Consider the following 72,089-nt stretch of genomic DNA (forward strand, 5'->3'; position numbering starts at 1 on the left):
CCCACTGTATTCAGATTGTACCACTCACGGGTCAGGCCCATAGTGCCCCGCGCTCTGGGCGTGGGTGAAGGATCGCCCCCCCCCGCCTGAGACAATCTGTCCCTGCATGGTGGGGGCTGCCATGGCTGCCCGCACAACAGCTGATATATCTCCGCCAGCCCGTACGTTGCGGGCTAGGGCGGAAATATCAGAGTAATTGTGTGGCGTTGCTCCTTCACTCTGGCCAGAGTTGGGGGTAACAGAGCCAGGGGTGGGAACGCGTACAGAGGACCCGGAGGTCAATCGTGTACGAGTGCGTCCCCGCCTAACAGTGCGTTTAAATCGTACATTAAAGAGAACAGCTGTCATTGAGCATTTTTTCTTTATGCGAACAGATTTGACGCGGCTCCACCGTAGCGCACCCACAGCGGACTCACGATCCTTGGATGTGGAGTCCAGTCTGCATAGAGTGGTGCACCTCTGGACAGTAGTTCTGTCCTGAGGTGCATCACTCCCGGTACCTGTGTCGCTCTCAGAGAGAGGAGACGTCTGCTGCTCCAAGGGATCAGTTTGTGTGCCAGTGTGTGTGACTGGAGACAACGCAACCTCCCTTGGCGGTTCATACACGATATTGTGTTGTCTGTCCTCACGAGGACATGGTGTCCTCTGAGAGAAGGCAGGAAGCATTTTAGGGTGGGGAACACCGCTAAAAGCTCCGGGTAATTTACGTGTGCCCGCTGGAGGTCTCTGCTCTAGAGACCTCTCACCGGGCGACCTTCGTAGATACCCTATCAGCCAGTCTGACATGCGTCCGTGGTGACCACCTTCCGTGAAAGGACACCACCCGTAGGCGCGTCCCACACTAGAAAAGTCGGGTGTAATGCCAATACGCATTACATAATAACCCATGTTGAGCGGGTGCTTTACGAGGACATTTGTATGCGTAATCTGACTCTGCTCGGCGGGCATTATAGATAAAACCCTTCTTTCTAGGAGAGAGAGGGCCTCTCTCTCCAGAATATGGGTTGACTCTCTCTGGGCTTGTGAAAACAGATAAAGTATAACTGTTTTGAGAAGCCCAGGCAGATGTTGTTTCTTCCTCGACTGCTGGCCGAAATTCTGGGTTGCCTGAGCTGCAGCCGGAACCGGAGATTTTCTCGGCCAACTTGCCCTTGTCTCCAGCCTGGGCTGGGGACTCGGGGTGGGCTGCGACCTCTGCTTGACCGGTGCTTTGAACCGGGCAGAGTTCGCTTGGGTGAAGGACTGCTGCTGCGAGAGCAGCGGCTGGACTCTTCGAGGGAGTGGAGTGCCTCGTCCGCCTTCTTCTTCGTCTCACACCTCCTTTGCATGGAGGCGAGAGCGGAGCCGAAAATTCCCTCGGGAACGATGGGCATAACCAGCACATCTTCCCTTTCTCGGTCAGAGAGGTTGGTGAGGTTGAGCCAACTCGCTCTTTCCTGCACCACCATGATCCCCATTACTTTGCCCGTGGCCTGGACGGCGCATCGCTGGACACGGAGGCAAATGTCCGTGAGCGCTGCGTGGCTGCTCCTGGGCTACCCAACAGGTCCTCGCAGAGCTCCGCTTGGTAGGCGGTTAGCAGCGAGGACACGTTCAGGGCCCTGGCGGACAGCGCTGTGGCTTTATAGGACTTTTCAGTCATTGTGGACTGAAAGCGGTCCGGCTTTGCTGGCAGCGTGGGGTTCCTGCTCAGTGAGGGGCCGACACCCGCGGTTCCATGGGCGGTATGCGGAGCAGGCCGAGCCTCTCCATTCCATCGCAATCCAGAGAGGAGGCACCCTGGATTGGGACCTTGTTGCTGAAGGGCCGGTCTCTCCACGAGACCGACACTTCATCCAACATTTCCGGAAAAACCGGGAGGAGTTGCCTCCCTTTGCCCGCTGTTTGGGGAAGATGCTTCCCCTCGTAGCGGGACCTGGAGGTCCCCTTGGCCATTTCAGGCCACGGAACATTGAGTCTGACCGCAGCGCGTTTGCACACGGCCTGCAGGTCCATGCTCAGACCGGGCGAAGCTGGTGTGCTGTCGCCCGGGAGAGCAGCCCTCGCTCCAGGCTTTGCAGCCTGGGCCGATGACATGAAGGTGTCCTCTTCTTGGTCATCCGACTCGGACAGGAGGAACGCCAGGGCATCCCCCTCCTCGTCCTCCTCATAGTCCAAATCGAGGACATCCTCCGCGGGTGAGACCATGGTGAGGTCTAACCGGGAGCTCTCAGATCAGGTCTCCAGCACAGCTCCCCAGCCCGGGGAAGCAGCCCCAAGCAGCTCCCCAGAGAGAACAAGGCGAGGACGCGGAGGAAAAAGGACCAGGAAATCGAGCCCTCCAGGACCCCATCCGCCTCCCAAGTCCACCCCTTCCCAGGCTCACCAGGCCGGGAGCGGGGAGAATAGCGTGGCCAGCGCCCTGCAATCCCTGAATAGCTCCATAAGAGCCATCGATGCTCGCCTTCAGGCCATTGAAGACTCCGGCACAGGAGCGTCAACGTCTGTCGCACTCAGAGCAGCGCTCGCTGCCCCAGTCCCGCTGGGGTTTTCAGGTCAGGGTGTTTCACGCATCCCAGCGGCAGCTCATCCTTATTCTCTGGCTTCGGCCCTCCCAGCCCCCCCTGCAGGTAGGCCTTTTATTTCCCAAGCCGCTAACATCTCCACTCGGCTTAGGTCAAAAATTCTTGAAGGGAAGGATGTTAACCTGCTTAGCCTTATTCTGCCCTCCCCGGAGTGCGATAAAGCCATCGCCACAGGAGGAAATATCACCGCCGTCTTTAAGACCGCAGACCCCAGGCTCATCAGAGACATCAGCGTAGGGCAATTTATGGTAGCTTTCGGCATCTTCCGTGACGTAATCTTCTCCGTCTACCCTGAGAGAAGAGTAGAATTAGATGCATACATGGCCATTATCGGAGATATCAACCTTAGATACGGGAAATCCATCTTCTACCAGTATCACAAAAGCTTTTCTAGTAAAGCAGCGCTTCACCTAGCGCATAGCAATATCCGCCTCGACTGGTCAGTGATGGACATCGAGCTGCTCGTGATGGCTACCGGCGGGCAATCCGCTATTTCCTGCAACAGCTGCGGAGCGCAGGGCCACATCGCTGCCCTCTGCCCATCAGTGCCTTTCTCCGTGCCCAGAGCCTCTCACATGCAGTATTCTGGAATCGATAGACCAAACCGTCAGGTGCCCATGAGATATGAAGATAAACTCTGTGCTAGATTCAACGAAAATGTTTGTACTCACCCCTATTGTTCATTTCTCCATATCTGCAGTTTCTGCAGGGATGCACACCCGAAGTCCGTATGCCCCAGGCGCAACCAAAACCTAGTAGCTCTGCGCCAGAAACCTCGTGGTGGAAAAACATTCTGAAACATCACCCCTCCACTCCCATTAACATTCCTCAGCTAGCATCTGCGCTATCCACCCACCCAGATTCCGTGTTCGTGGACTATCTCCTATCAGGGCTCTCCCAAGGCTTCAGGGTAGGGGTCCTCTCATCTCCCACAGTTACTTTCGTAGCAAAAAATCTTCAGTCAGCCGCTAAAGAACCTAACCTAGTCTCCCAGCTCATCGACAAAGAACTCCAAAAAGGATATATAATCGGTCCCTTTAGCTCCTCCCCCTTCCCAGTGTTCCTTTCAAATCCCATCGGAATTGCCACACGCAAGTACTCCGGAAAGAAAAGGCTGATTTTCGATCTGTCCGCTCCCCGTTCCGGCCCATTTTGCAGCGTCAATAGTATCATCCCTTCAGAGCAGTTTTCCCTTCACTATGCCTCAGTGGACAATGCAATCAAATTGATTAAGTTCACAGGGCACGGAGCGTGGCTCTCCAAAGCGGACATTACTGACGCCTTCAAAATCATTCCTATTCACCGGTCCCAGTGGAATCTGTCCGGCATTAAGTGGGAGTCCAAATTCTATTTCGCCGGTCGCCTAACCTTCGGGTATAGAAGCAGCCCCTGCATTTTTAACTCCTTCTCGGAAGCGCTCTGCTGGATCCTGCTGAACATAGTTAGAATCCCCTCCGTCCTTCACCTACTGGATGACTTCCTCCTCATATATCCGCCACAGGACAGCTCAGGGACCTCACTAGGCAAACTAAAACACTGCTTTCAGGAGTTAGGCGTCCCCCTCTCCAAGGAGAAAACGTTAGGTCCCAACACAAGCTTAGAGTTCTTAGGCATCACCCTCGACTCTATAGAGATGAAGGCATCTCTCCCCTCAGACAAACTGCAGCGCATCCGGGACTTCACCAAATCATACTGCGAGCAACACATCATCACAAAACAACAGTTGCTCTCCCTTCTAGGACACCTCAACTTCGCCATCCCCCAGGGGAGCTTGTTCATCTCCCGCCTCCTGGACACAGCATCAGCGGTCGACAATCTTCATGACCGCGTTCTCCTAGACGAAGGCTGCCGCTCAGACTTACGTTTCTGGTCTCTCCTGCTCGCCCACTGGAACGGAGTTACTTTTTTCTATGATGACCTCGCGTGTTCCTCCGACTCAATCAGGTTTTCACGGATGCCGCCCCATCCGTGGGTTTTGGGGGTTTCTTTCAGGGCGAGTGGTTCGCAGGGTCCTGGCCCCTGTCATTCCCTAATCATGCCTCATCCTCCGCTCTGCACGAGATATTCCCGATCGCTGTTGCATGCCACGTAACCTACATTCGCCCAGACATCAGCACCGTACTGGCTTCCCAAAGATCTCTCGGACCCTAACTATGGTATTTATACATATAACTGGTGGTAGCTCATAAACACATTCACAAGTATACATGTCTCACTAAGGTTCCTGATATTCAAAACTGCATTCCTGTCCTAATTCCGCGGGCCCCGCCCACAGGGAATAATGTCTCGTCTCACGCTGCAACTACATGTAATGGGCTTCATCTCCGGCACACAGGTATTTCATTCCCAGGCCTTGCTCAAACGTATCAGTGTAAAATGTATTTCCTGCAGTTAGGCGTGGACTCGGGCCACCGTACACCCCCGTGGCAGTTACAAAACAAAGAAAAATAAAGAAAGAGTAAAGAAGGAAAAGAAAGAGATATCCTGTGAAGTCAGGCGTGGACTCAGGCCACCGTGTCAGTTACAAAACAAAGGAAAAAGAAAGAAAGAGAAAAGATCAGGGTCCTTTGGCGTGCAGTTGTGATGCACCGAGTCTCCTTCAGCTTCATAAACGGACGCAAAGAGCTTTCAACTGATTGCAATGTATTCCCATCGGCGGCGGTATTTGTCGCTCAGGGAAGCACCAAATCGGTCCATGTCGGCGGCAGTTAAAGGCAATGTGAGCATCCATTCCCATTGGATAACGGAGAATTTTACACCAGGAAATAAGTATTTTCCTTACTGCAGGTTGAATGGCTAGGTCTGTAAGCATGTTGATACACAATGTTAAAGTTGTTACCTTCAAAGTATTTTTGTATTTGATTGAACATCATTCTCTCCATTATCTTTCTTAACGCTGGTAACACACTTATTGGCCGGCTATTTGTACCAGAAAATGGTCCAGCTGGATTTTTTGCAAGTTTCCATGCCTGTGGGCAAATACATTTTTCAATACTCAAATGTATATTATGGCAGATAGGCTCGGCAACAAAATTAGCAACATATCTAAGAAATGTACCAACTAAATTATCCACACCTGGTGGTTTATCAATACATGTACCTAGTAGACATTCAACATCTCTAATTGTCACTTTTTCTATTTGAAATGTACACTTCTTATTTTTCATAATTAAATCATTTATTAGAAATGTGGAGTTACTGTTTATAGTTTGATTCACTTTATCAAGAAAATAATCATTCAAATAATTAGCAATTTGTACTGGTTTAGTCAAAAATGTCCCTTCCACCTCAAGATATGTTGAGGTGGATTTCGGCCTTTGGCCCATCATGCCATTTACTAAACTCCACAGTTTATTCTTGTCATCCTTTATATCAAGGGTATTCAACTAAAATTCAACGAGGTCCAGTTAGAGAAAATGTCCCCATGCAAAGGTCCGGAACATCAAAATGTCTAACTTGCTTTATGAATTAGTGTGATATATATTGAAGTGACCTGTAGCTTTATCAACGTCTGCATGTAATCAACAACTGATTCAAATAAATCAAATAAAGAAAGTACAATTCAAAAACAACAATATTTATTGTCAATTAACATTGAACTATACAGATCTACAGTAAAATACTGTGGCTATGTGTAATGTTCCTCTCGGGCTGCATTTACAAATAAAATAGAGAAAATAAATAAAATAGCTTTTGAAAATATGTGCATCTTCAAAGTGCTTAATTTTAAATAAATCAAATAAAGTGTAGCAGCAGATTGAGTTTCCCTTTTTCTTTGTTAACCGTTTCACATCATGACTTGACAGATTCAGACGATTATAGAACAATAGCAGTCTTTACACATCATAACAATTGAACAGTTTCAAAGTTTCTCTTTCTTTCCCTCTTATATTGCAGTCCCTCACTCACTTTTTTTAAATTCAGTGCGAGAATTGAGCTTGAGCTTGTCCTGCCAGGAGTTTGTAAATCTGAGCTGACATGGTGTCAGGGCCATTCTCATACACATGCAGGTGCGCATTGGTTACAGTGATGCAAACACAGGTATGGTGAAAAAAGAGAGAACTATTCGAAGCAGAAAAAAAACTGCGTGATATACCATCTGACAAAGGCCTGTGCTATAATGCTTCAATTAACTTGCTATTCTTTATAATATACTCAGATCAATAGGAGACAGAGATGTTATAAATCAAGGGTTTTTATTATTATTTACAGCAGGGGTGGGGACCTTTTTTCCTTTCAATTTTTACAAGACGTGTGCAAATATATTTAGTATCCTATCCATGTGAACATGATTTAAGTGTGGGAGGGGGGGACCTAACCTCCTCAAGGGGGGTCCGGGGGCATGCTCCCCCGGTAATATTAAATATTGAAGTTAAAAGCATCAATCTGGTGCACTTTGAGAGCAACATGAATTGATCTATGGATACATCTTTCAACACCCATATGAAACAGAACTATAAGCAGATTTTTATTTTTGGATATTTTACAAATCACTCTCCTTTTAAACTATATTCTTGTTATTTTTAACAACTTTTTTGTTACGGTCATATAGTATTTTATACCTGTTTTTCATTTAGTCTCATTAATAACTATATAATGATCATATCAAGGTGTGCCTTAACCTCACTGAGCTGAGGTTATTTTGAGCTCTCTTCCACCTGGTTGTAGAAAAGCTCTTAGCATAGCTAGCTAACCAGATGCTAATAACAACAGTTCGCCACTGTGCTTACAACTAAAGACACAGCCACGTAAACACTGTGGCATATACGGCTCCTTATGGGTACTGCAATATTTGAAGGGCTGGAGCGGCGTTCCGGTGCTCTCTGTCAGCACTCCTTTCAGACGAGACATACCACGTGAAGACACGTTACGCTCGTGTTGTGTTCAAGGAACCTGTCCTTGGCCAGGAAAAACAGGTACTCACTTGTTTAATTATTTTTGCGGTCTAGATTTCTTCTTCTTTTTTGAAGTGAGAAGTTGTCCGTCAGTCGGACTGACAGACGGACTCCCGACCCCCAAAACGAAAACTCTTCGGTCCTCCACAAATTACACAAGTCACCCAAGTCAGCGTTAAAAAAGCGGGAGGCGCCGAAAAATCCCCTATTAATGTATTGATTATATCTCCGGGTTCGTATAGGTCGGCGTCTGGGTCCGGATCCGGACCGCGGTCCGCCTGTTGCCGACCCCTGCTTTATATCCTTAATTTTATTTCCATAACACAATTGTTTTTATTTTGTATTTAATGCTGTAACATAATTCCTTAACCTTCTATACATTTGCTTATCTAACTCATAACTTGATTTTTTGCATCATCTCTTTGTTTCATTAGATCCTAACATAATATACTGTGTGGTTGATATTGTGCCACGAGCAACTGACTTTAGTTGAACATTGGTTTGCTTATACAGTGGGGCAAACAATTATTTAGTCAGCCACCAATTGTGCAAGTTCTCCCACTTAAAAAGATGAGACCTGTAATTTTCATCATAGGTATACCTCAACTATGAGAGACAAAATGAGAAAAAAAAAATCCAGAAGATCACATTGTCTGATTCTTAAAGAATTGTTTTGCAAATTATGGTGGAAAATAAGTATTTGGTCAATAACAAAAGTTCATCTCAATACTTTGTTATATACCCTTTGTTGGCAAAGACATAGGTCAAACGTTTTCTGTAAGTCTTCACAAGGTTTTCACACACTGTTGCTGGTATTTTGGCCCATGCAGATCTCCTATAGAGCAGTGATGTTTTGGGGCTGTTGCTGGGCAACACAGACTTTCAACTCCCTCCAAAGATTTTCTATGGGGTTGAGATCTGGAGACTGGCTAGGCCACTCCAGGACCTTGAAATGCTTCTTACGAAGCCACTCCTTCGTTGCCCGGGCGGTGGGTTTGGGATCATTGTCATGCTGAAAGACCGTCACGTTTCATCTTCAATGCCCTTGTTGATGGAAGAAGGTTGTCACTCAACATCTCACGATACATGGCCCCATTCATTCTTTCCTTTACACGGATCAGTCGTCCTGGTCCCTTTGCAGAAAAACAGCTCCAAAGCATGATGTTTCCACCCCCATGTTTCACAATAGGCATGGTGTTCTTTGGATGCAACTCAGCATTCTTTCTCCTCCAAACACATCTAGTTGAGTTTTTACCAAAAAGTTCTGTTTTGGTTTCATCTGACCATATGTCATTCTCCCAATCCTCTTCTGGATCATCTAAATGCTCTCTAGCAAACTTCAGACGGGCCTGAACATGTACTGGCTTAAGCAGGGGGACACGTCTGGCACTGCAGGATTTGAGTCCCTGGTGGCGTAGTGTGTTACTGATGGTAGCCTTTGTTACTTTGGTCCCAGCTCTCTGCAGGTCATTGACTAGGTCCCCCCGTGTGGTTCTGGGATTTTTGCTCACCGTTTAGTTGGGTGGGTAGAAGGGGGTATCATGCACCCCCCTGAAATATACTTTTAATCAGATTTTCTAGATTGAAAAAATTGTGTAGAAAACGATTAGCTATGTTAAAAAGTTGAAAATTGTCCCACGTATATTTTTTTCCCAAATTAGTGTTTATTTACCCTAAAAATCGAGTTTCACTCTTTTTACACCTTTCACTATATCTCAGCCATTATTGCAGATAACTGAACAAATAAGGTATCCAGATCCATGTTTTGAGGGTCAAGGAACACAATAAAACTATTCTTAAAGTGATCACATGTGTCTGTGGCATGCTATTATGCTAATTAGTGCCGCCATTACAATAAAATAGCATTTTAGTCTTGTACCAAGAACGATGTATTTTGCACCGACAGAGAAATATTCTTATAATCAGTGTTTCCTAAGTGTAAAAAGTATGTAGAAAATGATGAGCTATGTTAAAATGTTGTCTGGATGTCCCACATGTATTTTTTATGCAAATTAGTGTCACAATTGCCAACAACGGAATGTTCACACTTTTCACTCTACACTGTCAGAAATAATGTGCTAAATTTGTACCTTTAGGGGTCCAACAGCTCGTCACTGGGGCAGTACCCTTAAAGGTACACCCATTGTACCCCTTAACAAGGGTACATATTAGTACCCTTACAGTTTGTACCTTATGGGGGCAAATATGTAACCCTGGGGACCATAATGGACCTTGATGCTCTCGGACTTAAATGTACCCTTGTAAATGGTACAAATGTGGCCTTGAAAGGGTACTGCCCCAGTGACAAGAGCATTGTACCTTATAATGGCAAATTTGTACTCAGTACAACATGGGACACAGTCAAAATATTATCTTTTCTCACATTTATTAACATAAACAATAATGACATCAATCTATAACACTTTCAATAATTAAATCATACAATTCATACAATTTATGGCAATATCACATTACAATTCATTTAAAAATGCCACATCACAAAAACATCTTTTCTATTAATACAGAATTTCAGAATAATGTTAAATGTATCAATGCCACATAATACAATCCAGCATAACGCATTTAATTGAACAATAGCTTTCCCCCCTTTTAAGTCACAATTCCCTTAAACATTTCAAATATTTCTAAGGGTAACATACAACTTATCATCAACATTGTACACATCGAGGGACTGAAAGTCCATTTCTTGTCCTGGTTTAATAACACTCCATTGAGTATCAACTTTGACTGTGTATGCATGCAGGTTTGAATCATAAGACATTGGGACAAGAAGCTTACCGCATAGAAGCCACAGTGTGTTAACATTTAAAATATATTTGATTATGAAAAAAAGAGGAATATTCTCTGCATGTAAGTAATCAACAATCAACATATCTTTACATGCATATTTTACACTGTCAATTATGACCCTTGAAACACGCTGCATGTTTTGTAATGCTTCTTGACTGCCGTGTACACGAGCAAGACATCTCTGTAACTCTAATGGGAGCGATGAAAACTGAGTATCTGTACTTGCCCCTGTCACCATCTCAAATTCATCAAGAATGTTGTCTTGGGAAAACTCCCAGCATTGTCGCATCTGGTGCCTGTCACTTAAAGTTTTTGCTACATTAATAAAATTCCTGCAGTTACTTGCAACAGTCTTAAAATATTGGTGCTTTGCCTCAAAGCGCATGCACCATACCATACGCAGAGGGCCGTACATGGCTATAAGTCTTGCGTAATGTATCATATAGTGGCATTTCGGAGTGATGACATCACCAAAAACATCCTTAAGTTTTGTAAGAAATTCACAAACAAGTAAGTTTAACATAGATAGACTTTCTCTTTTTACTTTTGGGGCAATTACAATGTCAACTATGTCCCGGCAGATCAGGAACACATCCCAATAATTGCAATTAGGGGGAACACGGTGTCCCATTAAAAAAGGCAAGAGCCGAAAAAGACACAATTTCTGAGAGGCAGACCCTGTAATTCCAGAGTTCTGAATTAGTCGCTCTGAAAATGGTACTGGTCTGTTTTTTTTATCATTTTGACCAATCGCTAGTTGTTGTAGTTCTTCATTAATTTCCTGTATGGTTATGTGTTTCTCTTTGTGTGCTTTGCACACAACTAGCTTCACTATAAGTGGAACGACTCCTTCTAATAAATCATGCATTATGTCAGGTGGAAATGCTTTCGTCACATCAAAATACTTTAGCTCATTTAATGGAGAAGGACCATTTACTCCATACGTCACTTTATGCTCAGGGTTTTCAATACATTTCAGATGATACTCGTGTGCCTCTGGGGTTCTCAAGACAAAATCTTCCTCATTAAAATTCTCTTTCATTTCTGTGTAAGTTGCCATGCAAAAGCGGCAAATTCTGTGTGAGTTAAACGACATAGTAAAACCAGCCAACATGTGGGCTGAAAGATTATCTGCTGAAATTGTTGCTAGTGCAGCATGAATAGTCTGCTCAATCCCATCCACTATGATGGTGATACCATCTCTTTCAAGTTTTTTAAGATCGTCTAACATGGGTTTTAAGATGGTTTGTAAACCACAGCGTTTCACAAACGTTTGACGGACTAAAAGAGCCAGATGGATATGCTTAAGTTTTGATCGATGTTTGCCATCAATGTTGCCTATAGTATAATAGAACGCACAAAGCTTGTGCTTGGTTCTCTTTGAGCCTAAGGGATTGACCACTTCAAATTCATCTTCATAGAAATGAAGACGTAAGGCATATGGATTATCTTTGAAGAAGGGATGTTCCTCGAAGTAAGTACCGTCAGAGTAGTCACATAAGTAATCTGGATCTCTGTCCATATACCTGTTAGCCTGAATTTCATCGACTATGTCCTCATGTGAACAATAGTGTGTTAAAACCTCCGTGATCGGCACATAAGAGTATGTACCTATTTTGTGACCACTTTCTGACCTCAAAACATGATGCACGGGTTCAACCAATTTTAGCTTAGACTTACAATGTTCTTTCAACATGTATGGCGATCTAACAGCTGCTGTAGCTTTTTCAAAAAAATCATTAGACTGCATTACCTCTCTTAGTTCAGGACATTCCAAAATATTGAACCCATTTTCTTGAAGATGGTACGTAATAAAAGCATCTTAATTTTCTTTAAAATAACATAATAAAAAATGTATGTCATTTACAATTTCCTGTTGAACAGCCTGTGGAATGTGATTTTGTTCTCTACATTTAAGAATGAAGCTACAGAGATTTGCTTTAAAATGTCTCAATAGTTCATCCATACTAGGTGGTATGTCTGCCCTAGCCTCAGGCTGTAGATCATTGTCCATGTTGTCCATATCATTGTCATTGTTTAGATCAGTGTCGTTGTCCATATCATTGTCATTGTTTAGATCAGTGTCATTGTCCATATCATTCGCACCGCTATCAGGTAGCACATGCTCTCCATGTTTACGATACACATGACGCCTGAATGATTCGTATAATGTGAACGTTGACTTGCAGTCATTTAGTCCACAAGTAATATTAAAGTTGGCTTCGTGGGCGTGGATAAGACCAACATGTTGAACCAGTTTCATTAAGGTGAAGGTGGTTCTTCGACACCTTGTACATCTATATGGTCGTGGCATTTTTAGTACAGTAGATTGATCATTCGGGTCACAGTGACTGGTAAGGGCTTTTCACCCACCTCAGTAATGTCTAGTATAGTACGTTGGAGAAAGGTCAGCGTATTCTTCATGTAGGGTGGGTAAGCCAAGTTGAAAACAAAGTAGGCACAGAAGGCTGAAAGTACCCCATCTTCAACTCCTGCGCCCCTGCATAGATCCACACTGTCCAATTTGACCAAAACCGGAACCTTCCTGGTAAAGGCCATCTTCCAGTCGGTGTCTACCAACTGTACAGTTGGGTAGGGACTTGGAGCGTCGTGCTGTTCAGAGAAAAATAAAAATTACAGAACAATGGTGAAGTTAGCAAGTTATTAAAACCGATCCAGCTTCATGATCAAGGCTCCATACCATCATAGTCTAGCAAAAAACAGCATGAAACTTAATTATTACAATTTTTTCGAGTGAGACAAAAACAAGTGTTTTACCCCTGTAGATTATAAGGCACTAATCCATACCTGTCTCAATGTAATGAACTGGTCGGCCTTCTCTTTAAAGATGTGGGGCAGCAGGATCAGCGCAGCACGGAAGTCCACTTCTGTAGGACAAGGTGGAATAAGTCAAAGTTAAACATTTAAACGTAATTTGAGATTTTCAAGACCTAGCCTAGTTGACTGCCTTTTGATAAGAGTGCACAAAGCAGATGGAAATCACTTCAGGCAACATGTTGACTTTTCTGTAAATTGAATGCAAAAGTTTAATGAAAACCCAGTCTGTGCCTATTAAAGCCTTTTAGTACGAGAGAAAAATAACTCATAAAATAATGATTTATTTTCTACAAAAGCGCTTTAAAAAAAGCACTGACCATAAACAAAAATAAAACGGTAGAATACCTGGTAGATCCTCTGCCAACATTTCCTCCCTCGCTTCAGAGTAAATGTTGGCTAATGGGGATTTTCCGTGTGCTAGCTTGACCACCTTCGGCACTATGCCGGTGAAGCCCTCTTTCCAACGCCGGCACAAGTTCACCGCAGATGGCTGGATCCTGTCAACCTCATCGCACAACTGAAAAGAGTTAATAGAAAGGGGAAATTCATTAGTCATTTTACCAAATCATCTCAATATTGAAGGACCCGACCAGTATTAAAATAACTCTCTTTTCTTCTTTTCAATGAAATTGACTGTTACAGTTCCGAGTGCTATGGAGTACTTACATTGACACCAAATGTGTGCTTTGAACAACTGACAATTGACTGAATGTACTTTAATTCATATCACTTACCCCTGAGGGTGTTCTAAGGAAAGGATATTTTTTCAGAACATCCTCAACTGTCATTCCATCCGCGATCTCCTTTCGGCACCATGAAAAAGTTAGCTGCATTCGGTCTTTTACAACAGAGGTGTCTGGGTTCATCTTCTCATACTGCATTTGCAGAACGTGCACATGCCTCTCAATAGAGGATGCATCCTCACCGATTACAGCAGGCACCTGTTGGAAATAAAAAGTGAAAAGGAAACAGTTCATGTTTGAAGTTCAACTTCACAATGCACATTTTTTTTTTTATCTCATCTGAACTAGAATTTTGCAACCACAAAAAATTACTGTTCACAGACACTTCCAGTAAAATATTATCGTGCACAATAACTTCTCCAATCAAGGTATGCAGCTACATAAATTCACTCACTCCTGACACAGATCTGCAACAGCTTCTTGCAGCTTTCGTAGACTCTCTGGCTCTCTTGTGGCCAAACTTCTCCTTACTCCTTTTCACTTCATCTTCGTGGATTAAAGGTGCACGCTCTGCTTTGAATTTGCGTTTGAGGGACTGATGCCAGGTATGCTTACACGGACAGTGAAACAAAGATAAAACACTATTAAAAAACAATTAAATGAACGTATCCAAGGAAAACATAAACATAATACATTTGTATGCATTATTGTATTTATCATTCAATGTTTTCAAAATCATTATATCGGAAATTAACTAGCTGCATAATATCACATCAACTATCTTTTTAACTTACATAGCCGTTTCCCCCCAGATCCTTAAGGAAGGGGTACTTCATAATAAGTGCTTGAACCACTTGCACATATTCTGTGTTGGTGGGATACCTGTAAGAAAGATTAAATTAAGGAATAAAGCTATTTATACTCTACCAACAAATTGCTGTTTAAAAGCCACAATTGTGAACATACATCTTAGCATGGATCTTGAAATTCCCACAATTCATCACTTCCCACAGTAAATGTGGCTTTGCATCTTATCTGCCTGAAGTATATTGGTGAAGCAAAGAGTAAAAGTGGACAATACTGACTTACATTGTGTATTCTATTATTGCTTCATGGAGAACACGAATGATCCTATGTCGATCTCTGGATGACTTCTGACAAGCTTCTTTGTTATCAAGTTTGGTCTGAAGATCTCTGGGGAAAGGAGGAAGAACGAATCCAGCAGGCAGTCTCCCCCTTGCCTCATTTCTGACATGGGGTGGGGAAGGGAGGGGATGAGGAACTTGTATTACCAGTAGTAGACAGATCAACCCCAAAGTAACACATAATTATAATTAGCAACCAAGGCAACAATATATTCAATGTTATACTATTCCATAATACCTCATAATATCTATTAAATTATTTGCAATGTAAAACTTACCTGTCAATAATCAAAGACTGCTCAATGTGTTCTTCGGGCACTGGTACTAAAGTTAGTGTTACAACATCCTTCAGTTCCTGTACAAATTTGTTGAACTTGACTTGTTTTTTGAATGACCCAGGAAAAAGGTATGATACCATGGTATCTGTCAAGCCACACTCTACTGTTTCTCCATCCACTTCATTGTCTGAAAAGAATGCAGGCACACGCGCACACACACAGAGAGGGAGAAGAAAAGAGTCATTTTTCAAACCAAACAAATACAAAATATATACATTGAAAGAGTAAATAGAGCACATCTTGTATAAAATAAACGGTTACTCTTGGTCTACCAGTGTGTAGTCAAATCAATAGCTACCGTGAGAGCAGGTTACTGGTCACCGTCCAAAACAGACATTACTGACACATGCGGAGCATAAACGCATTTGATAAACGACATCAATAGCGCCTGGTTTAGTAGCTTTTATGTGCAGCCGGTCAGTGCTACACACAGTTCAGTGCTACACACAGTTCAGTGCTACACACAGTTCAGGGCTACACACAGTTCAGGGCTAACTTATTAGGAAAAACATTGACTGAGCACAACATACAATCACACCTGGCCAAAGTAATAGGAGCACAAGCACAAAACTCAGCGGCTTCTCTTTCAGGCGCAGCCTTACTTGAGAGACGGGATCACGTACAAGAGCTTCACTCAATCAAGCTAACATTAGCCAAAAACTAGCAACTATATTATAACTCCTGTACTCGAAAAAACGCCCCAGTGTAGACAGTCCTATTCAAAACAATGGCACGTCGATAGCTGCACCATGAACGTTAATGGATTAACAAGGTTTTTCAACTTTTTAAAACACTTGTACCTCACCTCTCGGCATAAATCTGCGGACTGAGGAGAAATCACGCTGAGCAAGCTGATGACGTCATCAATGGTATAACGTAAAAAAAAAACACTCCGCTCAAAACCCCATATCAAAAGGTACATATAGACCTTATAAATTAACGGAAAAAACTACATTAGTATAATAGTAACAACATAACATGAAGAGGGATTTTAAGTGAAATGCATCTATCTTTTTTTGACCGCACTTAATGTTAGCTTCAATAGGTTCGCTAACTTTAGCTAGCAAGCAAGCCATTCGGTTCAACTCAATTAGACACAACCTTTAGATAAATCATTTAACTTAGCAGATATGGTCTATAAAGCCATACCTTGGCCATGCACTGGAACCTGTATTTATGGAGCGATAAAACGGTTAAATGGCTGAGTTTAGCAAGCTAACGGTAGCTAACGTCAATTTTCTAGATAACGCTAGCTAGCAATTTAGCCATTCAGTTCAGTTAAAGTTTCTTCAGTTTAGACAGAATAGATTGCAGAGAACATAATAACGCAGTATGTCAACATATTATTACCTCTGAATCTCTGTGCCTCTTCTTCGGTCACCTTTATTCCTGACTCTTCCAACTTCTGGAGAAGCTCCTCGGTTGAAAGCTCCATGGTTTGCCGCCAAGTGCAAATGACAGTTTGAAGTTTGATCAAGCAAATGACGTGTCTGCCGTTGCTACTGCTACACCGAATGCCCATGTGTGAACTCTCTCATTCAAATATCCAAATCCACCATTGTAGCTATTTATTTAGCCTTATCATCACTGTTGTTTCCAGGATAAATATTTGAAATTAAGTAATTTGCTGACCAATTCTAATATTTCCAGCCTCTAAAAGGCTTCGGCCTAAATATTGCATGGAATTGTGTAGGCCTACATTACAACTCAATTCCTTCTAATCCAATTTCACCGACAATAAAAAAGTATTGTTGAACCTAGGCTTAATGAATGTGTGCACGCACAAAACCAGATTTCACAATGATGCATTAACCATCCCATCCCCCAACAGCATTTTGGTCACACACTGACATCTTTGTGATTGTACCCCTATATGATGGAAAAATGGTACAGACATGGACCCTTTCTCAGTTTGGAACTTATATGTACCTTATCAACCTAGAAAAAGTACATATTAGTACCTTATGGATCAACTATGACCCTTTGAGGGTACATCACCAGCAGTTGTACCTTAGAGAACATAAATGGACCTCCACCGTACCCTTTTTTCTGACAGTGTATCTTAGCCAATATTGCAGATAAATGAACAAATAATGTGTCTAGACCCATGTTTTGATGGTCAAAGATCACAATAAAACTATTCCCAAAGTGATCAGATGTATCTGTGGCATGCTATGCAAATTTAGAGACGCCGATATTGCAGTAGAGTAAGTGAACACATAGGGTGTCCAGACAGATGCTGTGTATTTAACCAATATGTATTTGTTTTGTACTAGCCTACAGCAAGGGTCAAACATCATAAAATAAGTATTGATGTGACTACTCTTTCCCATTCCAGATAAGCAGTTTGGCTCTCCACTATCTGATTAATACTCAATTTGAATCATCGTTTTCAATGCTATCATCAGAGTCAAATTCCTCTTCCTCTTCGTCTTCCTGTTCACGCTCTGTCGTGTCCAGGAGATCAACCAGGGAGGTTGGCAGGACAGGACCACAGGACCACAGGACCACACCGGTCTCAACACTCCATCAGTCCTCATCCATCCCTGCTCCTCATCATAGGGGTTTGGTTTTTCTAAAATTGATTCATCAGATCGCTTGTATAGAGCGACGCGATGGTTCACACGTTGGACGTGTGGCTTCAGAGCATCATAGCATGGAGGAAGGCGAGCCAGGTCAACCTTAGACTTGGCAGTGAGTTTATCGTCCTGCCCCACCATTTTGCGCAGCAACTTGGCACGGACTACGTCCACTGAAGACTCACGACTCTCTCCATATATCAGACAGGTGAATTGCTCCAACTGCTTCATCACCTCAGGCTTGACATTCCAGTTGTCACCGAGTTGACTGAACGCCCTGTGAAACTTCGGGTTCTTCTCCAGCTTTTTCAAGGGCCCCACCTTCCCCTTCCCTTTGAAGGCACTGGTGCAGTCTTCTCCGCTGAACACATGGAATCCCTGACCCCATATCCAGGTATATAGTCAGCCTGATGGCATGAGCGTGGTAAAGAAGAATCACAAAGATATCTGTGTCAGGTGTTCAGACTACAGCATTCTTGTACCCAAGGGCAGCAGCATGATGAAGGTAGATGATGAAGGAGTACCACCCTTGTATCAGTCTCTTCCTGGTTGCTGTAGATTGTGGGGAGCTCCCGTACCTCAACCTGATACACAATAGGATATTGCACTTTGATCAACAATGACCGAGACTAGACACAAATCACAGATAATCACTTGGAGTATAATTAAACCATCAATCACTTTTAATATGGGCTTTCAATTTACCTTGCCATTTGAGGAGAGAAGTTGATGGGCTCTCCCTTCCACGACCAGCCCTGTCATTTCTATTCTTTCCAGCCTTGAAGCTGCCTGTTGATCACTCCATACACGCAGCAGGAGCTGGCAGAGTTGCTTTTTGTTGTCATCATTTGTGAGAAACATCTTGAAGTCATATGGCTTCCTGGTTGCTGGTCCAGCCAAAATGATCTTCTCTGAACTGCCACGTCTCTAGCTCTCCTGTGCTTTGATAGATCCTGGATGGTAACTGTCAGTCGAGAACAAAAAGTGCTTTTTGGCCACCATCTGATCAAGCACTTGTAGGCATATCTCCCCACAGGTTGGAGGAAGGTTGGTGAGGACATGGAGCAGAGCCATGCCATCCTGGATGAACAGGGCATCCTTAGGGTATGGCAGATCCTTTGGGGTGGTGTCCGCCAGAATGTAAAGAAAGGGTCCAATCATAACCACATGACGGACAAATGTATCTGGCCAACACCAGATGATGGGTAGGGCTTTCATACAGACACCAAGATCAAATGTATTCAGGACCCACATCTGATCCACCTGATCAGTGGCTAGCTCAGAACGCTTCAGTAGCTCACGAACAACTGTATTGTCAGTGATTGGTTGATGGATGGGCGTGCCGTGAAGTAATCCACTGTTGATTTTCTGAGTGGAGGAGTACCAGTTGCAGAGGTGAAGCCCCCTAGTCCAGGCACAGGCTGCTGTCCATTGCTTCCGATGTACCTGATAAAGAGCCAGCTGTAGTACACTTGCATCTCAGTTGCATAGACTGTGTCATTCTCTGCTGGCGGTGTGAATGATGAGCCATCATTAAACTTTGGGTCGGCGTGAGTGAAATGCAAGGGTGGGAGTGTTTCTGGTATGTTGACTTTCAGGCTACGCTGTTGCGACTTGTCGATGACGGGGAGCATTCGGATCTTGTTGCTCTCAAACCCAGGCTTGACCTCCTGGACCATGATTCCCCCAGCACTGTTGACAATGTTGCTGCCGTGCACACTGGGCATGGTTTTATTCAAATTGTCCCACTCACAGTGGAATACCATGTTTAAATCTCCTATCACAATTGCGGGTGTCCGATAGGATGAGACTTTGTCCAGGACCTTTGCCAGGGCAGTTTCCAACTCCAAACCAAATCCGTAGCTCTCAGAATGGCCAAGCCTGTGTAATATTGTGGTGAGCTGCTTGCTTCTGAACAAGTGCCTGACAGTCACACAGAGTAGAATGTGTTTTGGTAACTTCCATTCTCCCTCTGACACTGCACGGCACAGTTATTGCCCAATGGAGAATACCAGGCGCTTCATCTTTTCATTCATCTCCATGTCTTCCTTGCCAGCCATAACCATGCTGAGAAACTGGACGAGGTCTGTGGGTAGGAGGTTTTCAGGAGTGAGCTCCATGTCGTCAGCTGTTGGCGGCCACTGTAGGTCTTTGGACCCTCTGAAAGCCTGCAGAATATTCTGGCGGAGTAGGAGAGCAATGTTTTTGTACTTGTCTGTGGTTCCGAGAGTGTAAGCCGACCCAACGTTTAATGATGGCTCATCATTCACACCGCCAGCAGAGAATGACACAGTCTATGCGACTGAGATGCAAGTGTACTACAGCTGGCTCTTTATCAGGTACATCGGAAGCAATGGACAGCAGCCTGTGCCTGGACTAGGGGGCTTCACCTCTGCAACTGGTACTCCTCCACTCAGAAAATCAACAGTGGACTACTTCACGGCACGCCCATCCATCAACCAATCACTGACAATACAGTTGTTCGTGAGCTACTGAAGCGTTCTGAGCTAGCCACTGATCAGGTGGATCAGAGGTGGGTCCTGAATACATTTGATCTTGGTGTCTGTATGAAAGCCCTACCCATCATCTGGTGTTGGCCAGATACATGTGTCCGTCATGTGGTTATGATTGGACCCTTTCTTTACATTCTGGCGGACACCACCCCAAAGAATCTGCCATACCCTAAGGATGCCCTGTTCATCCAGGATGGCATGGCTCTGCTCCATGTCCTCACCAACCTTCCTCCAACCTGTGGGGAGATATGCCTACAAGTGCTTGATCAGATGGTGGCGAAAAAGCACTTTTTGTTCTCGACTGACAGTTACCATCCAGGATCTATCAAAGCACAGGAGAGCTTGAGACGTGGCAGTTCAGAGAAGATAATTTTGGCTGGACCAGCGACCAGGAAGCCATATGACTTCAAGATGTTTCTCACAAATGATGACAACAAAAAGCAACTCTGCCAGCTCCTGCTGCGCGTATGGAGTGATCAACAGGCAGCTTCAAGGCTGGAAAGAATAGAAATGACAGGGCTGGTCGTGGAAGGGAGAGCCCATCAACTTCTCTCCTCAAATGGCAAGGTAAATTGAAAGCCCATATTAAAAGTGATTGATGGTTTAATTATACTCCAAGTGATTATCTGTGATTTGTGTCTAGTCTCGGTCATTGTTGATCAAAGTGCAATGTCCTATTGTGTATCAGGTTGAGGTACGGGAGCTCCCCACAATCTACAGCAACCAGGAAGAGACTGATACAAGGGTGGTACTCCTTCATCATCTACCTTCATCATGCTGCTGCCCTTGGGTACAAGAATGCTGTAGTCTGAACACCTGACACAGATATCTTTGTGATTCTTCTTTACCACGCTCATGCCATCAGGCTGACTATATACCTGGATATGGGGTCAGGGAAACATAGACAACTTCTCAACCTCTCTGAGCTTGCAGAATCCCTGGGAGAAGACTACTGTGCCACACTTCTTGGATTCCATGTGTTCAGCAGAGAAGACTGCACCAGTGCCTTCAAAGGGAAGGGGAAGGTGGGGCCCTTGAAAAAGCTGGAGAAGAACCCGAAGTTTCACAGGGCGTTCAGTCAACTCGGTGACAACTGGAATGTCAAGCCTGAGGTGATGAAGCAGTTGGAGCAATTCACCTGTCTGATATATGGAGAGAGTCGTGAGTCTTCAGTGGACGTAGTCCATGCCAAGTTGCTGCGCAAAATGGTGGGGCAGGATGATAAACTCACTGCCAAGTCTAAGGTTGACCTGGCTCGCCTTCCTCCATGCTATGATGCTCTGAAGCCACACGTCCAACGTGTGAACCATCGCGTCGCTCTATACAAGCGAGCTGATGAATCAATTTTAGAAAAACCAAACCCCTATGATGAGGAGCAGGGATGGATGAGGACTGATGGAGTGTTGAGACCGGTGTGGTCCTGTCCTGCCAACCTCCCTGGTTGATCTCCTGGACACGACAGAGCGTGAACAGGAAGACGAATTTGACTCTGATGATAGCATTGAAAACGATGATTCAAATTGAGTATTAATCAGATAGTGGAGAGCCAAACCTTGACTGCTTATCTGGAATGGGAAAGAGTAGTCACATCAATACTTATTTTATGATGTTTGACCCTTGCTGTAGGCTAGTACAAAACAAATACATATTGGTTAAATACATAGCATCTGTCTGGACACCCTATGTGTTCACTTACTCTACTGCAATATTGGCGTCTCTAAATTTGCATAGCATGCCACGGATACATCTGATCACTTTGGGAATAGTTTTATTGTGATCTTTGACCATCAAAACATGGGTCTAGACACATTATTTGTTCATTTATCTGCAATATTGGCTGAGAGAGTGAAAAGTGTGAACATTCCGTTGTTGGCAATTGTGACACTAATTTGCATAAAAAATACATGTGGGACATCCAGACAACATTTTAACATAGCTCATCATTTTCTACATACTTTTTACACTTAGGAAACACTGATTATAAGAATATTTCTCTGTCGGTGCAAAATACATCGTTCTTGGTACAAGACTAAAATGCTATTTTATTGTAATGGCGGCACTAATTAGCATAATAGCATGCCACAGACACATGTGATCACTTTAAGAATAGTTTTATTGTGTTCCTTGACCCTCAAAACATGGATCTGGATACCTTATTTGTTCAGTTATCTGCAATAATGGCTGAGCTATAGTGAAAGGTGTAAAAAGAGTGAAACTCGATTTTTAGGGTAAATAAACACTAATTTGGGAAAAAAATATACGTGGGACAATTTTTCAACTTTTTAACATAGCTAATCGTTTTCTACACAATTTTTTCAATCTAGAAAATCTGATTAAAAGTATATTTCAGGGGGGTGCATGATACCCCCTTCTACCCACTAGACTAGTTCTTGTGATCATTTTGGGGTGAGATCTTGCGTGGAGCCCCAGATCGAGGGAGAGTATCAGTGGTCTTGTATGTCTTCCATTTTCTATTAATTGCTCCCACAGTTGATTTCTTCACACCAAGCTGCTTACCTATTGCATATTCAGTCTTCCCAGCCTGGTGCAGGTCTACAATTTTGTTTCTGGTTTCCTTTGACAGCTCTTTGGTCTTGGCCATAGTGGAGTTTGGAGTGTGACTGTTTGAGGTTGTGGACAGGTGTCTTTTATACTGATAACAAGTTCAAACAGGTGCCATTAATACAGTTAACAAGTGGAGGACAGAGGAGGCTCTTAAAGAAGAAGTTACAGGTCTGTGAGAGCCAGAAATCTTGTTTGTTTGTAGGTGACCAAATACTTATTTTACAGAGGAATTTACCAATTAATTCAATACAAATCCTACAATGTGATTTCCTGGATTCTTTCCGCCCATTCTGTCTCTCATAGTTGAGGTATACCTAGGATGAAAATTACAGGCCTCTCTCATCTTTTTAAGTGGGAGAACTTGCACAATTGGTGGCTGACTAAATCCTTTTTTGCCCCACTGTAGCTGCCACTACAGGCACAGTCCAACAGCAGTAGACTAACATTAACTGTTCTGTTACCAAGTATTAACAGGCATGTCTTGAGTACTTCAAACATATTCTTGTTGGACCATTATCTCTACAGTATGTAGTTAATTAAAGATCAGTGATGGCTGCATTCTCCAACAACTGAAAGAAAGGTGAGGGTTGCTGCGATAAACACAAACATGTACTGTAACACACACAGCACTTTTCCCATTCTTCCCATGAAACCTGAACCCTCCACCCACTACACTCACCTCTCCATCTCCCTGGACGCCCAGCCTCTTGATTTCCACTCCCCTTCCTCTCACTTCATACCTCCCTTTGTCCATTCTTCTCCCTGGACTTCTAAGGACCTCTACATCTATAGACCTGACCAAACACTTGCTCATTATCCATCTAGTTCTCTCAACCTTGTAGCAAGTCACAGCTGATATCCTCCTGGTCACTAATCTATTCTGTCTCTCAGAGGAACAGAGGAGGGTAGTTGAAGTTTTGGAAAAGGTGAAAGTGACCATCAGTGTGACGTTTAGATACTACTGGGACCCCAAAGCAGAGACTGACAAAAATAAAGTTTCAAAAAGTTTAATAGACAAGGTAATCCAAGGCAGGTACTGACGACAGGGAGCTTGGCTGGCCGTAGTAAACCAAAAACAAAGCTGCGGAAAAACGTTTCCGACCAAAACTCAAAAAGAACTCCTAAACCAACTACAACAGACTCCAGGCTGCAGAAAGGCACTCCGGACCGCGGGACAGCATGAAAAATACTCTGGCAGAGAAGTGAGGTGAGGGCCAGGCTCTTAAAGAGCAGGTAATCAAGTGAGTGGGGACAGGTGTGCCTCATCTGCAGCCAGGAGTAACCAGCCACGCCCCCCTGTCACACACCAGCCCTGCAGAGACAGAAAGACAGAGTAGTGAGGGGTAAAAGGAGCACACAACAAGTTAAACACAAAAACAACAAAAGCCCCATGCAAAACATAACAATCAGCTGAGCAATCCTGAGGCTCCTTGGTAAAGAAATGGAAATATGGTGCATGTCGTCCTTGACAGGACTGGTGTGGCAGCTACCCTGCGCCCTCACGAAAAAAGGAGCAGAAGTGTCAGTGGTGAGTGTATTGTAAAGGTGTCAGACTGTTAACATGAGGCCTGAACCTATCTGCTTCCACCACCAATGGGGTCATGTTGTCTGCTGTGTCCCATTTGACAAGAATACAAGTCTGAGGTCCTTAGGAGTAATTGCATATCCTCAGAAGGAATGAAAAATCACCGTTGACTGATGTGACCATTGTGAAACTCAAAGTAGCTTTTTCCTTAAGCAGTAATAGCCCCATTGCTGTTACTGCTATTGTTGTACTCTGGTGTAATCATGGTTTGACTGTATACATATTCTAAAAATGTTCGGAAAATATCACTCGACACCAGGTTGAGAATCAATAATCAGGTACTAATTTATTCTTGCTAGAAGGAGCAGAGTTAAATCACATACAAAGGATATGGTTTAACTCACACACATGGGGTATGTTGTTCAGCGGAGCAGGAACAAAAATCAGGCTTGTATAGTCCAAAATACGGAGATAACAAAAAAGTCGTAAATCGAGGTGGCGCTAATATGATCAGCAGGTGTCGGAAAGGTGACGGGGACATCTGTAACGTCTTCTGGAAAGAGTCACGTACTTCCTTCACGCCTCATAGAAGTGGGATATTTAGGAGACAACAAGTATGTGTCTTCTCATAAATATCAACAACCTGCAATTCCCTGCCTCATCCTATCATTAGAAGAGGCAGCTGCAAGGTCATACACAGTGCAGAGTGACACATAGTATAATAAAAACAACATTAAAACAACCCATAAAGAGGAGACAACTTGTATTTTCTCCAACAAAAACAGTGAGAATGAGAAGGAAGGAGGCTTGAAATGACAAAACAAATGGTAAAGTGTAATCTCTGTCTCTCTTTGTCTCCCCTGTGGTTTTGTTTGTTTTCTCTGTGCTGAGGACATAACATTTAAGATAAGTACATATGTGACCCGCTCCATCGAAATCAGTCGGAAGTCGCAACGGCTCATTTCAAAATAAACGTGGATTTGCGTAAAAAACACGTTAAATACATTCTTTAAGCTTGTAAAGGGAAGACGACAGGCAATCTGCTCTTCCGCAGCGCCGCCCCCCCTCCCTCGGGCTGACATTATGAATGTAAGCGTAGAGTAATCATAAATAACACGGCAGGATCCGTTACAGTTTGTTTTAATCTGATTTCAATTAAACAAAGTCTTGGCTTTCAGAATATTAAACTTGTTTCGGCAAATTTAGATGATAAATACAACTTTGAAGCTTGTAACGGCATAATTACAAGCGCAGAACGAAGTAATTTAACGTCACAGTAGGCATAACAACAGCCGGTGTTTCTCGTGAGGGTTTTCCCCGGGAAACAACGCAATCAGTGGCACAGACCCACCTAGTGTCAGCAGAAAGTATTAAAATAATGATGACAAATAATGACAAAAAAAAAAAATATATATATATAAAATATATTTTAAGATCATGTTTAATCATCTGATTCGTCTGTACATTGCTGTTTTAGTATGTGTTTTTCTAATTAGTGTCTACAGTGTGTGCCTATTGAGCTGTTTAGAGCCATGTGGGACAAAACCTGATCCTGCCCCTCCCTCTGACTGTCTAAGTGAACGGTGACTGCAAAAACTACACTGCGCATGCTCAGAGTATTTTCCTATTTAATGTGTGTGGCAAGAAATAATGACCATAGGCGCAAAGTGCTGCCATCCCCACCATACGTCATCTCACATAATTCAGAGCTGATTGGCTGTAAGTGCGTGTGCCGCGAAAAGTGTGGTGTGTGAAGAGGAAGAGAGAGAGCTGCAGTGATGCTTCCTAAAACCAGGAAGTAAGCTGCGCATGGCTTCCCTCCACAGAAAAGCAACGAGATTTCTCCATAGGATTTTAGAAAATAGCTCAAAATAAGATCTGTGGGAAATGTAGCTGTTAGATAAATGTACGTTTTGTTCAGCCGGATAATATCCACATGTCTACCCTACTTTATCATTTTCGAATCAAAAATCTATTGATTAGATTAGATTTATGATAGACTTTTTAAACTACAAGAAGATAAGGAGGACTTTTACAAAAAAGTAATAGAGATTTTTGTCCAGAAGGATAGGCAAATGGACTTCATCTTCAAGTCAAGGTAAGACTGCAATTTTATTGAAAATGGGATCTTACTAAGAGAGAACAATTCAATATTTAAATGATAAAATACATTTTGTTTGGGTATCCTTCTGTTGAACTGTCTGTTTAAAAGTAATTGAAGCATCAGACAAAAAAAGCTTTTGAAAATAATATTATATTTTGATTTAATATATTTGTAAACCTGAAGAGTCAGTGCCAGTGCCTCACCAGCCATGAACCTCTCTGCAGAAGCTTATATATAGACATCTGAGTTGTTTGTGCCCCACCACTTTTGTATATATAGAAACGCCACTGAACGCAATACACACAAATGCAAAATTACACAAACACACGTATACACGCACGCACACACACTCACGAGCTTCCCCCAGACCAGTAATCCAAACGAAAATATCTTCCCTCCGTAGTATTTTGATCATTTGATAATAATCAATCAGATCGATGGATTCCAGAGAAGAGGAAACTTTGAAGGCCTTTTTCTCAAAATGATGACTCGGTAACAGTCATGATATAATGTGACATATTTCGCTTAACCGAGTTTTCATTTTGAGAAAAAAGGCCTTCAAAGTTTTCTCTTCTCTGGAATCCATCGATCTGATTGATTAGCGGAGCAAATGATCAAAATACTACGGAGGGAAGATATTTTCGTTTGGATTACTGGTCTGGGGGAAGCTCGCGAGTGTGTTTGTGTGTGTGTGTGTGTGTATACGTGTGTGTGTGTGTGTTTGTGTAATTTTGCATTTGTGTGTATTGCGTTTGTTTCCCGGGGAAAACCTTCACGAGAAACACCGGCTGTTGTTAAGCCTGCTGTGACGTTAAATTACTCCGTTCTCCGCTTGTAGTTATGCCGTTACAAGCTTCAAAGTTGTATTTATCATCTGAATTTGCCGAAAAAAGTTTAATATTCTGAAAGCCAAGACTTTGTTTAATTAAAATCAGATGAAAACAAACTAACGGACCCTGCCGTGTTATTTATGATTACTCTACGCTTACATTCATAATGTCAGCTGGAGGGAGGGGGGGCGGCGCTGCGGAAGAGCAGATTGCCTGTCATCTTCCCTTTACAAGCTTAAAGAATGTATTTATCTAGTGAGTTTGGAAATAAAAGGTTCATATTCTGAAAGCCAAGACTTTGTTTGTTTAAAATCAAACAAAACACCCAAACCCCGAAAAAATAGTTTTTTACGCAAATCCACGTTTATTTTGAAATGAGCCGTTGCGACTTCCGACTGATTTCGATAGAGCGGGTCACATATGAGGTTAATGTTTCATGAAAAGTATTGGATTCAGCGTTTCACATAATCCTTGATCTGATTTTATGGATGAACAGATTAGTATACATTACATTACAAAAAGGGAAGGAGTTTTCTCTCGTCCATGCAAGAATCTAATAACTATGAATGTACCATGGTGACTTTTTGGATGTTTGCTAAGCTAAATGCACTGGGCCAGATAATACAATTGGGGAATTCATTAACCTGTTAAGCCCCAAAGCCCCCCGCCGATGGAGAAATTAGCCGTTGTTGACTGTCTTTCTAGTAGCTCTGTAGCCCCATCCACGAGTAACTTTTCCACGTCAGGTATTATGTATGCTAGCAGCAACACACGGAGTTAACTCAATTATACAAACATGGGTTAATGATTAGAGGTAACTGAGGTATTTATTTTGTTAAAGTTTCAGCTATTCTGTTTACAGTTCTGTCATCAGATTATTTAATACGATTTGTTAAAACGTTGTTTCTTTTGATGTGAAATATTATGTATTTAATTTAAATAAAAAGCAATGTTAGTTTTGTTCACAATTTGTTTAGTTAGTTTACTTTACCTCTACCTCCAAAATAACCGATAAAAGTACCGTTAAAAGACTGGACCGATAAGCGGTATCGATACAAGTAGTAGTACCGTTAAAACCTTAACGATACCCATCCACTGGCGGGGCTTCAGGGGGGGCTGTAGGGGCAGGGCTCCCTGAGCCCGGGACGGTCGGGACCCAATGGGGTCCCGTCGCCGAGGCAGCAGGCTCCGCCCCCGAGATATTCGCCGGCGGGCCCTGCTGCCTCGCACCACTGAGTGCACTGACGTTCGTGGTCATATTAGGTATAAAGCATTGTAGCCTATAATATGAGTTGAACTTGTGCTGCTATTTTCACACTCACATTTAACATTAAAACATGAAAAATTGTAAGTGAATCCCTTCTATAGTCTCCAAATGTATTTAGGGTAAAATCGTCATCAACAGCCGTCCATCAACATCATACGTAGATGAACGTCAACGTCATTATCAATCACTTGTCATTCAACAGAGCACTGCCTAAGCATGAGCAGTTATAAACACAAAAGTGGAGCAACAAAACGCAAAGAAAAAGATAAAAAGGAGGACCAAGGAAAAGCGAAATTGTCCAAGCTAGATGGATATTTTTTTCGCCCTACTCCTCATCCTGCGGGAGATGAACCTGAAGTTGCCACTGCCAGCCGTGTTTCATCCCCGAGCCCGCCAACAACGTTAGTGAGGGTTAGCCAGATTTACAGGTAGGCTACAATCACGGACACACACTGTCAACAAGAAAATGTGAGTTTGTGGTAAATGTTGATATCATATGGTTGTTGTTACTTTGTGTAGCTCGGCCGCCTAGCTTATTTCCTTTTCTGTCTCTCGGCTGTAGTGATGATGATAATAGGGACGACTCAGCAGCTGCTAGCTGCTCGTCTAGAGGAGAGCCAGGCCTGACGCTTGACCAGCCGCACCCCTCCCCCTCCGGCTCCTTACCTGCTGCGCCGCAAGGTGAAGAAGTACCGGACACTGGGAATGAAAGCAGCAACAGGTCTCCTCCTCATGCTACGCCTACGGGTGAAACTCAGACCACGGATCATGATGTGTCCTGCAATTATCCTCTGGAGCTCACCCCGAGTGGGCATTATTACCCCGCCACTCTTGCCCTGGCTACTAAATGGGGAAGTCAAACACAGTTTGAAACAACCAGGGCCAGGAAAGTTAAGAGACACTTTGATGAACTTTCTGAATACAGCCGCCTCCCTGATGCGGAGAGCAACTTTCGGGTGACCGTTTTCAATGCATGTCTCGATATAATCATCCAGCAACTGTCCCAAAGATTCACCAGCTTAAATGCAACTGTGAACATGTTTGAGGCAATTCACCCCAACACACTACTGCAAGCAAAGAATGAGGATTTACACCAAGCTGCCCAGCGGCTTAGAGAGCACTACAGTCGGGACATCGCCGCCAGCTTCCCTGGTGAAGGAGTAGGTTTCACTTCTCCGCGCCGATTCTATGAGTTTGCTTTAAAAAAAGTAACACTCAAAACAACCAGGACGAGGGTTAAACAATAATCTGTTTTAATTATAAAAGGTAATAATGCAATACAATATAATACATTACCATATCCGTAATGTAAGGAGTATGCCTACTCCTGCCCTGGTTCACGTGCTGCAAGACCCTCCGGTCTGGGCAGCGCGAGAAGAGAGAGAGCAAACAAAATGATGAACAGGCTTTCATACCAACACAAACAGGAAGGGGTGGAGCTAACTGGTCGTCTTTTCCGGTCATCTCATTGGGAGATGCAAACGTGAATCCGCGCGTGCCAGCAGAGAACCAAACAGTTTCAGTTTGACGCAAAACAAACAAAACAAAACATGACATGCTAGAGATCTTAAGCAGAATATACTCTCATCCACCTAGCCCCCTGTCCTGCATACCTACACCTCCCCCACAGAGCAATAAAACCCTGTTTACTCCAACCAGCCCAGAATGTTTATAACCATTTTAGTCCTCACATTTATGAAAGGATAAAACAGAGAAATCAAATCAAATCTGTCGCGGATCTGGTAAAAATGCTCATTGTTTACAACCCAGCAGTAACATCTACATTCAGTGAGGTTTGCACAGCCTGCATCTTATTTCTGACTCTTCCTGTCACCGTGGCAACCACCGAGCGCTCTTTCTCCAAATTAAAACTCATCAAAAACTATTTGAGGAGCACGATGGGACAGGAGAGACTGAGTGGACTGGCCTTGCTGTCCATTGAAAGTGACCGAGCCAAGAAATTGGACATACAGCGGATTGTGGACGAGTTCGCTGAGCGCAAGGCTCGCCGAGTACCCTTCAAGTAGTGATGAGTACACTTTGTGGTGCCACGTGATGGGACATAATTCACCTCTGGTTATTGTGTTGCAACACGGACCCGTTAGAGAGGGCACCGGAAGCTAGGTTCATTAATGCTAGCTTCACAACAAGTAATAAGCTAATGTCTTAACCTGTCTGAATATTCTTTGATAATAAAGTGTGGAGTTCCATACTGAACACACCGCCTCCGACTCCCATTCATCGGCTCTACACTGGTGACCCCAACTTTTCCGAGAAGGTTTCCGGAAAATTAATGAACATGGCTGAGCGCGATGTTTTCGTAAAGCTGCCGGAGTTTTGGGAGAATGCCGTGGCGGCGTGGTTTGCACACGTGGAGGCTCCACGTCGTCCAGGTTGGTTGGTTTTATCACAGACCCCCCACACCATGGCAAATATGAGGCGATTAAGGCCCTCCTCCTTAAGACATTTAGCTTATCTGCTAAGGAGAGGGCCCGCCAGTTACTTGACATTCAAGGCCTAGGAGACAGCAAGCCATCTCAGCTAATGGAGAAAATGCTAAAACTGCTAGGGGGGGAAGATCCCCGGATTTTATTCACTGAGATTTTCCTGGGTCACTTGCCTCCCCGGGTCCAGACGGCGCTGGCCAACACGCCTGTCACGGAGCCGCGTGCCTTGGCTGAGGAAGCGGATCGTTTTTTCCTGGCTACACAACAGCCCGGTGCAGAGACATTAGCCGCGACGCTCAGCGGCCCATCTGCAGTCAAGACAGCATGGCGGAGGCCAGACACGGCAGTTTCGAGCCGGCGTGGAGACACCGGAGAGTGCTTTTACCACGCACGTTTCCGGACAATGGCGAAGAAATGCATCGCTCCGTGCAGCTACAAACCCCCGGGAAACGGAGGGGCCGGCGCTCAGTAGTGGCCCTGAGCGTCGGCGCCATGTGCAGGCTCCTCTTCGTCAGCGACAGCGTTTCGGGGAGCCTGTTTCTGTGTGACACGGGCACTCAACGGAGCGTAGTTCCCGCGTCGAATGAAGTCGTCACCCGGGGTGGGCACGGACCGCGATTGACGACGGCTAACGGCGGTCCCATTCGCACATATGGCGTGAGGCCTATGTGTTTGTGCATCGGAGGACATCGTTTCAGCTGGGATTTTGTTACAGCGGATATTTCTTTTCCCCTCCTCGGAGCGGATTTTTTGTGCGCTCATGGACTCTTAGTGGACGTTAAGAATAGGAGTTTGGTTGATGCCTTGACGTTTTCTTCCCTCGTGTGCACACTTGGCAGCGCAGCGTACGACGGGCTGTCGGGCTCGCTGTCGGGGGCAGACACGTTTCTCAGACTGTTGGCAGAGTTTCCAGACCTGTCGCTGCCCACCTTCTCTGCGCTTACCACTAAGCATGGCGTGGAGCACCACGTCACTACCGAGGGACCTCCTGTCTACGCCAGGGCCCAGCGGTTGAACCCTTCTAAGCTGGCTGTGGCGAGGGCGGAGATCGCAACCATGGAGCGCCTGGGCATTGTCCACCGCTCTGACAGTCCTTGGGCTTCCACCCTGCACGTCGTCCCCAAACCGAACGGCGGGTTCCGCCCGTGCGGGGATTACCGCCGACTCAACGACGCCACTACGCCTGACCGCTATCCAGACATTCAGGACTTTTCGGCGCATCTGGCCGGTACAGGGGTGTTTTCCAAGGTGGACCTGGTGCGTGGATACCACCAGGTGCCCATGCACCCCCTGGACATTCCCAAGACGGCAGTGATAACACCTTTTGAACTTTTTGAGTTCCTGCGGATGCCTTTTGGACTCAAGAATGCCGCTCAGACGTTCCAGCGCCTGATGGATTCGGTGCTGCGGGATCTGCCGTTTGTGTTTGTCTACCTCGACGACATATTCGTCGCCAGCGCTTCAGTGCAGGAGCACCTGTCCCACCTCCGAGCCCTTTTCACACGACTCAACGAACACGGATTAATCATCAATCCTGCAAAGTGCCAGTTCAGTGTGTCTGACATTGATTTCCTGGGGCACCGCGTCACCAAGGGCAGTGCGACACCTCTGCCAGCGAAGGTGGAGGCTGTTGCGGCTTTTCCTCGCCCGCTCACAGCCCGGTCGCTCCGTGAGTTTCTGGGGATGGTGACCTTCTACCACCGTTTCATCGCCCGGGCCGCACACATCATGCGGCCGCTGTATGAAGGGTTGAAAGGCAAGACCCCCGTCCAGGCGATCGACTGGACAGCAGAGGCGGATGTTGCTTTTGCTGAGGTCAAGACCTCGTTGGCTCAAGCGGCTTTGCTGGCACACCCATCATCTACGGCTCCCATTTCTATCACCACGGACGTGTTGGACTACGCGGTCGGCGCAGTGCACGAGCAGTGGGTGGAGGGCGCTTGGCAGCCGCTCGCCTTTTTCAGCCGCCAGCTGACGCCCAGAGAACGCAGGTACAGCGCCTTTGACCGAGAGCTCCTTGGACTTTATTTGGCCGTGCAGCACTTCCGTTTCATGCTGGAAGGCCGTGAATTTACGGCGTTTGTCGACCACAAGCTGCTCACCTTCGCCATGTCAAAATTGGCGGAGCCTTGGTCGGCACGTAAGCAGCGGCAGCTGTCCTACATATCAGAGTTCACTACGGACATTAAGCACGTGGCTGGCAAGTCGAACCTGGTTGCTGATTGCCTCTCCAGAGTCGTCATCGGTGCCGTCCAGTTGGGCCTGGACTATAATCGCATGGCGGCGGACCAGGTCACAGATCCCGGCGTCCAGGCTCTGAAGGTGGAGGGTGCGGGGCTGCGCTTGGAGGACGTGGTGTTCGGCAACGCGGGCATTACCCTCCTGTGTGACGTTTCCACGGGCCTGGCGCGGCCTGTCGTCCCTACCAGCTGGAGGCGCTCTGTGTTCGAGGCGGTGCACGGCCTATCACACCCCGGCGTTAAGCCTTCGGTGCGCTTGGTGGCCGCGAAGTTCGTCTGGCATGGGCTGAAAAAGGACGTGAGGACTTGGGCTGGTGAGTGCGTGGCTTGTCAGCGCGCTAAGGTGCACCGCCACACGAAGGCCGCTTTGGAGCGTTTCCTGGTGCCTGAGAGGAGGTTTGACCACGTCAACATCGACCTGATTGGTCCATTGCCCTCCTCACCATGGTGGACAGGACGACCCGTTGGCCGGAGGCGGTTCCTCTCGTGTCAACGTAAGCCGCAGACATTGCCCGAGCTTTCATTGCGACGTGGGTGTGTCGTTTTGGCACCCCGTCAGACATTTCTTCGGACAGAGGCTCACAGTTCACGTCCGAGCTCTGGAACGCCGTGGCGAGTGGTCTGGGGGTTAAGCTGCACAGTACTACCGCTTATCACCCTCAGGCTAACGGCCTCTGTGAGCGGTTCCATCGCTCCATGAAGGCGGCCCTCAAGGCCGGCCTTACGGACGGGAATTGGGTCGACAAGCTGCCCTGGGTGATGCTGGGCCTGAGGACTGCGCCTAAAGAAGACCTGCAGTGCTCTACGGCTGAGATGGTATACGGTCAGCCGCTGAGGGTTCCTGGGGATTTCCTCCCTAACGCATCGGCTCCCTGTTCGGCGTCGGCCCAGCGGGCTTTCCTGCAGGACGCCACTGAGGCCTTTGCTCCGATCCCTACTACTCAGCACGGTACTCAGGTGTCCCGAGCGGAGCTCTGCGGGGCACGTGTTCATCCGGCACGATGCGGACAGAGGCCCCCTGCAGCCCCCTTACGATGGGCCTTTCCGGGTCTTGGAGCACGGGGACAAGCACCTGGTGGTCCACCTGGGTGGCAAGGCCGAGCACGTCTCGGTGGACCGGGTGAAGGCTGCTCACCTGGACTTAGACCAGCCAGTGGTGCTGGCTCGACCTCCGCGATGGGGACGCCCCCCGGCTGTGACCCCTGTCACGGATTTAGGACCTGTTGTTCCGGTCCCTCCTCTTCCGTGGGCCGTGCAGGCGGATGTCGCTTCTCCGGCTCCCGTGCTCAGGAGTCGTGGGGGTTGGGGCGTCGTTCCTCCCCGCCGAACAGACTTTCTTTACATTATGGGGGGGCTTGTGTGGTGCCACGTGATGGGACATAATTCACCTCTGGTTATTGTGTTGCAACACGGACCCGTTAGAGAGGGCACCGGAAGCTAGGTTCATTCATGCTAGCTTCACAACAAGTAATAAGCTAATGTCTTAACCTATCTGAATATTCTTTGATAATAAAGTGTGGAGTTCCATACTGAACACACCGCCTCCGACTCCCATTCATCGGCTCTACAACTTCAAATGTAATTTGTACAGTAAGGCAAGGCAAGGCAAGTTTATTTATAGAGCACTTTTCGACGCAAGGCAATTCAAAGTGCTTTACAAAAAACAAAAAATGAAAGACATTAAGCATTAAAAAAGAAAAGCTAATCAAATAAACATTAAGAAAAAAAATACATGGATAAAAGTTACAGTGCAGTCTAGAATATAAATAAAAAGTACATGGATAAAAGTTACAGTGCAGTTTAAGATATGAATAGTTCAAATAAAAGCAGCGACAAAAAGAAAAGTCTTCAGCCTGGATTTAAAAGTAGTCAGAGTTGCAGCGGACCTGCAGGTTTCTGGGAGTTTGTTCCAGATATTTGGAGCATAATAACTGAACGCTGCTTTACCATGTTTAGTTCTGACTCTGGGGACAGAAAGCTGACCAGTCCCTGAAGACCTGAGAGATCTGGATGGTTCATAGTTTAGCAGGGGGTCAGTAATGTATTTTGGGCCTAAACCATTCAGTGCTTTATAAACCAGCAGCAGTATTTTGAAATCTATTCTTTGACACACAGGAAGCCAGTGTAAAGACTTCAGAACAGGAGTGATGTGATCCACTTTCTTAGTGTTAGTGAGGACTCGAGCAGCGGCGTTCTGAATCAGCTGCAGCTTTCTAATAGATTTTTTAGTGAGACCTGTGAAGACACCATTGCAGTAGTCGAGTCTACTGAAGATAAAGGCATGGACAAGTTTTTCCAAATCCTGCTGTGACATTAGTCTTTTAATCCTAGCTATGTTCTGTAGGTGATAGTAGGCTGATTTAGTAACTGTTTTAATGTGACTGTTGAAGCTCAGGTCAGAGTCCATGACTACACCTAGATTTCTGGCTTTATCTGTTGGTTTGAACATTGCAGACTGAAGCTCAGCGCTAACTTTTAAACGTTCTGCCTTGGCTCCAAAAACCATTACCTCAGTTTTATCTTTGTTTAATTGGAGAAAGTTCTGACACATCCAGTCATTGATTTGTTCAATGCACTTACTCGGTGTTTGAATTGGATCATAGTCTCCTGGTGAAATTGTTACGTACATTTGTGTGTCATCTGCATAGCTATGGTAACTTATTTTGTTGTTCTTCATTATCTGAGCCAGTGGCCTACTTGTACGTGAATGTATGGCCCGCCGTGCCAATTTTACACTGCTCTGCTCTCATGTTGGCTGCTGGCTGTCCATGGTGAATGGTGTGTCAGAAATGTAGTCATTTTATTAGGCTATGTTTTCGTTGTCCTTGTGGTTTGTTGGACTTTGTCATGTTATATCATTATTAACTCTGATATATATTTCGTTTCTATACCCTTTGTAGAAACGAAATCTTAAATATTACACCTTTTCTTTAGTTACTTTTCTTTCAAACATTGTTTTAAATTGTAATCTTACTGACTGAGGGACTTTTTACGCACGAGCGTCAGATTACCACCCCGGACTCCCGATATTTTTGTCAAGCTTTATTGGGTTTAAAGCAACCTGATCTCACCAGAATGCGTGACTCCACCACGACTCCTTAACACCAAAAAGTCACAAACTTTGTTACATTTACGTGTCGGCACCACGCAAACAACCCCTATGTAAAGTGAATGAGGCTCCTTTGTCGTGGTGCACACACGCATTTCTACAACGTCCCGCAGTGAGCATTTATTCTATAAAACGTTTTTTAAATCTACTTTATAGCTTGTAGTAACTCACGGGAGGCTTCTTTTATTTTATATGTATTCATAATTATTTTTATTTTTCGTCAGAATGTAAAAATTACATTAGTTACGAATTTTTGTTCTCAAAAAACGGCATTGTGTGTAATACAACTGTGATTTTTATTAAATTAGTTAGTTTTTAAGGAAGGCCAGAGCTTCAGCTGTGTCAAATAGATTGTCCCCTTTAGTTAACGTTATTTAAAAGATAATGATCATGTCCCCTCTATTGTATTACGAGCGTCCATTGGATAACGGAGAATTGTACACCCGGAAGTAAGTATTCTCCTTACTGTAGATTGATTTTACAGTGATATCTGCACTACTCATCGACTAAAAAACACCAGATTATCCTTGTTAATTAGACAACATTGATTGGTTTGAATTGTGTACAATGCTTTTGTATTTTCCCCCTTCGATTCGGTGAAACAAATATTTATTCAGAGTTTTAGGATGGCCGAAGACACTACACTACCCAGAATCCTCAGCTATCGTTTGGGACTACACCATATGCTTAGCTTGACAAACCCCGTGATCAGTCCTCAAGCTCTTTGATTGGTTGACCTCCAACTGCATTCCATATGAAAAAAAACGTTCGTGACTCCACCACACATTGTGGTGTTAACCTGTTAAACCCCGAGCCTGCTTTTCAGGTTTCAGGCTCGAAAATGACATTCCTAAAACAAATGACTAAAACTTCACTTCTAAAAGGTTTATATGAATAATTGTTGTTATCAAAGCAAGGTTACATCTGTGAGTTGGATGTAGAAGTGTCAGAATCAATATAGATTTTTCTGTGTCAGAGTAAATTCAGATGGAACATAGCAAAAAAATGTAAATTCCTGTCCCCGCCTAAAGAAAACCCATTACTTATAGTGAAGACCAGTGGTGTAGTCTACTTTTTTGTAGTGGGTATACTGTAATCGAGACACCTGTCTCGAAGCAACACCTCATGAACACCATCACACTCACTAATGCATAGACTAGTCTTGAGACTGGTTATGTGTTATCAACATGTCAATGTATTATAAGCATTTTTATGTGACTTTTAACTGCCAGTGACGTTAACAATAAAAAAATAAAATAATGAACAATGATGGAAAAAGCCCACTTCTCTTCTAGGGTTGAACAATTAATTGACATTTTTATCAAAATCTCAATATGGCCTACTGTAATTTTCAAGTAATATACAATAAATATGGTCATGCTACAGATGTCCTGGCCCACACATCATATTCTACATTTAAAAAAACATCTTTGTTTCGCATAGATCTGCACAAATATCACACAATAATCATGTTAAACATATTTTTCAATGCATTAGATATTTATTCAAACTTGTTCAGCCCTATTATCTTCCATAAATCATTGTCAAACTATGTACTGTATCAGCTTAAATGAACAAGCAAACATCCTTGAAGTGCTACAAGACAAATTAGCTTCAAACAAGAAACAAATTAACAAATAAGCTTCACCTCAATAAATGAGGGTTGAAAAAGCACTCAACATGTCCATACTGGGTTCACTGTGTTAGTCCACAAGCCCTGAAAAAAGGATGGAACACTTCTAGACATAGTCTGGTAGTCTACAGAGCTTTCCAGATATATTTGTACTCGGGCATCTGAGGTGTGCATTGCCTCCTTGCTTGCGTGGCAGAGCGATGGCTTCTCAGCCATGTTGTGACGTACTTCCTTGGCTCAAAAAGTGTTACAGGGGGCCCATTGATGCTGATCATCATCAAATTACTTACATTTGACAACAACAGTGTTGATCTCTTGTCTGTGCATATATTGTTCATGAGACTAAAGCCCCTTTCACACTCAGCAGTGCTGCAAGGGATGGTCTTCATGCATTGTATGAGTGGCTTTAAGCTTTCAGGCTCACTGTCTGGGTGCTCAAGGAAATCTCTCATACCATTAACTGCTTGCTCTTCACCAAGATTGAACTGCCTGCAGAGTCGTTTCACTTGTGCCTCACCATGCCGTATGCCAGGGGTTGATGGCCAGTTGCCTGTATCCAGAACACTGAGATCATGAAGCATTTCACCATCAAATGAGAGACGCTTCTCCAAGTTGTTGATCAGACTTTGTAGGAATTGTTTTGCATTGATTGGTGTGAGCTTTGCATTTGACTCCAAGGGAACAGATCCTAAATGTCCCAAAGCTTGTGCAGTCAGTGCCTCCTCTAATTTCTCTCCTTGGGTATCTTTGAATGATGCCAGCACTCTGATGGTGCGCTTTAGAATATGGTCTGCTCTCAAGAGTGTGACAGAATGGGCCTGGAGTTGATGAGACAAGTTTGCAAGTTCAAACAGTGCATCAAACATGAGTCTGAGGTCACACAGGAATTCCTTGCTTTGCATTCGACGTGCCAGACCTCTATAAGTTTGTCTCTCTTTGCTGCTTCTTGTTTGGTCACCTGCAGCATTTTCAAAGTGTCTATTGAGTGCTTCATATGATGTCCACACAGCCTTTACAGAACGGAAACTGCTGGCCACCCATCGCGTACTTAAAACTCTGCCAATTGTCAGGACTTGCAAGCTCACTTCTTGTGCTGCTTCCAGAAGCTCTCGTGAATTTTTATTGGACTGACTGTAGAGATTGTGGATCTTCTCTAGGAACACTTTGAAGTGGTTGACTGCCTGAACCTCATCCACACCATCAGATACAACCAGTTCCAAACGGTGGTTCATGCAGTGCCATGTGAAGAGGTTAGGGTACCTTACTGTCAGCCTGGTTGCCACACCAGAGTTCTTGCCTAACATGACACTGGCTCCATCAGAAACAAATGAGACCCAGTTCTTTTGAAGCCACTCTTCAGTGAAGCCTGCAGTGTCCAAACAGTTCAGCATAGCTCATTCTATATATTATGCCCTTTGGCTCTCCAGCTCAACCAGCTCCAGGAACACAAATTCAGGAGTAGCTCCATCCACTGAGGCTTTCAAGTTGACAATCATTGCAGATTTGTGGCAAATAGATGTAGCCTCGTCAGATGAGAACAGACAACTTGCTAGAAGACGTCACAATACTGTGAACTATTTTTTTCTGCATCTCTTTTGCTATGTGTTCTACAATTGTTGTGGAACTGTACCTTGAGTGCAGACTAGTGCCCATGTTGGCACCATTTTTTTCCTGAAGCTCAATGAGACTATCATGGTCAGTAAAAGGTCGGTTCATCTTCGCAAGATAGTATGCTGTTCTGAATACAGAATCTGTCTCTGCAAACACAGTCTCTGACACAGCTCTCACCACATTTCCAACGAAATCCTGTACACCCTTCTCCGTGAGCTCCTGGGCTATTTTGTGTGCTCTGGACGTCTCATGTCGTCTAATCTTGTTTCTCAAAGAGGCCAGAGATGTTGATCTGCTTGAATGTGAGGACTGGATCTTTTTTTTTAACACTTTAGTTTTTATTATATAAAAGCATTACAACAACAGCTGTGCACGTTCATAACAACACAAATAAAGTAAACAATGCAATGGAGCTATAGGTACAAATACAGATAGTATACAATAAAAAATAAACATAAAAGGTAAAAAAGCAGTCGGGAGTCACATTCTCATTTGAACATGTGTTTAAACAGTACTTCTTAATCAATCAGTCCGTATTACTTGTCGCTGGTTTGCTTCTTATACATTGACCATTTCTCCCATTTCTCTTCATATTGTGTTTCTTGTAGTCTCAGACGATATGTCATTTTTTCCATTATGTGGATCTCTTCCACAGCTCCACAGTAGGAGGCTCCACCTTGCACCACTTCCTAGTTATGGCTTTCTTGCCAGCTATCATCAGTATTTTTACAAGATATCTATCTATGTAGTGTATATTTTCCTCTGTAAAATTGCCCAGATAGAATACCATGTAGTCCATAGGAACCTCATAGCTCAGTATCTTTTGCATAACCTTGTGTATCGATTCCCAGAACTTGTGTATTTTCTGGCATTTCCAAAATATGTGTGTATGGTTGGCCTCTGATTCTCCACATTCTCTCCAGCACAGAGAACCTGTATTTAAATATTTACTCTGAATCTTAGGTGTGATAAAAAATCTGATCAAATTCTTCCATGAGAATTCCCTCCATATCCGTGAATTGGTGGATGTTTGATGTATCTTCCACATGTTTTGCCAATCATCATCTGAAATGGTTGTGTTAAATTCTGTTTCCCATTTTTCTTTTATATATTTAGTTGAATGTTTATTTGTGGACAATACTTTGTATAGAGCAGTTATGATTCTGATTGTGGTTTCTTTGTATGCATTAGTTATGAGTTGAATCACACCATTCACTTCCGCAGAGGGGTCTCTTTTAATTTGCTTTTTGTAGTAGTCCCTTACTTGCAAGTACTTATAGAAGTCATGTTTGTCCAGATAATATTTATCCTTCAAATTCTGGAAGCTCTGCAGCTCCCCATCCTTCTCTAATGTGCACCATGCTGATATCCCCTTGGTTATCCATAGTTTGAATCCCTTATCATATCCAGCAGGTTTAAAACTACTATCAAATGCTACCCATTTTAGTAAATGTATATCTTTCCCTATCCCGTGCTTTTTAACTATTTGAAACCATAATTTCAGAGTGAAGGATGTAATTAAATCTAGTTGGTTCTGTATTTTCTCGTATACTTCTTTATCGCCAATAATATTCTGGATCGGATATTCAACACATTCTTTTTCTATTTCCTTCCACTTTGATGTGTAATCTGGTTTGCACCAGCATACAACATATCTTAATTGAGCAGCATTATAGTATTCTTTTAATTTTGGAAGTCCCATGCCCCCTTTGTTTTTAGATAACTGGAGGGTTTCATATTTTACTCTGGATTTTTTGCCCCCCCAAATAAACCTTGATATTTGCCTGTCCCATGTTGTAAATTGAGTTTGGGGGACCTCCACTGGCAGGGATTGAAACAGGTCGTGGCAGAAGATTCATTTTCACCGTCTCAATTCTAGAGGTAAAGTCTAGTGGTAGAGTAGACCATCTCTCGATATCTTTTTGTATCTCTTGATTTATCTTATTGTAGTTTGCTTTGTATATTTTATTTAATCCTCTAGTAATGTTGATCCCCAAATATTTTATTTGCTTTAAATTCCAATTAAGATTGAATGTGTCCCTAATCATTGTTGATGGTGTGTAGTTAAGTGTTAGTATCTGTGTTTTTGAAATATTAATTTTATATCCAGAAAGGTGTCCATATGTTTCCAGAAGCTCAATAAGCACCGGAAGTGATGTATTCGGTTGTTCAAGGAAGGCTATGACATCATCTGCAAAAAGCCCTATCTTGTGTTCCATCCCCTTTATCTCAACACCCTTCATTTCTTTATTTTGGCGAATGGCCTGTGCCAAGGGCTCCATGAAAAGAGCAAATAGAGTGGGTGATAGACAACATCCTTGTCTGGTTGATCTCTGTAAATCAATTTTGTCTGTCAAGCTTCCATTAATTTTGATTCTAGCCGTTGGTTTTTGATATAATGTTCTTATGCATTGTGTTGCCTTCTTATTAAATCCAATACGTTCCAATATTTGATACAAAAATTCCCAGTTTACCCGGTCAAATGCTTTTTCCGCGTCAATGCTTACTAGTACAGTACTTTGTTTAGTCTTTTGTGCATGGTCCACTATATGTAGGGTTCTTCTAATATTATCTTGTGCTTGACGTTGGCTTACGAATCCCGTCTGGTCTTCTTCTATCATTTCTGATATAAAGGTGTTCAGTCGTTTAGAAATAATTGTTGTGTATATTTTATAGTCTACGTTCAATATTGAGATGGGTCTATAGTTTCCACAGTGTTCTTTATCTCTTCCTGGTTTAGGTATGACTGAAATGATTGCCTCAGTCCATGATGGTGGCATCTTGTTATTTTGAATTGTCCAATTGAAAGAGGAGAGTAGAAGCGGTGCCAGTTCTTCTCTAAACATCTTGTACCACTCTGCAGGGTATCCATCACTACCTGGTGATTTATTATTTTTTAATATACTTATTGCGTTATTCACCTCCTCTATTGTGATGTCAGCTGTAAGAACATCATTTTGTATGTTGCCAATTGACGGTAAGTCTAGTGAGTTTAAAAAAGTTCTCATTTCCTCTTTATCTGCGGATGCTGGTTGCGTATATAATTGTCTATAGTAATCCTGAAAAATGATTTCTATATTCTCCGGTGTATATGTTAGCACGTTTGTATCTGGTTCCCTAATTTTATTTATAGTGTTGATGACTTGTTTTCGTAAACGTTTTGCTAATAGTTTAGTGGCTCTAGGTCCAGTTTCATAATAGTTTTGTTTCACAAACTTGTTTCTCTTTTCAATTTCATCAAGTAGTAAATCATTTATCTTTGTTCTCAAATGTTTGATTTCTTGTTCCGTTTCTGATTCTTTTGTATTCTGAAATTCCCTTTCCAATTCTCTTAATCTTTTTGAATATTTTCTATATGCCTCTAATTTAATCTTTTTTGCATTTGCAGTTTCAGCTATCAATTTCCCTCTGATGACCGCTTTCATGGCATCCCATAGGATTGTAGGGTCTACTGTTCCATTGTCATTCTCCTCTATGTATTCTGCAATATCTGTTTTTATTCTCTCCTTTCTTTGTTCACTATTTAATATTCCAGAATTGAGTCTCCAGACCGTGTGTCGTGTCCTGTTATTTAAACATATTTTTAAGAAGACTGGATTGTGGTCCGACACATCCGCCCCTCCTATCCTGCATTCCTTTACCCTGTGTATATCATTTTCATTTATGAGAAAATAATCTATCCTTGAGTGGACCTTATGGGCGGCCGAAAAATGTCTTTTTCCAAAGGATGTAGGGTTCTCCATACATCTATCATCCCCATTTCTTCCAGTGATGTATTTACAAATTTTGATAATTGCCGTTTGGATCTTTTGTGACTAGTTGTATCCTTACTATGATTCATAACAACATTCAAATCTCCACCGCAAATTAAGATTCCCTTTGTTTCTACAGCAATTACATCGAACAAGGATTTAAAAAAGTTTTTATCGCTTTCTGGAGGTGCATATATATTTATCAGTGTTATTGGTTCATTTTCTAACCTTCCTTCTTTGTCTTTGATTTATTTTTCATATTCAAATTGCGTTTGATTGGATATTAATATTGCAACTCCTCTTCTCCTCCCCTCCTCATATGAACTATAGTATACATTGCTGTAACCGTACCTTCTCAGTTTTTCATGTTCTAATCTGGATAAATGGGTCTCCTGAAGGAATATGATTTGTACATTTTCCTTTTTCAATTTTCTTATAACCCTCTCTCTTTTCTTTGGTGTGTTTAGACCATTTACATTCAGCGACACTATATTGGTACAGTTAGACATCATTACGTTGCATTGCTTCCTCAATATGTGCTCCCAAAACGACTCTGCAATAAGTAAACATGAACAACATTATGAACAAAACACAAATCAGAAATAAAAATGGCTTCCAAATATGTGGGAATCTCCCATCACAGTGCGTGGGGAAAGTCCTCCTCTTCAAAGAGGGCCCCTCCTTGGACCTCAAACTAGACCCACAAAAGGGGGGTCCATAAAGTCCAATCATGTCCAACATATCTAACTCAACATCTCTAGGTCGTCTCATATTGTATTCACTTAAATAAGCCTTTAGTGACTTTAACAGTTTAACTTTATAGCCATACCTGCTTTTGTATTCAGATGTCTAACCTCTGTACTTTGTTAAAGTGTCCTAAGGCTTTGGCTTAGCTCTCAGCTGGTAGGTTTGTAGCTTTTCTCTCGCCCGGAGCGCTGTCTCCCTTCTCGTCTTCGCCCCCTTCACCGACTGCCACTCCGTCCCTCCTCGCAGTCTCCCCTCCGCTGTTGATTCTGTGTCACCTTCTGGAGTTTCCACCGAGTAGCCTCTTTCTCTCATATCTTGTGCAGCCTCTCTGGCGCTTCCATACGTCTTTACTCCGTTGTTCCAATGTATCCTTATTTTTGCCATGGGTGTCTGAAAGCGAATTGCCTTTTCCTTCAAGATAGTTTTAATACCAGAGTATGCCTTCCTTTTCTGCATGATCTCTGTTGCATAATCATGATCAAAAAAGATTTGCCTGTCTCCTACTTTAATCCTCTTCTGCCATGCTTTCTTTAGAATCATGTCCTTAGTCTCGTACGTTTGAAAGTTCACTATCATTGATCTTGGGGGGGCACTCGGGGGCGGCTTTTGGCCGAGGGCTCGGTGTGCACTTTGGATCCCGAGGGGGGGTCCGTCGAGAGCTCGAGTTCAATGCTGAGGAGTCGTTCCAGATATTTACCGGCGGAGCTCCCCTCCGCATCCTCCGGCACGCCGAAGATTTTTCTATTGTTTCTCCCACTCATTTTCTACTTTTTCTCGTCGAGTATTTGGCGTTAGTGGGTTTATTCGGGATCGACCTGAGAGAGTTGGTTAACTAGCGTCTTCTCACTCCACCATCATACCGGAAGCTCCGAGGACTGGATCTTAAAGTGCACCCACTCCTCAGACATAGACACTCGTTGTTCTGTGAGGACACCTGTTGATTTTTTTGCGCTGCAAAGAGCACAACCTGGAAATAAACAAGACCATGACTAATTAGCATAATACAAGTTTTTACCAATTACATCTGCAGAAAATAACCAAGATTTACAAAAGTATTTAATAAACTGCTTACAATATTTACATCATGGCTAACAAATGCATGAAAAGCAGATAAATGGAGAAACATTTTCCACATTTCAATAGCTAATTATTTGACAACTACTGATAACTAACATATAGTAATGTAATGGTGCAAATGTTTTAAATGCACTTAACATGACCATGAATTAACTCTCATTTGCATAGTCATTGACTTTATGAATTTCTGTTGTTTAGAGCAGCTTTCCTTTGCATATGTGTGCTGACATTTACCTAACTTTCTGTCCCTCCACTCTAACCAAAGATGCCTGTTCTTAAATTCCATAGCCTGACTTTCAGTCCACAAGGCTGGCCAGGAGCTCTCATCTGTGTCCGAAATAAGGAGATAATATTCAAATTCAAATTCAAAAGCTTTTATTGTCATTGTACATATATACAACGAGATTCATGGTTGCTGCTCCAGCGAGTGCTTTAAAAACAGACATATTAAAACACAAAATAAAAGGTCTGACAGTTACGACCAGCAAGTAGTGCACACAGCTTCGGATCGTCAAGTAGATGACCAGGATTAATAAATAAATAAATAGATGAATAAAATAGAATTATGATAAAATATATATATATGATAAATATTACAGTATACATAAAAACAGACCAGGATTATTGCACAGTGGGGATGTGGGGAGTTATTTTTGTGTGTTTAATGTCCTAATGGCCCATGGGAAGAAACTGTTTGTGAGTCTGGAGGTGCGGGCTTTCAGTCAACGGTAGCGCCGGCCCGAGGGCAGCAGGTCGAACAGATGACGGGCTGGGTGGGATGAGTCCTTCAGGATGGAACTGGTCCTCCTGAGGCAGCGAGACCTGGTGATGTCTTCCAGGGAGGGCAGAGGGCAGCCAATAATCCTCTGGGCCGTGTTAATGACCCTCTGCAGAGCCTTCCTGTCGGCAGCCGAGCACCCTGCATACCAAGCAGAGATGCAGTATGTGAGGACGCTCTCAACTGTCGAGCGATAGAAGGTCACCAGCAGCTTCTGATTCAGATGGTTCTTTCTGAGCAGTCTCAGGAAGTACAGTCGCTGCTGGGCCTTCTTTATCACTGCCGTGGTGTTTGTGGACCAGGTGAGCTCCTGGGAGATGTGGACTCCCAGGAATTTAAATGAAGGCACCCTCTCTACACAGTCCCCATTAATGTAGAGGGGGGCGTGGTCTATGCTTGTTCTCCTGAAATCGATAATGATTTCTTTCGTTTTTATGGAGTTAAGCAGTAGGTTGTTGACCGCGCACCACTCCGTCAGTTTACGGACCTCCTCTCTATAGGCTGTCTCATCACCTCCTGAGACGAGCCCGATGACAGTGGTGTCGTCTGCATATTTAATGATGGTGTTTGAAGGGTAGGTGGGAGAGCAGTCATGTGTGTATACGGCATACAGGAGTGGACTTAGCACACAGCCCTGGGGAGAGCCAGTGCTGAGTGTTAGGGTGGAAGAGAGATGGGAGCCCAGTTTCACACATTGGTCTGTTTGTGAGGAAATCCTTTATCCAGGCACAGGTGGAGGGGGGCAGGTGGAGGTCAAGAAGTTTATTGATGAGGATGTCAGGGATGATGGTGTTAAAGGCTGAGCTGTAATCTATGAAGAGAAGTCTAACATAGTTCCCTGGATGTTCCAGGTGGCTTAGTGTGGTGTGGAGGGTTATGGCAATGGCATCCTCCGTGGAGCGGTTTGTCCTGAAGGCAAACTGATGAGGATCGAAGGCTGAGGGGAGGCAGGCCTTGATGTGATGCGAGACCAACCGCTCAAAGCATTTCATAACTACCGATGTTAGGGCAATGGGCCTGAAGTTGTTTAGGCAGCTGTTGGCTGCTGTTGTTTTGGGGGCGGGGATTATGATTGCTGATTTTAAGCATGATGGGATGATGGCTTGGGTCAGGGAGAGATTAAAAATCCTGGTGAAAATCTCAGATAGTTGGTCCGCACATGACACAAGTACCTTCCCAGGTACACCGTCAGGTCCTGCAGCTTTCCTGGGGTTCACTAACCTCAGTTCTCGTCTTACTTGGTGTTGATGAAGTGTTAGTGAGGTGCTGCTGTAGACTGGAGGGGGCGCTGTTGGTCTGACTGCCTCAAATCGTGCAAAGAAACTGTTTAATTCCTCTGCTAGCAAGGCGTCAGAATGGACTGTTGTAGTGATCCTGCCCTGGTAATTTGTGAGGTTCTGTATTCCCTGCCATATTTTCCGTGGGTTGTTATCTGAGATGTGACTCTCAATTTTTCTCCTATAGCTCTCCTTAGCAGCTTTAATTCCCCTCTTGAGATTTCCTCTAGCAGTGCTGTACTTCTCTCTGTCCCCTGATCTGAAAGTGGCGTTGCGCTCTCTGATGAGAAGCCGCACTTCGCCTGTCATCCAGGGTTTCTGATTTGGGAAAACTCTGGTTCGTTTCCTCAGAGTAACGTTCCCAGCACAGTATGAGATGTAGGAGAGTACAGCTTGGGTGTAGTCACTGAGGTCTTGGTTTTCAAATATACTCCACTCTGTGCAACTGAAGCAGTCCTGAAGCCTAGAGAGGGCATCATCAGGCCAGGTGTCAATATGTTTTGTGACGGGCTTTGATTGTCTCCTGATGGGGGTGTAGGCTGGAATGAGATGCAGTGACAGATGGTCTGACTGGCCGACATGTGGCTGTGTCACTGCTTTGTATGCCTGCTTGATGTTACAGTAAACATGATCTAGTATGTTTCTCTCTCTGGTGGCACTTTTCACATATTGGCTGAATTTTGGGAGAACAGTCTTTAAGGATGCCCGGTTAAAATCACCAGCGACAATGTGTACTCCATCAGGGTGAGCCTGCTGCAGTTTGCTAATGGCAGTATGGAGGTGGGTGAGGGCTAAGCTAGTATTAGCGTCTGGAGGTATATAAACAGCTGTGATAGTTACTACAGTTAGCTCTCTAGGGAGGTAGAAAGGCCGACATATGACCGTTAAAGCTTCGATGTAAGGGGAGCAGTAACTGTCTACAGTTCGGCTCTGTGAACACCAGTCATTGTTTATGTAAACACAAAGTCCTCCTCCTTTGCGCTTACCCGACTCGCTGTTGCGGTCCTGACGGTGGATAGTGCGCCCCGCTAGCTGCACAGCAGCGTCCGGTATCCCGGGGTGAAGCCAGGTTTCAGTCATAATCATCACACAGCAGTTGCGGACAAAGTTGTTGGTGACTATCCGCAGCTCCAGCTCGTTTATCTTGGGTACGATGGATCTGACGTTGGCCAGAAAGAGGCTCGGGAGCGGGGGTTTGTTAAACATTGTGTTCTGTTTAAGACTACACACACACACACACACACACACACACACACACACACACACACACACACACACACACACACACACACACACACACACACCACACACACACACACACACACACACACACACACACACACACACACACACACACACACACACACACACACACACACACACACACACACACACACACACACACACACACACACACACACACACACACACACACACACACACACACACACACACACACACACACACACTATCTCGCTCCCTTTCTCTTCCATTGATCCACCACACTAACGTTGATCAAGTTAGCTAGCAAGTTAGCAAGTTAGCTACAGTTACGTTAATGATAACCATGCTAATTTCACTTACCAGGTACATTTGAGGTAGTGCCGGGCTCGTTCTCTGTCACCTTTAGGACAGCCGCCTGACCTGGCTCTTCTTCTGTAGTGGTAATAGGGGAAAACTTCGGAAAACATTGAAATATTGTCGTCTGTTTTCGTTTCATGTTTGCTTCCTGTTTAGCACTTGAATGGTGGACGGATCAAATTCTGATAACGTTAGAGAAACGTGGGGTTTGTCATAGCCGAAAAAAGTATGTCGTTGTTGCTTAGCAACAGGCCACAGGCGACGGAAGCCCCAAATATCCAAAAGTATTAACACAGAAGGGGCGAAAGTGTGAAAGCACAGTCACAAAATGATGTTTCAATCAAAGTAGGCAATCAAGCGTGCATTAAAATAGGCACGGCCTCTCAGCTGATTGCGTGAAGTGTACAACAGCGTGAAGTGGTTATCTTCCAGCTAAAAAGCATTCAAATATCTATCATTTAAAAACTGAAGAAGTCAGTGTGCATCTTGACCGGGTGGCGGCATTACCTATTGACGCAGAAAGCACTGTAAGTACTATTCTTGTTTAATTAGACTTCTCTATTTCAGTTATTCTACTCTGTATAATTGTTATTGTAGCTAAATCGGCGCTTTTGAGAGATTTTAAATCTCAGATCTGATCACGTGAACCTGTTAAACAGGGCTCAGTAGGCAATCAAGCGTGCATTAAAATAGGCATGGCCTCTCAGCTGATTGCGTGAAGTGTACAACAGCGTGAAGTGGTTATCTTCCAGCTAAAAAGCATTCAAATATCGCATTTAAAAACTGAAGAAGTCAGTGTGCATCTTGACCGGGTGGCGGCATTACCTATTGACGCAGCAAGCACTGTAAGTACTGTTCTTGTTTAATTAGACTTCTCTATTTCAGTTATTCTACTCTGTATAATTGTTCTGTAGTTATTGTAGCTAAATTGGCGCTTTTGAGAGATTTTAAATCTCAGATCTGATCACGTGAACCTGTTAAACAGGGCTCAGTAGGCAATCAAGTGTGCATTAAAATAGGCACGGCCTCTTAGCTGATTGCGTGAAGTGTACAACAGCGTGAAGTGGTTATCTTCCAGCTAAAAAGCATTCAAATATCGCATTTAAAAACTGAAGAAGTCAGTGTGCATCTTGACCGGGTGGCGGCATTACCGATTGACGCAGCAAGCAAATTAAAATAGGCACAGCCACTCAGCTGTCGCCCATCAGCTGTAGAGAGTTAACTAATTAGAGGGGCGTGGCACCACAGCTGTGTGAACTCAGCAATCAGGCGTCCATTTAGGTAGCTCTTTCCTTCAGCGTCAGCTTCAGACAAAGACTGACAAAGACAAAGGAGTCCTGCGGGAGTCATGAGGGTGGCAAAGAGGAGGCAAATCCTACTCTGATTGAGCTAGGTATTGCTGGTGTCTTATTTTTCCTTTCTTTAGCTTTCTAGCCCCTCATGCTATAATCATGTGTATTTTCTCCATTCCTGTTCATGTGTCTTCTCGCAATTATCACTGGGCCCGTGTATCTCCTAATCGCTATAACCGGCCTGCTCTCGTCTATCCCACGTGCTCCACTGACATCCAACATCTAGTTGCAGGTGGCCTGTGGAACTGCCAGTCAGCTGTTCCTAAGGATGACTTCATCTCTGGCTACGCCTCCCTGCAGTCCCTGGATTTCCTTGCTCTCACCGAGACCTGGATTACTCCATTCAACACATCCACCCCAGCAGCTCTCTCCACAGCATATTCCTTCTCCCATACACCCAGACCCACTGGCAGAGGAGGGGGCACTGGTCTCCTGCTCTCTCCCAAATGGAGCTTTTCCCTCTTCAACTACCTAACTTCACTCCTTCCACCTTTGAATTCCATGCAGTCACAGTAACCCATCCTATACAATTAACCATTGTTGTTCTCTACCGTCCACCAGGAGCCTTGGGGGACTTCTTGGAGGAATTGGATAATCTCCTATCACACATCCCTGAATCTGGCCCTCCCGCTGTACTTCTCGGAGACTTCAACCTCCAGACGGGGAAGATAGACAAACTAACATCTCTGTTAACCACCTTTGCCTTCTCACTGTCTCCGTCCCCACCAACTCATAAAGCTGGCAATGTCCTTGATCTCATTTTCTCAAGGAACTGCGCTACTTCTAACCTCTCTGTAAACCCGTTCCACACATCCGATCACTTCTTCATCTCATTCTCTCTACCCCTTTCCAAACATAACAAACTAATCTCTTCTCATCCTGCACCTGTCCGCCGTAACCTCCGTTCCCTCTCCCCCTCTACCTTTGCCTCATCGGTGCTCTCAGCCCTCCCTTCCTCTGACTCGTTCCAACTCCTGCCTCCAAACTCTGCTGCAGAAACTCTCCTCTCTACTCTCTCATCCTCTCTGGACTCTCTCTGTCCTCTTACATCTCGGCAGGCTCGTCAGTCCCCTCCTGCTCCCTGGCTAAATGACGCACTGCGTGCTAATAGAACCATCCTTAGGGCAGCGGAGCGGAAACGGTGGAAATCCAAACACTGCGATGACCTCCTAACCTATCAGGCTCTCCTCTCCTCTTTCTCTGCTTTGATCTCTCAGGCAAAAAGCACTTTCTTTCAAGACAAGATCCAATCTTCCTATTCCAATCCTAAAAAACTATTTTTCATCTTCTCCACCCTCTTGGACCCTCCCAAAGCCCCTCCCCCCTCCTCACTTCTGTCAAGCGACTTTGTTAACCACTTTGAAAAAAAGGTTGATGATATTCGCTCTTCTTTTTCTGACTCACCTTTATTAACCGCTGGGTCACCAGACCCTCCTTCCACCCGCACACTAACCTCCATTTCCCCTCTCTCACCAAGTGAGGTTCTTACCCTCATTACCTCTGCCCGCCCTACCACCTGTCCTCTCGACCCTATCCATTCAAACCTCCTTCAGACTATCGCTCCTGATATTCTACCGTTTCTCACCCATTTCATCAACACTTCTCTAACTTCTGGTCACTTTCCAAACAGTCTCAAGGAGGCAAGAGTAAACCCTCTCCTAAAGAAACCCACTCTCAACCCGTCTGATGTTATAAACTACAGGCCTGTCTCTCTCCTCCCGTTCCTGTCTAAAACACTTGAACGCGCTGTCTTTAAACAACTCTCCTGTTATCTCCATCAGAACAACCTTCTGGATCCGCACCAGTCTGGTTTCAAGGCAGGTCACTCCACAGAAACTGCCCTCATTGCTGTCACTGAGGAACTGCACACTGCTAAAGCAGCCTCCCTCTCCTCTGTGATCATCCTGTTGGACCTGTCTGCTGCATTCGACACGGTGAACCATCAGATCCTCCTTCGCACTCTCCAAGAACTTGGAGTTTCAGGCTCTGCACTTTCCCTCCTCACCTCATACCTCAAAGACCGTACCTACAGGGTAACTTGGAGAGGGTCCGAGTCCGACCCTTGTCAATTAACTACAGGGGTCCCTCAGGGCTCTGTTCTTGGTCCCCTCCTCTTCTCCCTGTACACAAACTCGCTCGGATCTGTCATTAGCCCGCATGGTTTTTCATACCACTGCTACGCTGACGACACCCAATTAATTCTGTCCTTTCCCCACTCAGAGACCCAGGTCGTCGCACGGATCTCTGCTTGTTTAGCTGACATCTCTCAGTGGATGTCCGCTCATCATCTCAAGCTCAACCTTGACAAAACTGAACTGCTTTTCCTTCCGGGAAAAGATTGTCCCACTCTTGACCTGACTATCAACATCGGCACCTCTGTTGTTTCCCCGACCCAGACTGCAAGGAATCTGGGTGTGATCCTAGATAACAACCTGTCCTTCACTGCAAACATCGTTGCTACAACCCGTTGTTGCAGATAAACGCTTTACAACATCAGGAAGATACGTCCCCAGCTGACCCAGAAAGTGACGCAGGTTCTGGTCCAGGCTCTCGTCACCTCACGCCTAGACTACTGCAACTCCCTCCTGGCTGGTCTACCTGCATGTGCCATCCGACCTCTGCAGCTCATCCAGAATGCAGCGGCTCGTCTGGTCTTCAACCTTCCTAAATGTTCCCACACCACGCCGCTGCTCCGCTCCTTTCATTAGCTTCCGGTAACTGCTAGAATTCACTTCAAGACACTGGTACTTACGTACCATGCTGCGAATGGATCTGGCCCTTCCTACATCCAGGACATGGTTAAACTGTACACCCCAGCGCGTGCTCTACGCTCTGCATCAGCCAAACGACTCGCTGCACCCTCGCTGCGAGGGGGACCCAAGTTCCCATCAGCAAAAACACGTGGGTTTGCTATCCTGGCTCCAAAATGGTGGAATGAGCTCCCCATTGACATCAGGACGGCAGAAAGCTTACACACCTTCCGGCGCAGACTGAAAACTCATCTCTTTCGACTCCACTTCGAGCGATAGAATTACTAACAAAGAACTGCTAACAGAGCACTTATATACTAATAAAGGACTGGCTTATCTATAGCCAGTTGAGTAGCACTTGAAATACTTGGCTCTATGAAACCTGATGTACTTATATGATTCTGTTTTCTTCAAGGTTGTGTCTTCCTGGTCGAATGTACTTATTGTAAGTTGCTTTGGATAAAAGCGTCAGCTAAATGTAATGTAATGTTGTTACTAGAGCCGGGACTCGATTAAAAAAAGTAATCTAATTAATTAGAGGCTTTGTAATTAATTAATCAAAATTAATCGCATTTTTAAAAATCGCATTTTTAAGCACAGGGCCATCTAAGCTAATTTACAGATGGCCCTGAGCCCAATAGAGATTGCCCTGAAAAATGCACGCGGACGAAATGGCACGAAGGGTTTGGGGGGCCTCCGTCCCCCTAGACATTTTTTAATTTTTGCAGGTCTTAGATGCTGTCTGGTGCATTCTCTAGACTGAATTATAAGATGAACCACCACAATATTATATTGTACAATTTCAATTGTATTCTTCATTTCACTTGTTTGTTTGTTCTTGTTTGTGTTTGCTCGCTTGCATGCCCTGCATAGCTTTAAGAAATACTTAAGTTGTTGGTCAAAACACTTTCCATCTGATGAAGGCAAATGCCTTCCCAGATGGAAAAAAGTAGAAAACATTACATTCAGTTATAACTGCCAAAACAAACATTATTTACACTATTATGGCCCCTGTTAAAAATGTTTGTAATGTTAACTACTGTAAATTGGTCGAACGAATGCCTCCTCATCCGGAAGCTGACCGAGCAGACCCGAGCAGCAGTCGAGAGGAGCCGAGCGCATCCGCGAGTTCCCGTTAGCCGGCAAATCTAAATATCTTCGGTCAAAATAATTTCCCTTTAGAGCAATACCGCTTCAGTTGCGCCACTTATGTGACAGACAAGAAGAGTATGTGACAGACAAGAATAGTCAACTCTAATGTCTAACACGTAATGTGGAGAAAGAGATGTCCTGTATGGGTTGATTGTGCGTTGATCTGTTGGTAATGCCTCGGGCTTCCGGTGGGCATGTAAACAAATGCATAATGCTTTTACTTTTACTATACTTTGTGGCCTCATCCAGTTGCATAGCGACACTAATTGTTTAGGTGTCTTTTAATAAGCAGGTAGTCCTATCATTAGCTAGAACTAGCTGGATCTGATCGATATGGACATAAACGCGAGTGAAGTCTAATCTGACGGGAGAGAGAGATCAGCTGCTGCTGACGAGTCGAGACTCGACACGCAGCTCTGCATAAGCACATGCAGCGGTGAGCGGAACAAAACACACACTTCAGGTTAGAATATCACACGTAGCTATTTTAATTACCTCTCAAACTACCTAAACTAGTTATAGATATGTTTAGTTTTACTGTCGGGTCACTCATTACTAGATCCGCGAGCTGCATGATACTGGCATAATAGATTGCCCGATCGGGCAACCAGCAGGTGAGGCTTCATTGCCCGAGCTAAATACTAGATGGCCCCGGGCCATCGGGCAGTCCTTAATGTCGAGCCCAATCCAGTGAGCCAGGGAGTTGGTTATTTTCTCAGACGTGGACTTACTTATCCTGGCCCTGAAACCAGTCATCTGGTTGAGTGTGGGATGGGTCAGGGTGTGGTTCCTTGCACTCGGAGTCGGGCTAACGTCCACGCTAGCTGCTACATGCTTTGCATTTAGGTGATACTTTAGGCTTGATGTGCTGCGGTGATATGCAAATTCTTTTTTGCATAATTTGCACACAACCGTGCTCTTGTCGACGCTTCCATCCGTCCGTTTTTTAAAACAACATTTCCCATCCACGGGGCCGACCAAAGCGGTCTCATCAGCTTGTTCGTTCATGTTTGACTTTTGATCACCGTGGTTTGTTGTTGTTTGAAGTCCCATGCTGAAGTCATGAACGGTAGTTGGTGCTGCAGTATAATCGGTACGCCTGAAACTCATCCAGTGAGAAACGTTCCGCTGTGCAAAAATAAGTGCGATTAAAATGCGTTAATTTTTTTAACGCGTTAATTTTTGTGTAATTAATTAATCTTAATTAACGCGTTAAAGTCCCGGCCCTAGTTGTTACGTATCATCGCTAATTTTTAAGAGGGTATACGGAAATCACTGACATTTTCTAGTGGGTATACGGCGTATACCAGCGTATCACGTAGACTACACCACTGGTGAAGGCCAACCTTGAATGGTGGGTTAGTAGCCTAAAAGCTTTAGGAATCCAAAGTATAACATATAATAAGTACCCTGTATCAAGATTGAGGCAAAACAAGTGACATTTGACCTTTTTAGAGAGGTTTATGAAAATAAAGTCCAGGCGGAATAAGCTTTGGGCACATTTGGTTCCATCAGTGCCATTTGACCTTTTTCAGGTACCAGACTATAAAAATAATTGTATTACATTGCATCATCACTATAGGTATTCATTCCACCCAAAAAAATATTAAAAACAATTTTTAAAATTTTTAAATATTTCTTAAAAAAATTAAAAAATGTTATGTGTGTGTGTGTGTGTGGGTAGCTGTGTGGGTATGTGTAGGTGTCACACCTACACATACACAGCTACACTTACACATACACACTGTCAGTGTGTATGTGTAAGTGTAGCTGTGTGTGTGTATGTAACTGTACCAACGCACTATACAATAAAACTACACTGTAGGTCATTGTGTGTAGGTGTACTTGCACAATAAAAACAAATGGAAACATAGTGTAAGGGACTGAGAGGCAGAGTAGTGGGAGACACCTACATTCCCAATAGGTGGCTCCACCCGCTGCCAATTAACAGTATTGGGAGCAGGTGCGGAGACCTCACACCTGGTGCTAATCACTCCCTCAAGGGAGACAAAAGCACCTAGAGTTTCTCAGTTGTGTGTGGCACATGGAGGAAACAGTTGTAAGCTGGTAAGTCGGTTAGCGGCCCGGCTACGTTAGCCTTTCTATCGTAAAAGGTATTTTTTAGTTGAACAGCAATAAAGCCTCTTTTTTTATTTGAACACTGCCTCTGTCGTGACTGCTTCACTACCACTTTTCCCTTTATCTGCCCCGGCCTGTTATACTGGTGGAGAATGCGGGCCTAAGGACTCTAGTGGTGGTGTTGCAGTTAGTGTATTTCGGTTTCAAGATGGAGGAAGTACTAAGGGAGTTGGTGCGTATTTCTACTGAGCAGCAGACTCTGCAACAGCAGATGATACAGGAGCAGCAGAAACAGAATGCGCTTCTCCATGTGGAGGTCCAACAATGCCTAACAGCAGCCTCTCCTACCCAGAGGGAAGCAACCGTACAGCCTAACCCAGGTCGATTCATCCCCAAAATGACAGAGTGATGAGATAGAGGCCTACTTAACAGCCTTTGAGCGCACTGCTGAAAGAGAGGGCTGGCCCGGCACAGCAAGCTTACTTCGACTTCCCTCCTGACCAAGCAAAGGTCTACGTAGTCTTGAAGAGGGAAATCCTGGCGAGGTATGGCTACAGCTTAGCAGCTAGAGACTAGCGGTTCCATGACTGGAAATACAAGCCAGAGTTGTCAGCCAGGGCCCAGATGTATGACCTAGGCCGGGTAACCAGAGCCTGGCTGACCTGCGACCCCGAAAAGTTGAGTGTTTTAGAGAGGATAATGATGGACAAATATATTCGGTCTCTACCCTATGAGACCAAGAAAATGGCAAGCCAGCAGAATCCAGCCAGTCTGGATGAGTTGGTTGACGTAGTGGAGAGCCACATGGTCACAGCGGACCTGCTTAAGTCCACACGACCAGACACTGAGTGGGGCCGGAAAGCCAGTGGGGAAGCATCACGAACTAGACGGGCACGAGAACCGCGATGGGAACCCGAAGAGGTAAGGCAACGACAGTCCTACCGGCCAGAGGGCCAACCGCGTTGCTACCAGTGTGGGGAGATAGGCCACATTGCCCGGGATTGCCCAGGGAAGGATGAGCTAATGCCGACCGCCCACTCATTTGGTGCAAGGCCTTGCCACCTTCTTCATTTCATTTCATTTCAAACCTTTATTTATACAGATAAAATCCCATTGAGATCATTGATCTCTTTTCCAAGGGAGACCTGTTCAAGTAGTTCCACATGAAACATAAAAGCATAAACAGAACAACAAAAGGACATCATCCAGCATCATTTACATAATTATCCACATAAACAGGTACCAATAGCTTCTGATTGACTAGCATCCAACCGAGCTTTAAAAACATTTAGTGGCACCAGATTGTTCAGTTTCCATTGAATTTGCAGACTGTTCCAAGACAGAGGAGCTGCGCATCTAAAAGCTGTCTTCCCTAAGACAGTCCTAGCAGTTGGCACATTTAATAAAACCACAGCATTCGATCTCAGGCAGTAGCCACTTACAATTTTCCGTGAGATCAGGGAGCAGATATAAGATGGAAGTTTCCCTAACTTACTATATTGTAAACATCTACAGTTGACAATATCATTAAAAAAAAAAATGATAGAAAGTGGAGACATTTCTGCAGGGAGGACCAAGGTATAAAACACAGTTATTTACTCAACAAGTCACAGTTATCCTTGTTTTATTTATGTTGCTTTTTTTTCCCATTGGTCAATATACAGTAATAAGCCTTCGTTTTACAGTATAATGTATGGTTTTCGGATTCTGGCCGACAGCCAGAGCTACGGCACTTGAAATAGAATTCAGCCAAAACACGGCAGACAAGTCAGGCATGTTTGGAATGAGTCCACGACACTCCTGATTGGTTAATATAAACGTAATCGAAGAAACCTGCCAATGAGAACTGTCCGCACCTGTCGTTCACATTTGAAACAGCCACGTCAGTTTGAGCGGGTCTCCTCCTGCGAGCTACAGCTGTCTGTATGTCTGCTGCAGGATTTTATGGATTAATATCAGGATCGTTTTACACGTTAAATATGAGCATCGGGACGTCAACAAAGAACAGAAGACTTGAGATCTGGTGAGTCCTGCAATTGTAATGGAGTTAAATATGTATTTAGATAATCCTTAGTTTGTGAATGTTTTATTTGTTATTTAAGGTTACGTTTCTTCTTCTATTTAGCTGAGTTTCTTCCCGTTAAGTTGGTATTCATCATTAATAGGTTGTTAAATGTTAAGAAGCCCTGAGATGCTGTTTCTTGCAAGATGTTGCGCCCGGGAAACCTGGCTTAACAGGTGGCTGCTAACGTTAGCTTACAGCTTATTGCAGTGCTGCCGCGCCACCATCTCGTCTCCAACACGGGAGAATTACACATAAACATGCAGCGGGGTGTCACAATGTTGTCGCCAAGTTTAATGTAAAGTTTCACAGCTTTCTTATAGCGGAATCTAGTTTGTTAATGTTCAGTAACAGCTAGCATAGCATAAACAGCTAACCGCTAACGTTCGACTAACTTGCTAGTTAGCTCTGCTCTATATATTACAAGCTAACATGACTAGCTAATGTCACACTGTGTGAACTAAAATACTTTTTGTATTACTACATCATACATGCTTGGTCCAAATCACTGCTAACATTTTTTTTTTTTTAAAATGTATAGTAAAGAAGCACTCAGTCATGCATGAAATAACATAGCAAAAATAATACGGGTAATGTTTGACCCATGTTGTGCCTTAGAAGTGTAGTGATACAAACATGATTTTTATTCAAAAAGTAAGAAAGGGAAACATACAAATTGGTGTTGATACAAAACACATTAATTGAGGAATACCTGGAATCCTGAATGGTTAAAGAAATGTACTGCAAATATATTTATAATTAAAACTAATTCGGGTCACTTTTGACACATGTTGGTTGTATATTGTGTAACAAAGGGTTAACATGACAGCTGTGATGTTCACTCTTTTGACAGAGCACCAGTGGACAGTGAGGACTATGGAAGAGAAGATGTGATGGCTTTGTGTGAAAAGCTGCTGACGCCAGCCTGTGTGCCTCATCAGTTTCTCCAGGCAGCACCCAGCTATTCTTCCATCTTGCAGATGAAAATACTTTGATATGTGAGTAATAACTAACTTATGTCTAACATAGTATTGAATGTGGTTTAGTAAAGTATTTAAAAATACCCCACATTGTACATGTACAGGACAATCAGACCTTGTTCAACAAAGATCATCAGACCATTGTTTTGTCTTTGAGGTACAGCCGCAGCAGAGAGTCTGAGTTTGAAGAAAGCACTAACATTTTATTTAGTGTTGTTTAATCAATCAATATTTACTGGTCTTGAATTTCCTCACTGGATTACAAAATGCTCGAATCTTATTGTACAGGGACATTATTCAGATGTAATCACCTGAAGATGAAAATATAGATTCATCGATATGTACCATTTTAAGGAAATAGACTGTTGGTGGTATTGACCTAAGCTCCGCAGCTGTAGCTAGGTGCTGCTAATGAAAACGCAAGTGCTCAATTTGTTGGTTTTTCTTTATTATTAAGAATTGAGCATGCATATCTTCCTCTTCGAAATCCCAGTTGTACTTCGCTAACACGTAGTGCCTGGGAGGGTGCGTTTGATTGTGCCCACCCTTACCTCACTTATGGACTAGGTCATGTTAGACAAGCAATCTAGTGGTTAGTTTTAGGGTCACCTCCATTGTTTTATTTTTTATTTATTCACTTTAAGAGAAAGGGATTTCAGAAACAAGTCTCACAAGTTTGGCTCGAGGTAAAATTAACAAAAGCTAACTGTTGTTAGACTATGTTCCCCCCTTCTAAACTTATGAAATAATCAATGCCCTGATAATAACATCCATCATTATGGTTTACTAATAGTCATCACTTCACTTCCTCCTCCAGCACCTGGACACAGCAGGAACCTATGCCAGGATCCTGTTTGTGGACTTCAGCTCTGCCTTCAACACAACCCTCTGGCTGGAGGCTGCGCACCATCAGGACCAGAACCTCTCCATCAGGACCAGAACCTCTCTCCATCAGGACCAGAACCTCTCGGCACCTCAACAAGGCCCGCCCCACCCACTGACACTTTACCTCAGCCACAACGCAGACAATGCATGGAGATCACAGGATGGTAAATAATGCAATGTTTAAATATTGCTTACTGCCCATATTTTATATTCTATAATTTATTGCATTCTATTTCTTAATGTAGTTTGCTATCTGTGTAGTTTTTAAAATGTTTTATTTGTATGTACTCCTCATACGTGTGAACCTACCTGGCAATAAACCCGTTTCTAATTCTGATCTTTTTGTCCTCTAGGTTGCACTGCCATGTCTACAGTAGCGCAGAATGGACAGAGGAAACATGTTTGGGCCTCAAGTTTTTTGCAGCCAATATACATTATCCTACAAACTTGGGATAGGAGGGTGAGTGAACAAGTTATCCATTGGTTGGAACCTACATCCCCATTGTTAGACGTACTAAATCCTGCACACTGCTCCTTCACATTGACAATGTGAACATATGTCGCCATTTTGCAATTTCTATTATTTTCAGTTGAGAATGTTTCAAAGCACTCTTAAAAAATTCAACTTACTTTTTGTTTCTACTGTTTAGAAGTATGATGTTTAAATATGAAATGCTGTATTCATTAGTTGTACTATCATTCTACAAATATTTTTATATTTTAAGTTTTCAGAGTAATTGTTTCCTACAGAACATTTTGTGATGTCATTTTGTTGAACCTGTTTGATTGGAAAATGTTAGAAAAAAGCTGTAAAATAACAGTATTCTAGCTGTAGAACTTTAGGTTCTGTATTTATTTTTAGTGTTTGATCATACAAATCTAATAAAATAAAATGTAAAAAACTATTTTTCTTACCAGAACTTTATTTAAGGTATTTTAATGTAACATTTTAAGACAATGGATTTTGAAAAGAGAGGAAGGTTTCCTCTAAAATCTTTAAGAACAATTTCTGTATACTAATTGCTTTTGCACTTTATTTCAGTTAAAGTATTTTTACTTTAATTTTACAGTTTTTGTTTGGCAGCCGCTGCTGCCAGTCATTCGACTGTTTTTGTACGGGTTTTTTGCCCGTAGAAGTTTTAGTGTTGAACTTTTATTAAAGGTTATTGTAAAAAGAGCAGATACATCTGTAAAACCTGTAAAATCTTTAAAGACAATTCCCGTAAATTAATGTTATAAGTTCTGCAGAACAATTTTATAGAAAACAATAGCAATTTTCTATAGGATTCTATAAATTATTTGGTGGAATCTATAGTAAAATTCATAGATGAATTCTATAGAATATTTGCCAATATCCTGCAGTATATTCTATAGAAACATCAATACATTTTTCTATAGATTATTTTGCAGAATCTATAGTAAAATCCATAGGTAAATTCTATAGAATATCTGCAAACATTCTATAGTATTCTTCAAAGAAGTTCTATAGAATATAGGTCACAAATTCTATAGTATTATACAGAATGGTATTCTACAGAACAGTTCTATAGAAAGCATCCATGGGGTTTTCTATAGGATTCTATAGATTATTTTCTACAAAAAAACCATCTACACAGTATATATTTTCTATAATATAGATTATTTCCCAGAATCTATAGTAAAACACGTAGGCAATTTCTATAGTATATCCACAAAAATCCTGTAGTATTCTACAGAACATTTCTATAGAATTCGTCCATAGATTTTTCTATAGATTTTTTTGCTAAGGGTAATCTACAGATTTCTTCATACTTTAACATTGCCAATAGACGAACTTAGATGAATGTCACTATAGGAGTGTAGTGTACCCTTAAATGACAATAGGTGCACATGTAAAGGCACCATACACATATAACAGCAAGATTGCCTTGTTTTTGTTACAGAGATTCAGGGAGATATTGAGGTGGAGTTCCAAGGGAATGAAAGGGACATAACAGACAGAGAGAGTGAGGCAGATGTCAGCAGACTGCCAGAGGCCAGTATGTCAGGGGCCGACAATCAAGAGGCCACCTTACCAGAGATCAGTGTGCCAGGAGCCAGTCAGTCAGGTGTCAGCTATGAAGAGGCCAGTTTGCTCCAGGGACCAGACTGCCAAGGGCCAGTTGTGACCGGGCTCACGTGGAGGATCTACTTAGGCAACTGAGAAGGGAGAGATTACTAAGAAAGAGGGCTCTGGTAAACCGGAAAAGGATTAATTCGGCATTAAAAAAAAACACACAATTTGATTAATCTAAAGTTTAAAAAAATCTTCAACAGACCAAATTAGAGCCAGATTATCGTCCATCTGATGAGGTTTTCACCCTTGTTCAGAATGTGGAGCAGCTGTTCCGTGTGAGGACGAGCGATTCCCTCATGGAGTCCTCAAATGCAGTGTCACAGCTGGAACAAGAAGCCATGTTGCTGGACAGCAACCTTCCCTCATGCCAAAAAAATCCTCTCAACATACATCAGGCTGAGGTTAAGGATTGCATCAAAGTGCATCAGGGCTGAGAGGAAGGATAAACATAAAGGGTATCTTGGCAGCAAGAGTCAGAGTAAGAAGGCAAAGAAGACCCAACAGACCTCTGCACCGAAGGTCATAACATCTAGGCCACTGCCAAACACCTTACTCGTTGCCATCAATGTACTTGGCATCTCCATTCCCCGTCCACCGTCAGCAGCCTCCAGCCTCCTCTTCTTTCAGCAGTCATCACCTGCAGCCTCCTTCAGCAGCAGCACCCTCCTTCAGCAGCAGCACCCTCCTTCAGCAGCAGCACCCTCCTTCAGCAGCAGCACCCTCCTCCAGCAGCAGCACCCTCCGCCAGCAGCAGCAACAGCAACAGCAACAGCAACAGCCATGGCTGACATATGAGGCTGAATAAAAAGAAAGTGATAATTATTTTTTTTAAGTGTTTATTTTGTTAAAAATAAACATTTTGGATGCATGACCATGTTCACTGCTGTAGAGTAGCCTATTCAGTAGGCTATTCTTTTTTTAAGACTGAATAATACCTTTGAAGAACAATCATTAAACTAGTGTGTATATTACAATACAAAATAATCTATCCTAGCATGCCACCAAGCATTAAAAAGTAGCGCTAGGCTAGTTGTACAGTACAGATGAGTTAACACGGAACTGTACCAAAAAAAAATAAGTACAGTCAACATGTCACATAATGAAATGTTAGTATATCCCAAAATTCAATGAAATATTAAATGAAATATTTATCACAAACGCCACCTCATTTCTACTAGTGCTAGCAGTTAAGTCATATCATACAGAAAAAGCCGACTAAGGATGGCTGACACGGTCAGGTTCAGCAGATAAAAACCAAAATAACAATAAAAACACATAATCAATCTAAATCCTGCTCGTTAGTTACCCAGCATCATTGATATTTAAGCTGCTAGCAATTCATTACTGAAATCTTACCTTCAAAGCTGACGAAGTCGCGCTAGCTAACTAGTAGGCAATGCTAGCAAAATTGGTTGTAACGGAGCGTCCACACTACAGCTTCAAAAAAAGCTTGGAGCTGGGCGTGTCTGAAGCATGGGGATTTTATTCAAGCAACGCGACCAACAACCAATCACATGAATCTCCCGCCCCCGACATACAAAGCAAAAACCCCCGGGGATTTTATGAGAGCAATATATATATATAAACTCCCCAAACAGGCGAAAACCTACCAGTTTCACCCACTGTCTCTGCCACCTCCCTCCATGCCTGGTTCCTCCGGTTTTATCCCGGTAGATGAAGAGGGTCTGGTCATACAAAACCGGGTGATTTGCTACAGCGATAATTAGTTTCTCCTCCATATTTTTTTGAAATATAGAAATGAACGGCGGGATATCTCTCCCAGCTTAGACGCGGTTTGATTGGCTACGGCGTGAGCTGTCAGATTTTCCGAAACGGGATTTGATTGGCTGGCGCTGACTACTCCGGTGTCTCCGGCGGAGACGGACCGCTATGCTACCCACAATTCAGTTCGGCGAAAAAGCGAGGCAACGTGACGTCACCCCGTTTAAAGTGAATGGGCAGATTGAAGCTGTCGACGCTGTAGTGCGTTGACGCTTGGCGGTGGGCGTGTCTGAAGCTTGGGGAGTCAACGCGACCAACAACCAATCACATGAATCTCCCGCCCCCGACATAGCAAAAAAGGAAAAGCCCGGTTCTTCTCCACTATTGCCAAAATGGATGCCGCTTTTGTAGCAAGGGTAGCACGGGCAAGTGTAGTAGCAAGGTTGGCTTTAGTGTATGCAATGTCTCGCAGGAGGCCATGTAGTGTGCATCGCTGTTGGGTACATCCGATACTCAGAAAACGTCTGCAACGGGGGGAATACCACGTTCTGGTCCAAGAGCTCCGCCTGGATGATGTACTCTTTCAGCAGCAACACCCATATGCGTTTTTCAATCGGACCCGCCGAGCGACTCGCCATCTGCCTACGGTACGTTTTGTGTATTTCTACTTCTTTCTTTCTACCTGACTCTGTATATAAAGAGAGAGAATGCATGCCATGGATGAATGATGAATGAAGTCTGTGATTTAGTTCAGATGGATGACATTAATTAAGATAGCTAGGTAAATACAGTATTGCTCCCCTGTGTACATGGCGTGTGTGTGTCTGCGGTCTGTGTGTGGTGTGTGTCTGTGGTCTGTGTGTGTGTGTGTGTGTGTGTGTGTGTGTGTGGAGAGACATATACTTTTTTTTAATCATGTATATTATTTTTTTCTCAGGTACATGGCAACCGGTGACTCAAACAGGACCATAGCATTCAGCTATCGGGTCGGGCATGCAACCGTGGCTGTCATTGTCAGGGAGGTTGCGGGTGCAGTGTTTGTTTGAGTTGTGGCTTTTCCGCTGATGGACAACCTGCTGCGTCCATTCCCTGGACGTCACCTCACACGCGAAAAGAGGATGTTCAACTACCGCCTCAGCCGGGCCAGGTTGGTGGTTGAATGTGTGTTTGGCATCCTCTCATCCCAGTGGAGAATGTTCCGGCGTGTCATCACCACCAACCCGGAGGTTGCAGAGTTGTGTGTGAAGGCCACCTGTGTGTTGCACAACTTCCTCCGCAGGAAGACGATAGGAAGGACATCACGCACACCTATCGCAGAGTCCACGGATGAAGCTCCAGCTACTCCAACCCTGCGTGATGCACCGAGGATGGGCTCCAATAACGCCACACGCAGATCCATCCAACTGCGGGACACCTTCTGCAGCTATTTCAATGAGGAGGGTGCAGTGCCATGGCAGCAGAACGTGGTGTAGGGTCACCATGACTCTTTTAAGAGCCTTCAAACCAAAAGCTCTTTTAAGAGCTACCCATATTTTCTTTAAAAAGCAAATATTCCAAATGAGCCATTTTAAAAACAAACATTCCTAATAAACATGTTTCTTAAATTGATATTATGCATTGCTAACAACCTTTTTCCTTCAGCCCTGTTTTTACTGATAAACCACTCGTGATTTCAACAGGTTTTCACATGAACAATTATACAGAAGACAGCACATTATACATCGACATACATGAAGCTTCTGTATCTTCCGTATGTTGTAACTGACAAACGACATGAACAAATGAAGACACAGTATAGCCATAACATACTTTAAATATATTTTATTTATAATAATGTATATGTAATATTGTGAGTGAAGTGTGTGCAGTGATGAGTGTAAAACATGTAGTGTGGATCAGTATGGCTGTAAATAACAACATTTTTGTCTTCCTCCTGCTCTGCTTCAAAACATGCCTTATGAATGGCAAATGTCAGCCTTATCTTCTTTGCCATGGACATCCTTCGCAATGAAGGCAAGAGGCCCCGGAGAAACAACTCGTCCTCCTCCACCACTGGACGAGGTTGAGGTAGTGGCATGGAGAGAACAGGAGCGATGGCTGACAGCAACCCTTTCTCAAAGGCGGACATCTCCCTTCCCCTTCTCCTTTTTCCCCGGCTCTCAACATTATCCTCCTCCTCTCCTCTCCTGTCTGCCCTGCCTCAGCTTGCTGGCTGCTGGCTGGCTGAGTCTCACCAAGGCTTTCATCTAGCTGGCTTTGGCTCTCATCCTCTGGCACCTGGCTGGGGTCAGGAGTTGTACAGGGGGGTGGAGGCAGGGTTTGCCGGGGGATATTGCTGGACGTCTCACGGTCAATGAGAAATGGGGTTAAAAAACCCATCACTGCCGTGAAACGCCAGGGCTTATATCCCCCTGACGACCCTGCCCCGCTTCTTTTTGCCTCCTTCTCCCTAGCTTTCTCCTTCCGGAACCTGTCCCTCAGAGACTTCCACCTTGTCCTGCACAATTCCTCTAATGAAAGGAAATAATAAAGTTAATTTGTTGAACTACTTGAAGAATTGACTAAATTATTCCTACATTAATGAAAAGCAAATCCCTTTATCACTGTCATTTGCATAAAAGGTTTTACATTCACACTTTATATGATGAACATTTATGACATTAATGTCTATGGTGCTATTTTATGCTACATTCCATGCTGGCTAAATATACTGTCTATGCCTGCAAGCTGTCCATTCAATGTTAAAATTAAGTACATATATCAAATCAAGTTTTATTTATATAGCACATTTATAAACGATTTTTGGTCGAGCCAAAGTGCTGTACATATAATAAAACTAGCCTACAGTAGAGACACGTTACAGCTAATACAACAGCACAGTTTGTTCAGAATATCATATATAATATAAACTCCCCAAACTGGCGAAAACCTACCAGTTCCACCCACTGTCTCTGCCACCTCCCTCCATGCCTGGCTCCTCCGGTTTGTATTCCGGTAAATGAACAGAGACTGATCATATAACACCGGGTGATTCACTACCGCTATAATGAATTTCTCCTCCATTATTTGGAATATGAGGAAAATACCTGCGTAGTCTCTCCCAGCTTACACGTGGTTTGATTGGCTAGCGCTTGTACTGGCAGATTTATATAAACGGGATTTCATTGGCTGACGCCAGCTACGCCAGCGACGCTCCACGTCGCTTCCCAAAATGCAGTTCTGCTAAAAGTGACGTCACCCCATTCAAAGTGAATGGGCAGAAGCATTGGAAGCTTCAACGCACGCCGCTGTGTGGACGGGCCGTGACAACCAAGATAAAATATAGATAATTACGCTGTGCATATACAAATGAAGACCAGTATAAGCATCATAAAGGGCCTCTGATACAATATAGACAGTTGACAATTAAAAAGAGTTCGATATTTCAGCAACTTACCTCTGGAACTAATCGACGCGCCGTAATGTGAATGAGGTCCAACGCCCAAATGACAATATTTGGAGCTATTTCGATGTCCATACCCCCCGGAAGTAGGTGCCGCCATTTTTTACAACGGAGGTCTATGGGAGTGTCGTAACTATTAGTATCTCTAGGGCTCTGGGGTAGTAGATTTAGAGGGCTATCACTATGGGCAGCAACGCTGTAAAAGTTGACAAAAAAATCCAGCAAAATGGCACAAAAAATGGGTAGTGGCCTGGCTGGGTGTATAATTCCCGGCCTGACTTATTGTCCCAGTCCGGCCCTGCTCAACGCTCTCAAGACAGTGGAGATGGTTGTGGACTTTAGGAAGAACGCAGGCCCACCCGCCCCCATCAGTCTGTGTGACTCCCCAGTAACTGCTGTGGAGTCTTTCCGCTTCCTGGGCACCATCATCTGCTCCCTCATCAAAAAAGCACAGCAGAGGATGTTCTTCCTGAGGCAGCTGAAGAAATTCAACCTACCAAAGACAATGATGGTGAACTTCTACACCTCCATCATCGAGACCATTCTCACCTCCTCCATCACCATCTGGCAGTGTGTCATCCGCTCTGCTGAGAAGGTGATCGGCTGTAATCTGCCATCCCTCCACGACCTGCATGCCTCCAGGACCCTCAGACGGGCAGGGAAGATAGTGGCCGACCCCTGTCACCCTGGACACAAACTGTTAATCCCCCCCCCCCTCTGGCAGGAGGCTGCGCTCCATCAGGACCAAGACCTCTCGCCACCTGAACAGTTTCTTATTTCATATTTAATTTTCTATAACTCATTGTATTCCATTTCGCTGTAAATTACTGCTTTATTCTATTGCTATTGAACTATATTTTAGTTCAGTGTCCTTAAAGATTTTTGGTTTTATATCACATGTTTAATTTTATATGGAGATTCTTTGTTTTATATTTTATGTATGCACCATGACATCAAGTCAAATTCCTCGTATGTGTGACACCTGGCAATAAACCTGTTTCTGATTCTGATTCTGATAACAATGCTGTAGAAGAAGGCTATTCTCTGTAGCTGTTTGGGGGAACTGGAAGATAACTCATTTATGTGACCTTCAAAGTTGAAGCACCACAGAGTAAGAACATATGACTATAATTATTAGAGGACAACCATCATTGCAAAGAGAGGAATGTGAACATTGGAACTTGCAATGCGTACAGTGATCCCCTATGCACGACTACACACATACTTTAACAAAGTCTCACAATGTAGCAACACAGCAAATTAAGACTCAATGAGTACACAATAACTAGCTACATCCAGGCCAGTGTTAATTGAAAGGGTTCTCATTTAGTGTTGGCCCTCTCAAGGTGACGGAGCATGTTGTGGTTGGATTAAATATTTATTGAGGGATGTCATTATATTGCCATTATCATTTAGATCAGTTCATTAAACAACAAGATCCACCAATGATGAGAAAATTACGGTTGTTAAATAAAACAGGATGAAGAGAGATGATAAGACACCCACATGTGCACACCTTGTGTAGATGTGTGGAATACACACACACATGTGATGCTCACTTTCGAGGTCATTGAGCTGGGTCCCAAGGTAATCGTTGAACAGTGGTTCTTGGCTATGCTTGGAGAACAATGACTCTGATAACCATTAACCCCTGATGGGTAGTCAATAACCCACAATAACTACACACAAGAGGAATGATGACAACAATGATGGATAGAATGCAGAAAATGCGTGTTTAACAGTCTTTCTTGAGATAATTAACAGTGTTCTTGCAACATGTTGGGTTTATATGATGTATAGGCAAATGATTGACACATTACTACCAAGAAGGATACGGTTGTTGGCGCAGTTCATCTGTCTGTTTCTCTATCAGCTAGATTTTGGAAAGTGGCTGGCTCTTTTTCTTGTTTTTCACTTTCGTTTGCATTGTGAGATAGGACATTGTGCTGCATTCAATCAATATTGGAGCATTTTCTGGACATGGGTTCACCAGAACACCCCCACATTTATAAACAGCTCGTAAATGGATATCACTGCTCCAATTGTTGTAGCAATGAAAGACAACACTATACTTTGTTGCGTCCATGTGGTTCCCACAACATTGGCCTTGCCTGATGTTTGTGCTGTCTGCAAGCCATTCTACTTTACCATTTTTGTAACCTTGATATTATCTGTTTGATAATCTGGTAGCACAGGGATGACTTTGCTCTTATAATTCAAATGTTCCTCCATCCATCCATCCATCCATCTTCTCCCGCTTATCCGTGGTCGGGTCGCGGGGGTAGCAGTTCCAGCAGAGAGCCCCAAACTTTCTTTTCCCTGGCGACATCAACCAGCTCTGACTGGGGGATCCCAAGGCGCTCCCAGGCCAGCGAAGAGATATAATCCCTCCACCTGGTCCTAGGTCTACCCCTTGGTCTCTTCCCAGCTGGACGTGCCTGGAACACCTCCCTAGGGAGGCGCCCAGGTGGCATCCTAACTAGGTGCCCGAACCACCTCAACTGGCTTCTTTCGACGCGAAGGAGGAGCGGCTCAACTCCGAGTCCCTCCCTGATGACCGAACTTCTCACCTTATCTCTAAGGGAGACACCAGCCACCCGGCGGAGGAAACCCATCTCGGCCGCTTGTATCCGCGATCTCGTTCTTTCGGTCATGACCCATCCTTCATGACCATAGGTGAGGGTAGGAACGAAAATGGCCCGGTAGACAGAGAGCTTTGCCTTCTGACTCAGCTCCCTTTTCGTCACAACGGTGCGGTAAAGCGACTGCAGTACCGCTCCCGCTGCTCCGATTCTCCGGCCCATCTCACGCTCCATTGTTCCCTCACTCGAGAACAAGACCCCGAGATACTTGAACTCCTTCACTTGGGGTAAGGACTCATTCCCTACTTGGAGTGGACAGTTCATCGGTTTCCTGACATTTTTTATTTGATTTTAGGCAATGACTGAAATATATATATAATACTGAGTCAATCATGATGTGACTGCAATGCTTAATACTTGTGGGTGCTATATATGCATTTATATATACATTTATTTCTTGTCGCTCAGTTATCTTTGATATGGTTCTGAAATGAACTATCCGTGTTCTAAATATATTATTATGGCTTTGATGTCGTTAACCTTTAAGAGCACTGAGAGCAGCCAAAATAGAGCAGAACATATTTCAGTAAGTTGGAGTTATGTTTATTTTTATTCTAATGGGAAGAAAAGCTATCTTGGACTTCCAATGCTATTACTGCTGCTCTCACATTTTTTACATATTTCCAGCCAAATGTAAAAAAAAAAGAAAAAACAGATGGTCCAAGCTACTTGGGCATTTTGGGAAATATAGGTGATGAGTTGTAAGCATAAGCAGGATATGAAGGCAAATCAAAGACATATATTGAAGACTTGAAGGATAAGGCTGGTGTTATTTGATGAAGTAAACACATCCATGCCCTACATTGTATAAAAGTGTATTCATTAAAATGGCGTGTACATATTCCTTTATTAGAATAAACATAGTAATTTTATTCTGCAACATCCCAAAAATGCAATCAATTATACGTACTAATTAGGAAAACAACGACAAACAAAAAAAGGATTGCGTATGATATTACTTGGAAAGCAACATACGACTGTAGGCCTATACTGTTCTTGAATCCCTCTGGGCTGCTGGCAGATGTCCTGTTCCCTCTGCTGTTGAACGTTTGATCTCTTGCTGTTATAAATGAAAAAGTGGCATTCACAGGCACAGATGATTCAGTCAAGAAGGTTTCTTTTGTTGTGGCATGAGCAGCGGGGAAATGCTCGAAAAAATGCAATGATCTGCAGATATGGCTATTAGAATGAGACTGAAATATGTCCTCTGCTGTGTGTGACAAGTGTTTAATGTGAATGATTGCTCCAAGCCATGTCCGATGGGCTCTATTTTTAGAAAAGTACTTCTAAATGTCCACCAGCTTGATGTACATCTCATACAGTACGGGGCATTGGGGAACAGGGCAGTATATCTTGATAAGTGCAGCCATTTGAATGTAGTAGCAACATATAGCTTATACATACATTCGCTTGGCACAAGCAATTGATGTCTCACAAATTGAATGATGTATGTGAAGTTACAGTAACATGTTTACATCCAAAGCAAGTATAGGAAATGTGAAATGCAAATGTCCAACTTTTTAATAATCATGTTTGGTCAGACTTGAATTATTGTAATGGTTCGCAGTATGTTTTTATTGTATTCAGTTGTATACGTTGTGCCCTCTAGTGTGGCTTATGTATCTTCTTGTTTTTATTTAATTTTTTTTATCTTAGTTTGGTATCTTTCATTAAACTTCTGTATGTTGGAAATATTTGTTGTGCATTTGAGGACTTAAAACGTAGTCCCTGTTTAAGTATTCATGGCCCTCAGGCAGATTAGTGAATGCATTAGTATATCTAATAAAATAAATACTGAATCAAAAAATCATTCAAATGGAAATGCAGCTGCACTTTTCAGTTTTGGACCTTGAAAACAATGTGAAATGTCAGGATATTTTTGGAGAGGAGGAACAATATGTCTGTTATATCCAATTGAAGTTTCAGTTTAAGTTTAAGTTTTTGTCTAGGAAAATTGTTGAATTTGAGGACATTTTAGAGGCTCCACACAATTTCAGTCTGACAAATTGAAAACATATT

The sequence above is a fragment of the Pseudochaenichthys georgianus genome, chromosome 4 (assembly GCF_902827115.2).
Source record: "Pseudochaenichthys georgianus chromosome 4, fPseGeo1.2, whole genome shotgun sequence".
Classification (NCBI taxonomy): domain Eukaryota; kingdom Metazoa; phylum Chordata; class Actinopteri; order Perciformes; family Channichthyidae; genus Pseudochaenichthys; species Pseudochaenichthys georgianus.